This window comes from Chanos chanos, chromosome 7 (assembly GCF_902362185.1).
Source record: "Chanos chanos chromosome 7, fChaCha1.1, whole genome shotgun sequence".
NCBI classification, from domain to species: Eukaryota; Metazoa; Chordata; class Actinopteri; order Gonorynchiformes; family Chanidae; genus Chanos; species Chanos chanos.
Window position 1 is genome coordinate 24,248,016 of NC_044501.1, and position 72,089 is coordinate 24,320,104.

Below are 72,089 nucleotides of genomic sequence, written 5' to 3' on the forward strand. Positions count from 1 at the left end.
TGGATGGGTTGGACTGGTGGATTCATGGGACTGAAGAAAACAGGCTTAAGTAAGGAGACATGGAAGGTACAGGTGATCCAGTACCTGGGGGGCAGCAGTAAGCAATACATCACCGGATTCACACTTTTAACAATCTTGAAGGGACCTATGTGCTTGGGGCTAAGCTTCTTGGAGGGGGGATGGAGCTTGACATCTCACGTTGACAGCCAAACCCGTTGACCAGGGTGGAACATGGGAGTGGGGCAACCGCGGCAGTCTGCAAACCCTTTCTTGTTCCAGATAGCTCTTTGAGTTGCACATTGGCCATCTCCCACACCTGACCACTCTGACGAAACCACTCATCAATGGCAGGAATGTCACTGGACTCTGCTCCCCATGGGAGCAATGGTGGTTGGTAGCCAAGGTCAAACTGGAAGGGGGCTACCCTTAGAGAGGTATGAATGAGGGAGTTTTGAGCATATTTGGACCATGAGAGATACTGAATCCAATCTGTCTGATTACTAGAGCAGTGTTGACGTAGGTAACGTCCAGGCTGCTTGTTCAGCCTCTCTGCCTGACCATTAGATTGTGGACGGTAGCCTGAGGAGAGGTTGACACTGACTCCCAAGAGCTTGTAGCAGGCCTTCCAAACCCACGAAGTGAACTGGGGTCCTCTGTCTGAGACTGGAATCCCATAGAACCTGAACACCTAATTCAGCCAACTCTATGGCCATAGATGACACATCTTAGAAAACGATCCACAATTACTAAAACAGTGGTATAACCACTTGACTGGGGCAAGTCAGTAATGAAGTCCACAGCTATGTGTGACCAAGGTCTATCTGGAATGGGCAAGAGTTCCAACGTACCTGTTGGTGAAGCACGTGAACTTGACTGGGCACAAATTGAACAGGAGAGAATGAAGTCTTTGACATCATCAGTATGTGATGGCTACCAGAACTTCTCGAGATCAGCTCTGTAGTTCATGTTATTCCAGGGTGACCAGAGCTGAGAGAAGTGTGCACCCACTGCAGGAGCTGAGCTCAGATGGTGGCTGTGACATAGGCCTTGTCAGGTGGCGAATCCGGTGGTCCTAGGTCTGTGTGAAGGGCATCTTGAATGGCATCCATTATCTCCCATCCGACTGGTGCCACCACAGAGGATGATGGTTTAATCCTATATGGAACTGAGGATCTGTTCGGGGCTTCAAAGTGTCTGAAAAGAGCATCTGCTTTGACATTTTTTGTACCTGGGCAATAGGTGACAATAAAATTGAAACGAGTAAAAAACAGGGCCCACCTGGCTTGTCTTGGGTTAAGTCTCCTTGCTTCATGAATATATTCAAGGTTCCTGTGATTCGCAGGCACAACAAATGAGTTAATAGCACCCTTTAATCAATGTCTCCATTCTTCCAGTGCTAACTTGATGGCCAGTAACTTCCTATTCCCTATATGATAATTTCCTTTGGCTGAAGACAATTTGTAAGAGTAAAAGACACAGGGATACAATCTAGAAGGTGTACCATGATGTGATAAAACTGCACCCATCGCTACCTAGCATGCATCCACTATGAATGGCAGAGCTCCGTTGGGTTGCTTCAGCACAAGTGCTGTGGTGAATATCTCCTTCAGATACTGAAAGGCGGTATGGGCTGAATCATTCCAGTGAAGCGTGGTCTTTTGGATCAGAGCTGTGAGTGGGGCTGTTTCTGAACTGAAGTTCCATTATAACGATGGTAGAATATTGCAAAGCCCATAAACTGCTGCAACTCTTTCATCATACTTATTGCAAAGCCCAGTTGTGCACAGCAGAAACCTTGCTGTTGACCATACGAACTCCATCAGGACCCAAATGTACCATAGGAAAGGAATGGTAATCTGATGGAACCCACATTTCTCAGCTTTTGAAAACAACTGATGTTCTCTGAGCTGTTAAAGCACCTGCTGGACATGCTGAATGTGCTCAGACAGACTGGAAGAGTAGATAAGAAGATCATCAATATATAAAATCAAGAACCAGTTAACCCTTTGGAGTCTGAGGCTTGTCAGCCACTTCTGAGGTAGTTTGTCATGCCTTCACATTTCTATATATTTCACCTATCTAAGAAACATTGATCCCAAAGTGCTACATATGCTTATATTCAGCACGAACTCAGCACCAGTAATCTGAGAGCAACTGTTATGTCCAAGTGTAGGGTTGGGGCATAATGATTAAAATAAAGTAAAGTACGAGTCCTTTCTCCCAAACCCAGTACAGACAGAAATGTTGGTTTCTATTAACAATGGAAAGTTTATTTGAAAATTCATTAATAAAAGAAAAATTAGGAGGCAAAACATAGCTTTGGGAGGGGGCAAGGCCAAAGTAATAAACAAACAGCAGCAAACTGAGGTTTCAAAACTATCTTGCCTAGACACCAAAATAAATATAAATAAAAGACAAAGAACTTCCCAAACTCCGTCACTAACAAAAAACAGAGTTAAAAATGCAGAAAACAAATGGTGCCCAACCTCCTTATGTCCTCCAGGAACTAAGACAAAAAGAAAGAAAGAAAGCTTAGATTGGAAATATACTGTGTTCACAAAAAGCATGTACAGACCTACAACCAACTGGAAGGCCAACAACAAAATAAGGGGATGGCAACAACAAAAATACAGCAGTTTAATACAGCAACATTTTCAACACTGTGGCATGCATCTGTGGTCGGAAGGAGTTCTCTTTCATGACAGTTTGGCTGCATTTAAATAACCTGATGTCCACTAATCCTTATGGAGGACGTATCCATGGGACAGGCATCCAACACACCTGTCGCAATGAAAGGGAGGACTCTCATTCGTACTCTCTCACACACACTCTTGGGACAGGACAGCAGAACAATTAACGCACAGGACAATAAAAAAACAATCTGAGAGCAACAAGAATTTCATTAATATATTTTTTGTTTAAATCAGCTGTAAAAGTACACTTTTAAAAATCCTATTTTCAGAGGTGCTGAGATTATATACAAACATTTCTGGCCAAGACTTTTGAGCCCTGAACCTTGTAAACATAGGTGTTGGCTACACATAGGTGATTAAAGCATTCAGAAATTTCATGTGGTTTGACTACTAATATAATATAATTATAACTTTGGATTGAACCTATTTTTTTCAAAGCCAGTGGCCTACATAATGAATACTGATGAGGTGGGTGTCACCACACCTGTAATAGTGCCCCGCCCCACTCTCAAAGGTAATGGGCTATCAGTCTGGAATGTCATTGTGACCTGTCATTGGAAAGTCAGTGTGAATTGTAAGAGACAAAGGCGTTTTTACAGTTTATTTAAATGCTGTGTTCAAACCGAAAGACACAATGGGTAAAAGAGGTTCCAGTTTAAACATTCAAGTTTATTGTTATATACTCGATAACAATGCAATATCTTTACCAGTCATGAAATTCTTAGTCTCAGAGCCAACTCAACTTTACACAATAAATAATATAAGAGATAGTAGTACAAGTAGAAATAAGGCATATAAGCACATTTCAGTGCAATAAATAAAGTGCAATACTGATATAGTTAAATGACTAGTGGTAAACAATGTAAAAAATGTAACAATGTACCAGTGTGCACACACTATTATGCTACAGGAGCCTGACATGATGATGATGATGCATAAAATAATTCTTCTGTGAAAGGGCTACTCTGAACAGTAGTGCATTACAAATAACAGAAGGGAGCAAAGACTTAGAATGTACACTGGAAAGAATGAAAAAACCTGAAATACATTATCTAACTTTAGCTTACAGGTATTGAATGTGTTGACTTTGCTGGCTGCAATTTGTATGACATGATACAGTTTTACAATCAATTGCACTGTTGGAGAAGTTATAACCTCCTTCCATGCAAGCTAAGCTTAATGACAGAGGTTTTAGCTATAGAAAGCAATATGATGTGCCCTGCCTGTGCAGAGTTGATGGAGGTAAAATAATTCACTCAACTCTGAACATGTGTGTACTGTGAAACGCTTTAGACTGTGTTCACATGTGGGGTCTTTTTTCTTTTTGATGAAAACTGCTGGCCAGAGCATTTTTTTCAGGTAGAAAAAATGTCCTTGTTTATAGGAGTCAAAATGGGCATGTTTACACGTTTTCTTGCCTTTTAATGATCCAATAACAACTTGCGAATTAGCATGCTGTTATCATATGAATTGCTCCATTTGAAAATGGGTGGGCTATTAAGAGCTGTTTTCTGACTCAGAGACTGAAATGAGCATGTTGTCTTTTTTATTCCCCTCACATACAAAGTAAAATCACTTTCTTACTATATACATCTTAAAGTAGACTGTTGAAGATTTTGGAGGATGTTTTTTTATGTTTCTAGGACAAAAACGTGTAGAGTTTTTAAAGTGGCGAAATTTCTCTTCCATCCCGCACATAGGATGGCCAACTCCAGAGGGTTAATCATGTCATAGAAGATCTCATTCATGAAAGACTGGAACACAGCAGGAGCACTGGATAGACCATATGGGATTACCAGGCACTTATAGTTCCCCCCTAGTGGCGATAAAAGCAGTTTCCTTTTCGTCCCCTTCAAGTATTGGGATGAGATTATATGCACTTCTAAGGTCCAGTTTGGTGAATATGTTGGTGTTTCAGGGCTCCAGGGATCAGTGGGAGTGGGTAATGAAACTTTACTGTATGTTCATTCAGGCCTCGATAGCCAATGCAGGGACGATGTCCTCCATCCTTCTTTTCTACAAAGTAGAAACTGGATGCTGCGGGAGATGCAGAAGGGTGAATTATTCCTTGTCTTAAAGCCACAACAATGTACTGATCCAGGGCCTCAGATTCAGGGATGGAAAGTGAATAAATTTTACCTTGTGGTGGTGAAGATCCAGACAACAGGTCAATGGCACAGTCCCATGAACAGTGTGGGGGAAGAGTGGCTGCCCCCTTCTTGCTAAACACATCTATTCTGTGGGAACATCCTCAGACTTGACAGCATTAGGACTCTCAAATGAGGTAGAACAACAACAAGGACATGCTAGGCAGGAGGAAAGACAATGTGAGCCCTAAGACAGAGGCTCTCCCTGACTCCATGAGATGACCAGGTTACGTAAGCACAGCCATGGACGTCCAAGCACCAGAGGATCTTTGGGGGATGTGATAACTAGCAACTGCAACTCCTCATAATGCAGTGCACCTACTTGTCACTGAAGATGGGAGGTTTGTTGGGTCACCGTTCCCTTCCCTAATGGTTTACCATCCAAATGGTTTATGTACGGGGTGGATTAATGGGCTGTAGTGACACCTCCAGTTTTGGAGCCAGTTCTTCATCAGTAAAATTGCCTGCAGCACCAGAGTCAACTAGTGCTGTAAAGGATAATGAGACAGAACCACTGAAAATCAGAACAGGTACAGAAAGGTGCTTGGCAAATACATTGAGCAGGGCTGATACTCTTACCCAAGTGTCAGGCAGGGCATTCTTGCCATTGATGACCAGCTCCTCAACAATACAAGCACAATCTCAGTTGAAAGCGCTGTTGGCACTCCTCACTGGACAGTGGAGCTTGGCTCTGCTGCATTGGCTGAAGATCAGTTGTAGTGGAGGAAGCATGGGTGAAACTGCAGGTAAGGGCTGAGTTACCGGAATAGTTGGATGCTGCCTCCTGCGATCACGTAATAGGTTGTCAATGGACATGGACATCTGAATATACTGGTCAAGGCCACTAACTTTACTGTATATTCATTTAATTTTTGATTGATTTTTTGTTAGTTTAGTGAGTACATCATTGTATACACAGCGTTGTTTTTGATTCTTCATTGTTGTAGTGGTCTCCCTTAAATGAATCCATTGTTCCTCCTATCCTTATTGGACAAGTAGATAATTGTAAGTATAAATCCTGTTTGGTTGTGCCTGGATTAGCAGCTATCGTATCCTGGCCAATCACATTTGTTTCATGATGTGTTTGTCAGTCACATCCCTATTTGTAATATTTAGCCCTACTTCCATCTGTGTCATAATCAGTGTTGAGAGTAACGCGGTACAAAGTAAGGCTTTACTGTAATGTCACTACTTTTGGTGGAAACAGGTCATGTAACTAATTACCTTTTCAAATTAAAAAACGCAATTACAATTATTGAAATTTAAATGGACTTGTTACTCGTTACTTTTGTCTTGCATGAAAATATTAATGGACTATAGCAGACGAATGCAGCTTATTCCCCCAATTTCCTGTTCATGATCTAATGTCACCCGACCTTATGGTGGCACAATGATAGAGTGAATCAGTCATTTAGCATTAGCCCACACAGTGGCCAACATTTCGAGCAATGTGACCTTACTGTCCTGAAAATATGGACATTATTTTTCCCTCTTCAAGATCAAGGACGAAAATATACTGGTGAGTTGTAGTCTATGTGCAGGTGGGAAAACTTTATCCACATCAAAGAATAGTAATTCTAATCCTCTGAAGCACCTGGTAAAACAATACGTTTCTACAAAGCTAATCATGAACGACCGCAGCGCTAGCGCTGCTGACTGTCAATGTTGCAAAAGATTAATCTTTTTTCTTCTTTTTTTATTTTTTTGTTTTTTTTTCTGCTCAGTAGTGACCTTTAGGTTACGCGTGGCCTCTGTTTCGATTATGTATGATCAAATAGTATCCGTACAACCGGGCTTGGTAAGGTTGAGTAATTTATTTTAGTAATAAACGACAAACATTGTGGAAGTGCCAACACCAGTGTGGCTGTGAGTTTTTAAGTACCATCTTCTTCAGGCCACCTCAACCCAACCAAGAAACACAGACCTAAACTGTTACATCTCGTCCCACACTGTGTCACAGCAACACTAAAATAGGGTCCTACTAATTGCCACATAATTTCACACTGTACCAAACTACACCACACTATACTGCACTGTATCACACTATACTATATAAATGCCTACCACACTGTACCACACTACAACACACTACACCACACTGTACCACACTATACCATATAATACCACACTGTACTACACAACACCACACTGCACCACACTACAGCACATTATACCACACTACAGCACACTGGGCAGGAACCCAGCACCTCTGCTCAGGACTGTAGCCCTCCCACCAACTTCCTCCTCTTGGGCTGGGAACAGAGGAGGCTGATAGCCGAGGCAACACTGAAATGGTGACAGGCCAGTGGAGGAGGTTTGTAGAGTGTTCATGGAGTATTCTACCCAGGGCAACTGCTGACTCCAAGAGGAGGGGTCCTGGGAAGCCAGACAACGCAGCACCGTCTCCATTTGTTGGTTGGCCCGTTCTGATTGACCGTTGGATAGTGGGTAAAAACCTGAGAAAAGACTGACTGTGGCATCTATGCCAAAATGAGAAGTGAATTGAGGGCCCCTGTCTGAAACTACATCCACAGGAAGCCCATGTAGCCTGAAGACATGGTGAACAAGTAATTCAGCAGTCTCTTTAGCAGTTGGTAAAGCAGTCAACAACAGTGTAGGTGCAATAAGTTTAATAAATCAGTCTCATAAAATTTTAATCATTAATAATTGGTGTTTAATTTATTATAATGAACCACTAACCTTAACGAAACAAAACAGTTATAACACTATGTTACAGCCTTACTGGGTATTGCACTATTAATATACTACAACTACTGCTAAGTATGTAATACTCATGAAATAACTACATTGCTGAAGGCAATGGGAGTACTTGGTTGTCAGAGGTTGGCATTCAGTGGTTATTGTAACAAAAACAGACAAGGCACAGTTTATTTCCAAGATACAATTTATTAAAATAATCAGCACTACTTAACCAATTAACACTGATAGGATATAATCAATAATCAGCAGCAGTATAACCATCAAGGCACAAATGAATAGGAGGTAGTGAGACTATGTGCAAGTTTACTGTGTAGAATTGGATGAATATGTGAGTAGATACTGTTAGGGAAGGGGCAAATGGGTGTGTGTGTGTGTGTATGAGAATGTGCGTGAGAGTGTGGGTATGTGCGCAGCTGTGCACTACAGGCAAAAGGAGGAGCAAGAGAGAGTCACAGAAAAGGAGGGAGGAGTGAAAGGTAGAGTTTGAATGCTGGCGCACAGCTAGAGGTAGGTGTGGTGTACGAGTGTAGTGTGTGAGTGTGAGTGCTAGGCACCAACGAGGATGGGGGATGGGTAGCAAGAGCACATGCAAGGGAGAGAAACAAAGGATCCGTGATTCAAGGGCTAGTCTTGACTAGGCCCTAAACCCAAACCTCTATTCAACCCTTAGCTATTCCTGAAATCCCGATGTTGAGGTGTGTGGTGCGACGAAGAGAGTTAGAGAGAGAAAAAAAAAAAGAACCCATGCACGGTCTATCTAACACAGATAATAAACAGAGGAACAACTATGACACACGGTCTAAGACCGAATCTAAGTGAATCACAGCGTATATATTCAAACCACAAATGAATTTGCAGTATAATTACCCGTTTTAATCTAAGAGTTACAACTATGGGACAAAGGTACGTTACAATTTTGGCCAGAAGTTTTGTACGGATGACTCGCGTGGTTGCTCTTTGATTGTCCTTGCAAGATAATGGTATCTCTTTAACCAGTGGTGTCCACCGCCAGAGAGAAAGAATTCCGTTCTAGGTGCAGGTTTTAAGGGCGCAGCTGCATCATCGCTTTACAGCTCTGCTCTATCCAATACCGTTACATTGAAAGGCGAGGAGCTGGGTGGAGACAGTTCATGAAGTTGAGCAAAGAACTATGGGTATCAGGCTATGGGCAGGGTAGGCAGTGAGAACGGACACCGCATGATGGCAACTGTCTTAGATGAGAGTGGCTAGAACAAGGGTGCGGACAGTAGGGGAAGAACAAAGAGGAGTAACGCTCACCAGTAATTCCCCATTCACAGGTGAGCGCTGCTTTTTACTGGACAGTGGGCTATGTAATGGCCAGGCTGACCACAATACAGGCAAGAGTTGGTGTCTCTCCTTCTTTGTCTCTCTGTGGGGGACAGACGGGCATGATCCACCTGCATGGGCTCTGGAGTGCAGGAAGGTGCAGGTGCTGGCGGGGTCAGAAGGAGAGTCTGAATGGGGAACCTTGGCCATCTGTTGAGCTCTCTCTCTCTCTCTCTCTCTCTCTGGTGTCTGTCTACACAAATGGCTAGATCCACTAGATCAAAGGTGGCAGGTAGCTCACAGGTGGAGAGCCCATCCTTGATGGTCTCAGACAGCCAGTTGAGAAAGGCATCATACCGGGCCTCCTGATTCCAGCCGCTGGTGGTGGCAAGGGTACAGAAATCTATGGCAAAATCTGAGACAGACCTACTCCCCTGGCGAGCCTACAACATCTCTTGGGCTGCCTCTCTCCCATGCACCGACCGGTTGAAGACTTTCCTCATCTCCTCAGTGAAGGTGGCATAGGAATTGCAGACCGGGGAGCCCACCTCCCAGATAGCGCTTCCCCACTCCCTGGCACGACCTGTCAACAGGGTTATCATGTAGGCGACCAGGGACCGATCCATTGGAAAGGTGGAGGGTTGGAGCTCGAATGCCAAGGAGCATTGGGAGAGAAAAGACCTGCAGGTCCCTGGTTCTCCAGCATATGGTTTGGGAAGAGGTAGATGGAGTTCACAGACAGGTAGGGCTGGCTGGACTGGCAGAGGTCTTGCTGAGCCAAGTGGAGATGCTGCAACTGTGCTGCCATGTCAGTTAACCTGGCTACCATTGCATCTAGGGACTTTCTGAATCCAACTGGCCTTGATGTCGTCCAAGCATTGTTCCCTGTCGTTCCAGGGCGGCCCTAACCTGATTCAGATCTGCTGAGTCCATGGTGGTCAGTTCGTACTGTCAGGACACAGGCAAGGACTCAGATGCAGATCCAGCAAAATCAGGTTTATTAGGCAACAGTCAAAAAACAAGAGGCAGAAGTCAAAATTCAAATCACAAGCAGAGTTCGTGACCAGGAGAGCAATTGAAAACAGGCAGACAATCCCAAACAGCAGACAAAGACAAGATCCAGAGACAGGCAAAAGTCAGAAGCAGGGTACAGGTAAGCAGAGAATCCAAAATCCAATAGGCAAGAGCAGAGTCAAAAATTCCAGGGAAAAGTCAAAACCATACCAAACTCTCAGATCAACAGGCAAGAACGAAACACAGAATGTGGTGAGACAAATTGACAAACAATGGTGAAAAACTGGCAGACTTAAATAGGCAGAGGGCAATGAGGGAACTAGGAACAGGTGTGAGTGAGAACAAGTGAGGGGTGGAACCCAGAGCACATGACAAAAGATAAACAGACAGCACATGGTGATGAAAACAAAAACAATACTGCAAAAGTCAAACACTGACAGACAGGTGAGTGCGGACGCAGTGGCTTCACGTGGACCAAAGAAAACAGTGTTTTTGTTGTCTAATGTGTCTGACAGCTCTTCCAGGAAACACAACTACAACCGTCAAGAAGTGTTTGACATTGGAAAAATTACCACACACAATCAGATACCCAATTATTTGGACGATCTGTGCTGCCTCAGCTTGCTACACGATCCAGTCCCCATAGCTATGGAACATCCCCCTGCGGTTACCCGCCTGAGGAAGCGCTGGAGGTGGTGCGAGAGGACCCGGAAGTGTGGAGTGCGTGGAGGCATCCGTGCTAGGCTAAAGGCTAATCCCTCCAGACCAGCTCTCCCATCCATTATACTCGCAAACGTACATGCTCTGGAAAGCAAACTAGACTGTATATGGCTCCGACGGACATATCAGAGTGAAACGAAGAACTGCTGTATCTTTGTCTTCACAGAAACTTGGCTACACAGCAACATTCCAGACACAGCCATTCAGCTAGACGGACTAGCATGCTACCGAGCTGACAGGGTATCATCCTTATCTGGTAAGACCCGCAGTGGGGGCCTGTGTGTCTACATTAACAAGGAAAGGTGTGCAAACACTACAATGGTTCTCAAACACTGCTCTCCATTCGTGGAATTCATTATTGTTGAATGCAAGCCGTACTATTTGCCGAGAGAATTCACTGTTGCTGTTATTGTGGCCGTGTACTTCCCCCCGAGCGCCAATGCCTCAGAAGCACTGTGTGAGCTACACAATGGCATCAGTGTACAACAAACCACTCACCCCGATGGATTTTTCATTATTGCTGGGGAGTTCAATCATGCAAACCTACGAACTGTATTACCTACATTTCAACAACATGTAAACTTTGCCACCAGGGAGAACAGTATGCTAGACTTAATTTACAGTAATGAGAAGAATGCATACAGAGCATTCCCCCACCCCCACTTCGGAAACTCAGACCACATCTCAGTTATGCTAATTCCAGCATACAGGCCACTTCTGAAACTTGCCAAACCGGTTCAGCGACAGATAAGAGTCTGGCCAGAGGGGTCTGTCTTAGCTCTTCAGGACTGCTTTGAGCGCACTGATTGGGGCATGTTCAAAGTGGCAGCATCCTCCAGTGAACACATTGATCTGGAGGAATACACAGAGACAGTGATGGCCTACATCAACAAGTGCGTAGATGATGTCACAGTCACCAAAACCATCTCTTCGCGGGCAAAAAAGAAGCCATTGCTGACAGCAGAAGTCCAGGCACTGCTGAGGACCCGGAATGCTGCATTCAGATCTGGTGATAAGTCAGCCCTCAAGACAGCACGGGCCAACCTGTCGCGTGGCATCAGGGAGGCAAAAAGACAATATGCTCAGAGAATCGACAGCCACTTCACTAACAGCAAAGATGTGTGGCGCTTGTGGAAGGCCATCCAGACCCTCACTGACTACAAGCTTCCTACAGAGCACAAGTGGACCAACTGGCAGCGTGGTGCAAAGTCAACAACCTCTACCTAAACATAGGGAAAACTAGGGAGGCCATCATCAACTTCAGAATGATATAGCGCCCACTATATCGCCCTGACCATCGATGGTACAGTCGTGGATAGTCAGCAGCGCTTGGGAGTGATAGTCAGCAGTTCTTGGGAGTACACATCACAGAGGACCTCTCCTGGTCCTCACAGGTCACTGCACTCTCCAAGAAGGCCCAGCAGCGTCTCTACTTCCTGTGTCGCCTGAAGAAGGCGAGTCTCCCCCCATCCATCCTCACCACATTCTATCGCGGCACCATAGAGAGCATTCTGACCAGCTGTATCACTGTCTGGCATGGGAACTGCAAAGTCCCTACAGTGAATAGTGAAGACAGCTGAAAAGATCATAGGAACTGCTCTCCCATCCATGCAGGCCATCTACAATGCACGGTGCACCTGTAAGGCCCTCAGCATCGTGAAGGACCCTACCCACCCTTCCCACATCCACTTCATCCTCCTACCCTCTGGCAGGAGGTACCGGAGCATCCATGCTGCCTCCACCAGACTATGCAGCAGTTTCATTCCTCAGGCTGTGAGGCTCCTCAACAGCTTGAACACTCAGAACTCCCAAACAGCAAATCTCTGACCTCTCCTTTGCACATTAAATTGCACTTTTGCACAATAAACTGCACTAACACCCCAAACAACTCACCTACCTGCACAGTGCCAATGCTGCTGCTAGTAATTCACTGTCCGTGTCAGGTGTACTTGTTGTGTCTAGGTTAGTAATATGTAGGGTTTTTTTGTTTTGTTTCTTTGTTTTTTTTTTCTTTTTGTATGTTGTAGAAGTTTTACCTCTTTATTCAGTGCTTTCTGTCCTTCACTCAGTACTTTCTGTTTTTTACTCAGTACTTTCCGTTGTCATATTTATTACTCAATACTTCTTGTTTTTTTTGGGGTTTTTTTTTGTTTTTTTTGTCCTCAGTATTTATTGTGTGTTATTTGTTTTATGTGGTATTTATTTGTTATCTGTTTTATGTGGCACTGTGGTCCTTGTGTAACGCAATTTTGTTCCCTTGTATGTATGAGTCATGCATATATGGAAATGACATTAAAAGCAGTCTAAGTCTAAAAACGGAGTTCATGTGGGAGTACTGACAGATCCTGTCTATGGTTAATATTTATTAATGGTGAGCCACTCACTTGATCAATGCTGACAACTGCATGCAGAAAACCCAAGAAAGCATCTGCTGGAAGACTAAACCAACTTTCTGAGTCTACAGTGTGCTCTCTTAGTCTGTAGCATGCTTTCTGAACCTAAGGTGTAAGACAGTGACGACCATGGTTAAAGGCCATTCATTCATTTTGGGATCAAAATATAATTATGTTGAACCACTGACAAAACAGCAGGTTGAATTTCACATTGCTGAATGCCTTTGAGTAGTCAATAAATCATATGAACACTGGTGTATTGAACATGATGCATTTTTATACTACTGTTGCTAGGTTAGGTAAAACCTGCTTTTTTTAACGACTATATCACTGTAACGGAGCTACAGTCCTTTTGAACATGTATTGAATAAGGGATGAAACAGTTGGTTTAAAAAGACGTTTCATTGTACATAATGGCAACATAGAGACAAACAGTGGTAAACACGGACTACGCTTGAGACATCTGTAGCTGGAAACATAAATCAAATAACGGCTATTTTTTTTTTTTTTTTTACTTTTGGGGTGGCCAACTAAACGGGTAGAAAGTTTGTTTGGATCTTATCATTACCTGCCTTCACAGAACAAGAATGTATTCTGGTCAGATACTTACAGTGTAGATGCAGCCACTGGTAGTCACATGTGGAAAAGAATTGACTGTAGTGTTTTGTGGGTAATTGTAGTTTTTGGTATATGTCATACCGGTGAAATGCCCAAGTGTGTTGAAGATTGGGAGGGGGGGGGGGGTTAAAAATTGTTTGCATAATCATTGAGCAAGGCATTTCAAGATTATTCATGTAGATAGGTTGTGAGATATCAGGAGGGCTATTCAGAACATTGGGCCTCATTCATCAGTTGTTCCTAAAAAGAAATTTGTTCTTAAAACCCACTTGCGCACTTGTTCCACACTTATCCTAACAATAAATCCAGAAACAGGATAGCTTAAATTTAAAGCAAATGAATTTACTCATTTAAGATAGTATATGTCAACCCAACCAAAACATCCAATGACAAGCATCCGAATTTTGTATTACAGAACTTTTAAAGAAAAATCCACTCAGTAATAAACAAGTATTCCTCAATACCTTATCAATAAACTTGTCAAATGATCACATCTAATAACATTTTATAATAACACACTACATTGGCATACCATTCACCAACACATTCACACTCACCCCACACACACACTCTCACATCAATTAGACCTAAGCCGACAAATGAATAATGTAACTTCCCCCGAAGCATAGTCCAAACACAAGTGGTTTCCCTTCAACTGATTTATTTGGAAGTTTCTCCAAATCTACCGTGAAAACTAAACACAATATAAATACAGAGACCACGTTAGCTTAGCGTATAACAATAGCATGCACGGCATGTAAAATAACATTTCACTGAAGTAAAATATGGACAAACAAAACAAATACCTCGCTGGCTGCATGCTTCTAAAGGGAATAATCTTCCAATCGTCCTTGTAATCGTTTATATTATATCTAAAATTTGTTGTAACCAGCATGAACTTTTACCGATTTTCGTACTTTCTTCTTGCTTGCTGACATTTCTCTGAAATCTTACTTGCGCGAGAGCAGCCCAACGGCATTTGCGCGTAACTGAGTTTTCAAAATAAAAGTACAGTAAAAATATCACTCGTACTAAACAAAGTTAATAACAACTGCAACGTAGATAAATTCTTAATTATGAAATTGCTCTTAAAAGGGTAAACGATTATGTAAATTATTAAACAATATAATGACAACAGTTACAAATAACACTAAACAAAACCATTGCAGGCCTGAGACGTTTGTTGGGTTCGTTGTGGCCTCTCTCGAATCCATTTTGGGTGTTTTATCACCGGTTAGTGCTGCTGCTGATGCTGCTGCTGCGGGCGCGCCCCGCTCGTGTTGAAGGAGGGTCTAACATTACCTGCCCGCTTTGATTGGTTCAGTGGACCAATTCCCCTCTCGCCATTGATTACTTTAAAACTAACAAACAAACAAAAAAACGCATGTGACTGTAACGTGTAACGCAATGCATTGTAGCAATGTAGTGGAGTAGAAAGTATAGATACTTGCTGTAAAATGTAGTGGAGTAAAAGTCAAAAGTACCCACAATTAAATCTACTTAAGTAAAGTACAGATACATGAAAAATGTACTTAAGTACAGTAATGAAGTACTTGTACTCCGTTACATTCCACCACTGCTGAAAGGTAAGTCAGATGGTTAGTATCAGACAGCTGACTGGGTTGTATCCAGTCATTGGTTTGACTGCTGTGTTTCTGAGTACAACAGTACCACTATGTGTATGCCTGCCTTCATTGCCAGAGAATATGAACAGGTTCCCGTTGTCTATCTGAAATCCCCTTAGTTTTTGTAGTGTGTTTCTGCAATACTTGTTATGTCTGTGTCTCAATGTGAGCAATAATGACCTTCTCAACATTCCAAGTAACGATTTTCATTTCATTTTGAAAACACATATTGTGCCTTTCTGGATGCTTTGCAACAAATAAGACCTTCCTGTTTTGGTTGTGTTATTTTCCTACTTTAAATCTGTATATACTTAATTTTTACGTCTTCTCCAGTACCACATTCTTGATCACTCAGACGCCAAGGGAAATTGCTTTGAGATGGCCTATTGTTATTTAGTTGGATTAAACTCATTAATGCTTTCATGGAGCATTCTGTACTGCTATAAGGGCCATCTCTGCAGCACCAATAATTCTGACTTAATGACCTTTGCCATTTTTTACTTGTGAACTCCATATAATCGAGAGAAAAATGAAGGGTCTACTGCTTTTAACCAGCACTGCGTAAAAGAGGTGTATAGAGACGAGAATACTCCTGTATTCTCCTGGATACTCCACATATGATTGGACGTATCTGGGAGTTTCCTGCCCTGTTGCGTAGACTGGAATACTCCTGGATATGTACCAGGTTTTGGAGCCTGCCTAGAGGCATTAGTTGCCATGGTGAATAATCCCCTGGGGGATGCTTGCAAGGGAAGCACACTTTGGGCCACCAGGTATCCTTCAGTTGGTCAAAAGTCTTGCCCTGGATAGGTGGCACAATGTCTATATATCCAGTCTATTCTGCAGCATCCCACACAGCAGACAACTCTGTGCTACAAGCTGGAGGCCGGACGACCAGGATCCATCCAGGATGGCATCCTCCTCCTCAGACATCACATCTACTGTTGCAGTCTTCCATATGGCAGCCTCTTCCTCAGTTTGAAGAACATTAGCTGTGGCCTTGTTCAGCTGCAAAACATAGGGGAAAAAGAAATTAGACCAATGACAACATCAAACGGGGAAGAAGTCTAAGAACTACTAGGGAAATTATTGTTTTGACTTTCTCTTCCCTTGCCTCATGCAGGCAGTGATCTTGGCCCCTTCTTTCCCTCAATTCTCTTCTTGGTTCATCCTGTAACTCTTTCGAATAGTCTCATAGTAGGTCTTGCAGGATACTAGAGAGAGAAAAAAGAAGAGAAGAAAGGAAGATCGATGAAAAGTTCATGTAAAATTCCAGGCACTGTTATGAAACAATCGTGATGATATACCAACAAAACACGTTAGCTTACCTTGTCTGTGGATCATATCTGTGTGTGTTGTTCTCAGGAATATGCATTCTCCAGACAGCTCCCTGTAAAAAGCAAAATTAATGCAAAGCTTAAATTCAACCACATTAAGTGATAAAGCAGATAAAGAAATGCGAACACAGAATGTGTGACAGTCAAAAAAAACAAAAAAAAAAAAACAAACCAGCAGGCTACAGAAATAAACTTACCAAAACAGAGTTATTTAACACTCATTTATCTTTTTTTGAGCAGACTCCTCTCACACCTCGTTGAGCTCTCTGATGTTTGACTTCATCCGGTCCAACCACTGAATAACATTCTTAATGAATGTTTCCTGCTGCCCAGATATCTTTAAAAATGCAATTAACATGGACATCAGTTGTTTGTTTTCGTTCAGACTCAGCGCTGGATAATTGGATATTCCCAGCACACAGGAGTAGCCTCCCCACTCCGCTGTCCGTTATAAATTCCAAGTGTTCTTTTGCAGACCATCTTAAAATGCACACTATCAACAGGATACAGTGGACAACTTCTGTAATCTTTTGTAAACTTCTGTAATCCTTCTGTGACTTGCTTCTCCTACATACAGGTAACCCCTTTGCCCAAAGCAAATTTCACACTTCAGATGCACACAATGCTATTGGTTACTTTCACACACCTAGCCATGCATGCATACAAAACTGACTGGACAGGACTCAACCTTAAGTTGTGAGTGAGTGGTTTGAAAACGGGGGCACATCTTAGTACTGAGGAGAAACATTCCAAACAAACAAGCAAAAGAAAAAAAAAAACAAAACAAAAAACTCCTGTAGTCTATAAACTGTGGCCTATAAACAAAGCGTCTTTGCGCTCTACTGCCCAGCATTTTAACCCCCGCATCCCGCATATTGTGATAATGTCCCTCATTTTCATTTTTTTTTTATTGTCAGAAATAAGAACACATGGACGTGTTCTTTTACCCGCCTGGCACATGAGCTCTTTATGCCTTTGTGGCATAGTTTCTACTCTATTTAATAGCGCTACATCAAAAGCAGCATCCTGGCTCATACAAACGCAACATAGCCAAGCTTTTCTAAAAGGCTTGCTTTCATCCAATGGCTGAGAGAGAGACCAGTGAGGGGCGTCCAATCAACTGTGTAGACGTGGGGCCGGGTGAACTCCGCTACGTCACAAAAGCCAGATTCAGAAAAACTTTGCAGATATGAAGGTGAAAGCTAGCAGGCGACATCATGGCCACAAAGAAAAGAAAATGTTCTTTTATCCATTCTGACCGTGCTGTTCATCCAGTAGAGATTTTGGTTTGATATAAAGATTTGCATAGAGTGTGTTTAATTTATATAATATTTTATTTTGTGCCTTATTTAGGTTGTGGTTGGATTTGGTCAGGAGTATAACTTGAAAGATTTGAGCTGCATGATGCTTTGCTTAATGATAGTTGCCTTTGATGGGCCTGTAATGGCCAATGCATGTTGGGTGTCTATGAATAAAGACATGTTCTGTTGCAAAATTAGTGCTTGCCTTATGGGATGAAAAACAGCACTGTGTTCATCATATCTTTCATATAGCAAAAGCTGTAGCCTCTATCTTTTATGGCCTAACTGGTGTGCTGTGGAATTGAAATAGAGGACAAAGTTATAGGTTTTTACGAGCCGAAAGGCAGAACACAAATGTTTCCTATTCAGTTAGATGCACATTATATCAAAGTTTTAGGTACCTCTTAGCGTTGGTAACATGTCCCATACTGTCTCACAGCACACATTTGGTCTGTTTGCATCTGGTAAACCCTATAACTTGTGACCCCAGTGAAGGACAGTTGCATAACCATCAAATATGTAATTATTGCGTCTTTCACTTTTTTGATTATGTTTTTATTATGTTTTTCAAGCCTGTGTGTTTTTGTATGCTCCATTCGAAGAGTCCATCTTAATTTAGTTGTACAACAGTGCAATGACATTAAAGGCTATTGGGCCTACCACTGTTGTATTACATACCATACAGCACCTAACAAGTTTGTGTGGTTATCAAAATATAGGCTATATATTACATATAGGCCATCCAACAGAAAACTACAGTGAGGAAGGGGGGCAGGCTTCAGTACCCAGCCCCACCTAGACCACTGACTGTTATTAGCATTTGAAAGGCTAAGCCATCAGTTAACAGCTGTGGTCAGGCGGATTCCTGAAAACCTCCGTCTAACAGTTGGATTCAGACATTTGCGGGTGTTTGCAGGTCCGCATAACGGAATACTTCCGGCAAATAGCAGGTTTGGTGGAAGTTTACTTTGTCTGGATATTTCCAGATACACCACTTTTCACGCAATGCTATAGGAACAGTGCTTTTTTCCAAGTAAAGTTCAATGACCTAGTCAGGTTTCTAAAGAAATACTTTAGAAACTTGGAGTTGAACCTAAAGATAAAATTCGGGCTCAAATTCATGAACAGCAGTTTTGACAGCAGTGTAACATCTGTAAATTCTGTCCACAGTGAAGTTAAGCAAGCATTTCACACATCACAAATGTTTCAGCCTGTCTGCTATGTAAGGGTCATCACACACTGAAAATATGTCCATCATTTAGGAAGAAGTTCAAAAGAGTAAAAAAAAAAAAGATCAAGGAGAGTACATTGGTGAGCAATGCACTGGTCTCATGTGATGCATGTAACAACACTGGGAGTGCTTTGTTGGCAGAGGATGGCTTCAGTGAATATTACAGCAAAAACAGACTGGACAACAGTTTATTCCAAAGATATAATTTGTTAAAATAACCATAGCTAATTATCAACTAGGGAGTCTCCTTGCGGAAGTCCACCAAGGAAGGACAACAATGATAATGAGGGCCACTACTGCTGCCAGCTCACTAGCTACCTTGCAATTGCTTTTCTTTTCTCTCAGTCCTCGTGCACTAGTTGCTGTGTCGTTGTTCTGATTCTTTTATCCTTTTGTTTGTCTACCTGAAATTCTGCTAACGCTTATTGCTCTGCGATGATCCACACTAATCATGTGCCATCTACCCATTCCTGTCCGAGTCTCCCCTCCCAATCTAAACAGGCGGTGACCTTGACAACCTTGCAGTTGGAACCTGTCTAACCTCATTCATCTGCCGCATTCTTCTGACACTACTACTGTCAGTTCAGGTGGCCTCTGGAACTGCCAGTCGAAGGCCGACTTCATCTCTGCTCAGGCCTTCGTGCTGCCCCTCCACTTCCTGGCCCCACTGAGACCTGGATTACACTGGAGAACACAGCCACTCCCGCTGCCCTCACCCCTGCCTTCACCTTCTCCCACACCCCCAGACCCTTGGGGAGGGGTGGAGGAACTGGTTTCCTGATCTCCCCCTCATGGAGCTTCCATGTCACTTCTATCCCTTCGATCTCCCCCACCTCTTTTGAATTTCATGCTGCTTCTGTTTCTTCCCCTTGTAAACTGCACGTGACTGTTCTGTATCATCCACCAGGCCCTCTGCAGTCATTTTTGGATGAGCTGGACACCCTCCTCAGCTCCTTCCCTGAGGACGGCATTCCCATCCTGCTGCTTTGGGACTTCAGTCTTCCACTGAATTCTACTCAGTCTGCCAGCATCATCCCCCTCCTCAAGTCCTTCGACTTCACCCTAGTGGAGTCTCCTGCAACACACAAGGCTTGCAACCAGCTGGACCTTGTCTTCACAAGAGGTTGTTCTGCTCCTGATCACTTCTTCCTATCCTGTCTGCCTCCCGAGCTTACCCTCTATTACATCCTCTGCTCCCAGCCGGTCAGTCTCAGCTTGACGTAACCTTCACACCTTCTCCCCTTCTCCCCTATTGCCTTCTCTTCTGCTGTTTGCTGCTCTTTGCCTTCTGCTGAATCCTTCTCACTTCTTTCTGTGGAGGAGAAATCCTCTACTGTCCTCTCTGCGCTGTCCTCCCCCCTGGACATCCTCTGCCCCCCTGTTACCAAACCAGGTCGTCTCGCCGCTCCCAGTCCCTGGCTGACAGACAGTATTCGTGCTGATAGAGCCAAACTTTGTGCAGCTGAAAGGAGATGGTGGAAATCAAAACCTCCAGATGACCTATCCCACTTCCACTCTCTTTTTAATTCCTTTAGCTCTATCCTATCCTCTTCTCCACTTTCTCCTCCCTCCTTCTCCCTTCCTCCTTCTCCTCCTCCCTCATTCCTTTCTGCTGATGACTTTGTCTCCTTCTTTGAGAAGAAGGTTAAAGACATCTGCGACTCCTTCCCAGCATCCCCTCCCACCTTGGATCCCGCACCCACGGTCCCTCCCACTACCTTTTCCTCCTTCTCCCCTCTAACTGATTCCGAAGTCCTGCTACTAATAAAATCCCACCGTCCCACTACCTGTGCTCTTGATCCCATCCCCTCCTCTCTCTCTCTCAGTCTATCTCTGAGGATATTCTGCCCTTCATTTGCCCCTTGTTCAACAGCTCCCTGTCTACTGGTATAGTCTGCCCTGAAGAGGGCACGGGTCAAGCCACTGCTTAAGAAGCACACTCTAAACCCAGCTGATGTCAGAAGCTATACCGTCCAGTACCTCTTCTATCGTTTCTCTCTACAATCCTGGAGCGTGCAGTCTATAACCAACTCTCTCTTTATCTTCTTCAGAACAACCCCCTGGATCCAAATCAGTCAGGATTCAAAGCCACTCCACTGAGACGGCCTTCCTCGCAGTCACAGAAGAGCTTCAGTTGGCCAAGTGAAGTCGCTCAGCTCTTTCCTCATACTTCTCGACCTCTCTGCAGCATTCAACTCTGTGAACCACCAGATTCTCCTCTCATCCCTTGCTGGGATGGGCTTCACAAGATCCGCACTCGCATGGTTCGAATCCTACTTGTCTGACCATTCCTACCAGGTTTCTTGGAGGGAATCAGTCTCCTCCTCCCGCCCTTTCCAGACTGGGGTCCCACACGGTTCCATCCTTGGCCCACTCCTTTTCTCCCTTTACACTAGATCACTTGGACAAGTTCTCTCTGCCCACGGTCTTTCTTACCACTGCTACACCGATGACACATAGCTGTTCTTCTCTTTCTCCCCCTCCAATTCTTAGGTCCAGCCATGCATTGCAGCCTGCTTGGCCGACGTCGCCTCCTGGATGTCTGCAAACCATCTCAAGCTCAATCTGGAGGAGACTGAGCTTCTCCTTTTCCCCTCTAAGAGCTCTCCAATGATCAACACTCTGATCACCATTGAGGGCTCTGTTGGTGTCCCCCTCTAGGTCAGCCATAAACCTTGGCGTGACCCTGGATGACCAGCTGAACTTCTCAAGCCCGGTCCTTTAGATTCTCCCTCTACAACATCAGGAGGATCCACCTCTTCCTCATGCAACCCAGCTCTTGGTCCATGCACTCGTCATCTCCCGCCATGACTACTGCAATGCCTCACTGGCTGGCTTACTGGCCTGCACTATCATGCCAATTCATCTAGTTCAGAATGCTGCTGAATGCCTGGTATTCAACCTCCCAGCAGCCCGCATCCAGTTCTAGACACTGGTGATGACTTACCAGGCCACAAGAGCTTCTGCCCCATTCTACCCTCAGTTTCTGAAAACTCCCTACACCCCAGCCGGAGCTCTCCGCTCAACCACCTCTGTTCAGTTGGCGGACCCCCTCACTTCGAGAACCTGGCAGCCATTCCTCTCAGCCACGTCTCTTCTCTGCCCTTGTTCCACGGTGATGGAATAACCTTCCTCAATCAGTCAGGACTGCGGAATCTCTTGCCAGCTTCTGCAGAATCCACCTGTCCACCACTGCTTAATCTCTCTTTCTGTGTTGTGGTATTAAAAAAAAAAAAAAAAAACATGTATCAACCTTGTCTCTATGTTGCAGGTCTTGTTTATTGTCGCAGAATACACAGGAGTGTGATATTGAGATTAATTAATTTGCATTCTTACTGCAATCTTTCACTTATCGGGTAACTTAACCTGATTGATGCACTTTCTGTAAGTTGCTTTGGATAAAAGTGTCTGCTAAATGCTGCCAATTTGTACTGGTCAGGTACAATCAATAATGAGCAGCAATGTAATAATCCAAGCACAAATAATATGAGGTAGTGAGGCTATGTACAAGTATTCAGTGTAAGACTGAATGAGTATAAGAGTGGAGTGGATGCTAAAGTGAGAGAAGATATCTGTGCTCATGTGTGTGCTTGTGTATGTGTGTGTGAGAGAAAGCATGCGTGTGTGTGTGTGTGTGTGTGTGTGTATGTGAGTGTGCGTGTATGCATGTGTGTGCGCAGCGGTGCACTGGAGAGAGGAGGAGCTAGGTAGAGAGGCTGTGTGCAGGCACACTGAAGAGAGAAGGAGGAGCAAGGGAGAGAGGCTGTGCGCAGGCACACAATCGAGAAGTATGTGTGGTATGTGAGTGTAGTGCACAAGCGTCTGTGCTACACACCAACAAGAGTTGGGATGGGCTACAGGAAGCGTATGTGTGGGATAGAGAGACAAAGGATCTCCAACTTGAGGGCTAGTTCCAACTAGACCTTTAACCCAAAGAACTCTACCCAACCCTTACCTAACACTGAAGTCCCAATGTTAAAGTGTGTGATGAGACAGAGGGAGTTAGAGTGAGAGAGCGAGCATGCACAGTCTTCAAAAGCAGTAAACAAAAGAGAAATAACGGTCAAAGATCAAAATGTACGTGACTTATAGTGTGCACATCTAAATTATAAATGAATTCAAATATAACACTTTCCTCACATTAGCTATATACACCTGAACCCCAGAGGAAAATAAATAATTTGTACAAGAAATAAAATAAATAAATAAAATTATATCAAAGCGTTAAATAGTTTGTAGAGACCACAAAGTTACAATTACGCAGTTAAGACAAGGGTTCTCCCAGAACACATTCCAGATGTGTGCGAGAGAAAGGTAAGACGATGAGACGCAAGTGAGTTGACGGATATATATACATTTTTTTGTAATGTAAATGAAAATTGACTGGAAAACAAAGGTGTTCTTTTAGGTTTATTTAGTGCAATTGTCCACCCGAGAACTGTGTAGTCTTGTTTAAGTTGTTTGATTTGGACCGATGTTTTAAATTATCTTTATGGACTTTCAAACCAAACTCTAAACAACATCAGTTGAATTAGGTGTTAGTTTAATTCATAGTTTTGTATCAGTCTTGGAGATTGGATGTGGAGGGAACACCATCCGGACTGCAATACTCCTGTATACTCCCGGATACTCCACAGATAATCGGCTGTATCCGGCAGTTTGCAGCTCTGTTACGCGGCATGGAATACTCCTGAATATGTACCAGGTTTGGGGGTCTGCCTAGAGCCCTTAGTTGCCATGGTGAATAATCCCTTGGGGGTGCTTGCAAGGGAACATTTGCACTGCACACCTTGGGCCACCAGGTATCCTGCAATTGGTCAAAAGTCTTACTTTGGATTGGTGGAGCAATGTCTTGCCCCTCCTCTAATACCCTTCCCCATTGGTCCATTGTGTGTCCCCAGACATGATTTCATATGGTTTATATTATTAATATTATTATTGTTATTATTATTATTATTATTATTATTATTATTATTATTGGTGGTGGTGTTGTTTTATGTTCATAGGTAGATTGTATAGATAGTCTGGCAAACAAAAATGAACTACACAAATTTTACTATAAATAAAGAAAATACAGTATAATATAAATTATAAGGCATATAAATTGACAATTATATATATATATATATATATATATATATATATATATATATATATATATATCAATGTACAACATATAACAGAATAGAATACATTAGAACAGAATATACTGTAATATCATAGTATATAATACAAATGCTTTTTGGGAGCATAAATGAAACTCCAGATGTTCCCAAGAGCAACCCAGCTTCCGTGGTCTCCATTGTGAATCTATCCGTAACAACTCGTGCATGGTGATTCACAACATATTTTTGGTCTTTGTCCAGTCTATTCTATAGCACCCCACACAGTGCAGACAACTCTGTGCTAGGTGGGAGGACGCACGCTGGCCTTCCATCCAAGATGGCGTCCTCCTCTTCAGAAATGATATCTACTGATGCGGTCCTCCATATGGCAGCCTCTTCCTCAGTTTAAAGAACACTAGCTCTGGCCTTGTGCTGCTGCAAAACACAGTGACAACAGAAATTAGATCACTGAAAACAGCAAATGGAGAAAAGGTCTAAGAACTACTGAGGTAATGATGTTTTGACTTACTCTTCTCCTCCTTTGCCTCGTTCGAGTGGCAATCTTGCCCCCTTCTTTGTTCTCTAGATTCCCTTCTTGGTTCATCCTGTAACTCTTTCGAATAGTCTCAATAGGTCTTGCAGGATGCTAGAGAGAGAAAAAAAGTGGAGAAGAAAGGAAGATTGATTGATTAAAAGTTCGTTTAGAATTCCAGGCACTGCTATGAAACAATCGCGATGATATAGCCTACCAACAAAACACGTTGTCTTACCTTGTCTGTGTGCATGTTGTTTTCAGCATTATGCGTTCTCCGCACAGCTTCCTGTAGAAGCAAAATTAGTACAAGAGTTAAATTCAACCACATGAAGGGATAAAGCAGATAAAGAAATGTGAACGTATCAGAATGTGCGGCAGTCAAAGACAAAAGCAAGAAGGCTACAGAAATAAACTTACCGAAACAGTTATTTCTCGCTCGTCTTCTTTTTTTGGGCAAACTCCTCTTTCGCCTCTTTGATGGGACTCCATCCTGTCCATCCGCCGAAACATTCTCCATGAACATTTACTGCTGTTCAGACATCTTAAAAATGCATTTAACGGGGACACCAATTATTTGTTTTCGTTCGGACTCGGTGTTGGAAAAATTGGATATTCCCGGCGCACGAGTAGCCTCTCCACTCTGCTGTCCGTTCGAAAACTCAAGTGTTCTTTTGCAAGCCATCTTCAAAATGCACACTGTCGACAGAATACGGAGTACAACTTCTGTAATCCTTCAGTGACTCGCTTCTCCCACGTACAGGTAACCCCTTCCCCAAAGCAAATTTCGCGCTGCAGTTGCACACAATGCTATTGCTTACTGTCACTCTACGTCATGCACGCACAGAAAACTGATTGGACAGGACTCAACCTTAGATTCTAAGTGGGTGATTTGAAAATGGGGCGCGTCCTTGTACTGAGGAGAAACATTCCAAACAAACAAGAGAGGAACAACAACAACAACAACAACAACAAAAACTCCTGTGCCCTGTAAATTAAAAAAAAAAAAAAAACTCCTGTATCCTTTGTCCCGCATCCCTCATATTGAGATAATGTCCCGCATTTTCGCTGGTCGTTTGGTTTTTAACTGTCAGAAATAAAAAATAAATGGATCCATTCTTTTACCCGCCCGGCACATGAGCCGCTTATGCCGTTGCAGCATAGTTTCTAATCTATTTAATAGGACTATGTCAAAAGCAGTAAAAACGCAACATAGCCAAGTTTTTTTAAAAGCCTTGCTTTTACCCAATGGCTGAGAGGAGAGCATTGAGGGCGGTCCGCTGTGGCGGTCGTCAATCAAACTGTGCAGCTGTGGGGCCGACGAATTTCTTTGCTACGTCACAAAAACCAAAACTTAGTAAAACTTTACAGATATGAAGGTAAACACTGTCAGCCGACATCATGGTCAAAAAGAAAGGAAAAAGTTCTTTTATCCCTTCTGACCATGCTACTCATCCAATAGAGATTTTGGCTTGATATAAAGATTTGCATTGAAATTGTTTTATTTTATGTGATATTTTATTTTGGGCCTTGTTTATTCTTATAGTTGGATTTGGTCAGGGGTTTGGTCAGGGGTATGTAATTAATGAACCTCTCATTTAGACTTTTTTTTAAATTATGTTTCCAGTGTGTTTTTGTATGCTCCATTTCAAGAGTCCATTGTAATTTAGCTGCACGACAGTGCAACGACATTAAAGGATACATGGGCCTACCTCTGCTGTACACCATGCAACACCTAACAAGTTTGTGTGGTTATCAAAATATAGCCTAAATATTACATATAGGCTAACTGATAGAAAGTTACAGCGAGGAAGGAGGGCAGGCTTCTATACCCAGTCCCACCTAGACCACTGACTGTTATTATCATTTGAAAGGCCAAGCCATCAGCTAACGACTGTGGTCACGCGGATGCCCGAAAACCTCTGTCTAACAGCCGTATTCGGATATTTGCGGGAGTTTTCAGGTCCACATAACAAAGTTCTGCGGGCATCCGAATACCTCCGGCAAACAGCAGGTTTGGTGGAAGTTTACTTTGTCTGGATATTTCGAAATACACCACTTTTCACGCAGTGCATGACAGAATAAAAAAAAAAAAATCCTGTCCCGCCCAATCCCGAAAGAATGACTCCTGCTCCCTCCCATTCCCATGTTGCTTTTTTTCTAAGGAAAGGTAGTTTTTAGGCAAGGCGAAACCCTGTCCTTTTTCAACAGCAAATGGTCTCGTAACTTGGCTGCACATGCGAGCCGATGTATTGGTTACTCAATCCTTGATCACATCACGTTTTGCATAAAGGTGGTTTTCCTATTTACACAATTCGCAGCCCACTCGTGCCGGAACCAGCGCTGTACCTGACAAGTCTTGTAATCACTTGGGTTCTTACAAAGACACACATTTCACCACGAGGGAAGTGGTGTCAGTATACTCTACTCTAAGAGGGAAAACATAACAAGCATGAACACATGAACACATACCGTGATAGATACTTCATCAATAGCAATAAGAAAATTGAACTAACTGCCCGTATCTTACACAACACTACAAATAGCCTACCCCTTAATCACTGCGCATACAGATACAGACACAAAATAGTCCCCGGACAGCCCCCTCCCATGGCAATAATGTCCCTTGATAATGGAGCTTGCTAGGAGTGACACGCAAACAGCCAATCATTTAATAGATGTATTGTTCAGATGCACCATTGAAATGTGACACAACAATGTGGAGGAGGAATATGAGTGCAGACGGTGTGGAAATTGTTGATAAAAGTAAGGTAAAAGTAAGACATTTTCAAGAATAAGGTCATAATATTACGAGAATAAAGTCGTAATTTTACAGGAAAAGTATTGATAATATGAGAATAACGTCGTAATTTTAGAGAAAAAAGTCATAATATTACGAGAACAAAATAAGTAGGTAAAGTAATTTTAGGCTACGTGTTATTTTAGAGGGGCAATGTCAGAGGAGCAGCTTGCCGCTTGTGTTAAAATGAGGAACGTGTAGCATCTTGAGAAGTTACACTTTAAGTTTCACTAAGTTTAAGTTTAAAGAAATACTTAATCTTTTGCCACATCAAGCACCACATTATCATAAGTATCAGGACTTTGCAAAGATTGTGCAGAAACTGTGTCTATTCTGAAGAAAGAACCACAAGAACTTGGAGGAAATTGCCTCTTTTGTTACAATTTTATTCTCGTAATATTATGATTTCTTTCCGATAATATTACAACGTTTTTCTTGATATATCAGTTTATTCTCATTAAATTATGACTTTATTCTTGTAATATGACTTTTCTTTCAATTACGACATTATTCTCATAATATTACGACCTTATTCTCGGAATCTCAGATTTTTTTTCCTTAATGTGATTCTAATAGTCCGTTTCATCATTTTGTCGGGATAAATTTCAGCTATATCGCTCAGCCCTAATTACAGACAAATAAGATCATTTTGAGCTGGGCGGTCGTTGACAGCTGTGGTTTGTTTCTTTAGAGAACAATAACTAGCAGCTAACGTTAACTGCTAGGCATGTCCAGATGTTTGACTGGTGCCGTATGTTTTATCAAGCTTTTAAGTATAAGACGATGTAAATAAGTGCTGCAATGCTGCAATAACTTTGCTAACCTTGCAGGCCAGCTCTGCAAATTTACACCGACGGATCCTGAGTAAGCTCGGACACCCGGGAGGAGCTTGGAATAGAGCCGCTGCTCCTCCGCATTGAAAGGAGCCAGTTGAGGTGGTTCGGCCACTTAGTCAGGATGCCTCCCGGGCGCCTCCCTGTGGAGGTGTTCTGGGCACGACCAACTGGGAGGAGACCCCATGGAAGACCCAGGACACATTGGGAGAATTATATGTCTCGGCTGGCCTGGGAACGCCTTGGGATACCCTAGGAGGAGCTGGTGGATGTAGCCGGGGAAAGGGATGTCTGGGCTACCCTCCTCAGCCCACTGCCACCGCGACCTGGTCCTGGGTAAGCGGTAGAAAATGGATGGATCGATCCTGAGTAACACCAGACGAATTCATAAAGTTAGACAAATGACCGTTGCGCTTATATATTTGTTCCTCCAGCCTTACTCCACTTATGCCCAGCGGTTTAGTTGCTTAACCACCTGCTTGGCTGCTCCACCAGAACGCGCATCGCAATGATTTGTTGTTGCACTTACTGCTGTTCTTTTGCTGAAAAATCACAAATTTTACATCGGAGGAAGCGAAGGCGAAAGTTAGCGTGAGAAAAGGCGTGTGTGGCATGAGATAATGAGATCTGTGTCAATTGCGTGAGTCTCACGCTCAATGCTTGAGAGTTGGCAGCCCTGTTTAATGTCATGTGATAGTATAGATCTCTTATGAGCTAGTGTTAGCTAGGGTTAGTTAGCCACCTCTTTCCAGAAAGTAACCGTAACCGTAGTAACCATTCATCATAACAGCACCAGGTCTTGAACCTCTGGCCCTGACCGTTGAGCTGGGCTTGTTGCTAGGGCCTAGGTTCCTGGTTAAGCCCTGTTTAAGCCTAGCCCAGTACAGTGTAAACACTCTCTGGCCAGGGACTAAGTTCAAGCACTAAATACAATAAACAAACCACTAATTATATTCATAAAGTATTTCATTTAATACATCTAGATAAGTGTTACATCCTGGGACATATTTGTTGTTTCTGTTTTGGTGTTTCTCTTTCTCTCTTTCTCTCTTTCTCTCTTTCTCTCTCTCTCTCTATCTCTCTCTCTCTCTCCCCTCCACTTGCTCCCACCCCATTTCCTTTCCAGATTGCTGGCGGTTCGCAATTGGCTAGAAGACAGGCAAGGGAATTTTGAAAAGACGACTGCTGTGCAAGGCACAGCTGGGCCATCCTCCTGCCAAACCGCCACGCGGTGTTTGTGTTGAGAGCGACTTGTATATAGTTGTAAATAGCCGTGTTGTGTTGTTAAATACTTTTCTGTTCATTGTTAGTCAGCACTGGTAGGGGGTGGGTGCCATTTTCTTTTGCTCATGTTTTCTCCTGTTTATGTTGGTTGGGGAGGCAGGGAAGTGTATTTGAATTTTTTATTTATTTTATTTTGTTAGGTAAGGTGGTTCTCTCGTCTCTTGGTTAGCGGTATTTTGTTTATTATTTTGGCCTTGCCCACCCCCAAAGTCTTTTGCATTTCTTTAGTGATAATAATAAAGCTGACTAACAATCCTCAGCGGGGGAATTGATGTTGTGTTTTCGCCAGTGGCAAGTTCAGGAGGTAGTTCCACTCCTTTATGTTCACCCCACCCTAGATGGGGTTGTAACAATAAGGGAATTTTTAGTGCTGGTTTAGTGCATAACACACACATGTTCTGTAACTCTTAGTGTGATTTACTTAATCAATTTACTTAGTCAATCATTAAACTTACTGACTATAAGAATTAGGAGAGATCCACCGTTAGGAAAGAACTCAGGCCTTTGCCTTACTTTAGATCGGGGTAAAGGGCGCTACACACCATTATGACTGACGTTGCCCAGATGCCATCCTTACTCGAGCTCACTCTTGTGTGGCAACGGAAGGTGCATCTTCAGAACAGCGTGGGGCGCAGGTCTGGGGAGAACAGTTCTTTTCCTTCACAGCTCATCAGATGAAGATCCTTGGTGTCCGGTCGGTCGTCTGGCGATCTTTGAAGGAGTCTAAATTAAAGTTCATCAACATCTTTGAGAAATGAAAGGGATCCAGTTGCCCTCTCTTTCTAAAAAAATGCGTTGGCTGCAGTATAATTATCCTGCTTAAAATGAAAGTCGCAAGTGCAAGAGAAAGTACATTAAAACTTTGGCCAGAAGTTCAGTACAAACAGCTTGCTTCCTTGTTCTTTATTCTTCTTTCTGCAGAGTAACGGCATCTCTTTATGCAGATAGGATCACCCGCCAGATCGGTCCAATGACAGAGACAAACAATTTTGATTTCATTGCCGTTTTTAAGGGTGAAATTACATCACCGCTTGCAGCAGTGCTGTATCTAATACCGTTACAGTGAATGGTGATACTATTACAGTGAAAGGTAATAGCATTACAATGAAAGGTGAGAAGATGGGTGGAGATTACATATATATATATATATATATATATATATTTTTTTTTTTTTAAGAAAATTGATGCATCTCCTGTCAATACATTTGTAGCCCGCCTCCTCAAAACTACGTTAGCAATGGCCACAAGCTGGCTGCAAGCAACAGCTAGGCGACACAGCAACACAGTGACGAGACAAATATGAAATGAAATGAAACTCTAAATGTTGAGCATTCCCAAGAACAACCCAGCTTCCATGGTCTCCATTGTGAATCTATCCGTAACAACTCGTGCATGGTGATTCACAGCATATTTTGGTCTTTGTCCAGTCTATTCTGTAGCACCCCACACAGTGCAGACAACTCTGTGCTAGGCGGGAGAACCCACGCTGGCCTTCCATCCAAGATGGCGTCCTCCTCTTCAGAAATTATATCCACTGATGCGGTCCTCCATATGGCAGCCTCAGTTTAAAGAACACTAGCTCTGGCCTTGTGCAGATGCAAAACACAGTGACAACAGAAATTAGATCACTGAAAACAGCAAATGGAGAAAAGGTCTAAGAACTACTGAGGAAATGATGTTTTGACTTACTCTTCTCCTCCTTTGCCTCGTTCGAGTGGCGATCCTGGCCCCCTCTTTGTTCTCTAGATTCCCTTCTTGGTTCATCCTGTAACTCTTTCGAATAGTCTCAATAGGTCTTGCAGGATGCTAGAGAGAGAAAAAAAGTGGAGAAGAAAGGAAGATTGATTAAAAGTTTGTTTAGAATTCCAGGCACTGCTATGAAACAATCGCGATGATATAGCCTACCAACAAAACACGTTGTCTTACCTTGTCTGTGTGCGTGTTGTTTTCAGCATTATGCGTTCTCTGCACAGCTTTCTGTAGAAGCAAAATTAGTACAAGAGTTAAATTCAATCACATTAAGGGATAAAGCAGATAAAGAAATGCGAACGTATCAGAATGTGCGGCAGTCAAAGACAAAAGCCAGAAGGCTACAGAAATAAACTTACCAAAACAGAGTTATTTCCTGCTCGTCTTCTCCTCTTACGCCCCTTTGATGGGACTCCAGCCTGTCCAACCGCCTAATAACATTCTCCATGAATGTTTACTGCTGTTCAGACATTTTCTTAAAAATGCATTTAACGGGGACACCAGTTGTTTGTTTTTGTTCAGACTCGGCGTTGGAAAAATTGGATGTTCCCGGCACACGAGTAGCCTCTCCACTCCACTGTCCGTTCGAAAACTCAAGTGTTCTTTTGCAAGTCATATTCAAAATGCACACTATCAACAGAATACGGAGTACAACTTCTGTAATCCTTCTGTGACTTCCTTAAAGGTAACCCCTTCCCCAAAGCAAATTTCGCGCTGCAGTTGCACACAATGCTATTGGTTACTGTCACTCTACGCGATGCACGCACAGAAAACTGACTGGACAGGACTCAGCCTTAGATTGTGAGTGGGTGGTTTGAAAACAGGGCACGTCCTCGTACTGAGGAGAAACATTCCAAACAAGCAAGAGAGGAACAACAAAAACTCCTGTACCCTGTAAAGTTTTTTTTAAAAGAATAAACTCCTGTATCCTTTGTCCCGCATCCCTCATATTGAGATGATGCCCCGCATTTTCGCTGGTCGTTTGGTTTTTAACTGTCAGAAATAAAAAATAAATGGATCCATTCTTTTACCCGCCCGGCACATGAGCCGCTTATGCCGTTGCGGCATAGTTTCTAATCTATTTAATAGCGCTATGTCAAAAGCAGTAAAAACGCAACATAGCCAAGTTTTTTTAAAAGCCTTGCTTTTACCCAATGGCTGAGAGGAGAGCATTGAGGGCGGTCCGCTGTGGCGGTCGTCAATCAAACTATGCAGCTGTGGGGCCGACGAATTTCTTTGTTACGTCACAAAAACCAAAACTTAGTAAAACTTTACAGATATGAAGGTAAACACTGTCAGCCGACATCATGGTCAAAAAGAAAGGAAAAAGTTCTTTTATCCCTTCTGACCATGCTACTCATCCAATAGAGATTTTGGCTTGATATAAAGATTTGCATTGAAATTGTTTTATTTTATGCAATATTTTATTTTGAGCCTTATTTATTCTTATAGTTGGATTTGGTCAGGGGTTTAACTTGAAAGACTTGAGCTGTATGATGTCTGCTGCTTTGTTTAAGTACAGTTGCCTTTGATGGGCCTGTAATGGCCAGTGCATGTTGGATGTCTATCAATGCAAGTGTATACAAGTGTTTCTTATTCAGTTAGACTGACATTATATCGAAGTTTCATGTTATCTCTCAGCGTTGGTAACATGTCCCACATTGTCCCACACAAACTTACTACTTGTTCCCCATTTGGTCTGTTTGCATCTGGTCACACTATACCTTTGACCCTAAGTAAAAGACAGTTGCATAACCATCAAATATGTAATTAATGAACCTCTCATTTAGACTTTTTTTTTAAATTATGTTTTCAGTGTGTTTTTGTATGCTCCATTTGAAGAGTCCATCTTAACTTAGTTGCACGACAGTGCAATGACATTAAAGGATACATGGGCCTACCACTGCTGTATTATACACCATGCAACACCTAACAAGTTTGTGTGGCTATCAAAATATAGCCTAAATATTACATATAGGCTAACTGATAGAAAGTTACAGCGAGGAAGGAGGGCAGGCTTCAGAACCCAGTACCACCTAGACCACTGACTGTTATTAGCATTTGAAAGGCCAAGCCATCAGCTAACGACTGTGGTCACGCGGATGCCCGAAAACCTCCGTCTAACATCTGTATTCGGACATTTGTGGGAGCTTTCAGGTCCGCATAACAAAGTTCTGCGGGCATCCGAATACCTCCGGCAAACAGCAGGTTTGGTGGAAGTTTACTTTGTCTGGATATTTCCAAATACACCACTTTTCACGCAGTGCACTTGTAGCCGATGTGTAAATATTATAGGTTTTTTTATTTTATTTCACCAATAATCCATTTTCAGTTTCTGTATGCGCTTTGTTCTGTGTTGTTTTTTTATATACACGTCCTTATGTATGTTTTTCCTTTGGGGAGCTTTTATTTTATTTCTTGTAATTTTGTTGTGTGAACTCTGACCATCTCGTGACGTTACTTTGTAAATTCGCGGGTTTCTCCTCAGTTGACTGGACGCTGTAATGAGGAGAGAGACATACGTGTATAGACGATCGCGTGAGGTTCTGTACTGTTGTTTTTTGTGTGTCACACAGAGTCGGTTGGACGCTGTTAAAGGAAAAAAAGGAAAGAATAAATGCTGCCCCCTGATTGGTTAACCCAAGATTGTCGCCTCACTATACATTCATACAACACAACGCAGAATATTCTCAGGAGCACTAACAGTGACAGACCAGACCAGTCACACACTGCAACAATTTTGACAAAGCAGTCACAACACAAAAGCCATCCAATACACACATGGGCTTCACTTTAGCTCATTCTGGATGGCCTACATAAAACACACAGCACTACTGACATTGTTAACAGTCACCCAAATGGCCCTATTCAAAAGCAATACCACGAAAGTCTAAGTGACATTCCATTCCTAAAATAATTTACATAGGTAGGTACTTAATCTTCGGAGTTTCTTGTGGATTTCTGCAGCAAAGACCTTGATCAGAACCAAAACATCTGCTATACAAAGCAACTAACTCCTAAGTGACACCAGGGTCAGATGATCTGGCCTGTGCATCACAGTCTATTATTCATCAGTCTCAGCTTGGAAAAAGTGTGCTCAGCACTTGCATTAGTGACAGGTAATGTCAGGTAAAGCCTCAAAGCAATGTCCATATTTGGATAGAGGACCACATTTTTGTTTCTTTGTTAGTTTTGTCTGTTGCAGATGGTGTATCATCACAATTTATGAATTCTTTGAACTGGACAATTTCCTCCACAAAATCTAAATCCAGGTCAGCTAAGCCACGCATCATGGTTGCTATTTTTCAGAAATTAAAGCTGGGCAGAGATGTTCACACCAGTTACTTTATTAGCCTTGCATGCGGTACAGTGGCCATTTGGAAGACAGTGAACAATGACAGTGCAATGAGCTTCGAAGACTCCTTTCAAGTGAAATTTTATATCCTTCTTATCACATGCTTTTTGACCCTGAGGGCAATTATAACTCATTTGCTTAGTTATAATAAAAGACTTAAGGTCCTCATGACTGCTTACATCTGCACTTCCCTCAGCCTTGTTGTTCTCATGCCTTCCTGCATCATACTTCCCTCTGTCATTATTGTTCTTGTACCTTCCTGCATCCGCACTTCCCCTCTTCCCATGGGCTGAAAACTTCATACAAACAGATGATAGAAAATCACTAAAAGCTACATTCATCAGAGATTAATATCTTCGACACATCTGAGCATATTACTTAAGGCATTTGCAAGCTAGAATCATCTTATTTAAAATCAGTAGTTGCTCTCTTGTGAGGCTCTTGTGCAGAGAGAGCAAGGATATTGTCCCAAAATGTTATTGATGCTTTTATGTGGCTGATGTCAGCAATCAGTTTCTGCAAGTAGTCTAGCCAATCACAGTCAAAAATTGGAAATTTCTCAGCCCAGTAAATGAGTCTCAGGTGTTGTGGACTCATCCAGATGAGTCATACATCTTTTTTTTTGTCCCTGTTTGTCTTCTTTGTACCTTGTGAGTGTTCAATATTTAGTTTTAACTTGGGCCTCAACTGGATCAAGTGTCCCATGCAGTTTACGTAAAGCCCTAAAACAATATGAGATGGGTAGCTGAATTTTTGGGTAGCAGGAGAAATCCTTTTCCGAAATTTGGTGTCATAGCTAGATGGTCCCCATACCCCCCATCAGGGCTGAAATCCAAGGTGTCCAACACAAGTCTAGCCTGGATAAATGAACAGGGCTTATATTACATTCTAAAATCAGGAGGATTCAGAGAGTGGTCATAATGGGTATGTTATAAAGGTGACCGGGTAAGGAGGAGGAGGCCAGGGTAGATGGATAGGTAAAAGGGCACCCCCTGTGACAACGTATGTACCGACAATGCCACTTTGGGAATTTCGCCCAAAGAAGTAGTTTTATCCCTAATCCTTTGGTAAACAGTAAATATCGCACAGGTCCTTTATTGTAAAGCAAGAGCAGAGTTTATTTCAAATTGCTGTAGTGGAAGAAAAAGAGCTGCAAGAGAGTGCATGCAAGGAGAAACAACTTTATTCAAATACTAAAGAATTTAATTTACTGTTTAATAAACCAATAAAGTTTTAAACAAAGTGTTTGTCTACAACTGTCACTAAGGTTACCAGAATGCTATAAAAGAGGGGCACCAAAAATAGGCTAAGCCGGCTGCTGAGGGGACTAATGGTGGAGTTACCTGGTCGAAGAAGGATCTACTTACCACCGCCACACGTGATCGTGAACATGCACACACTCACACATACACGCCGCACACACTGCAAAGAAGGTGCAAACAGAGGTCAGGTGCAAGACAAGCACATCAATTAAGCATGCAGTGGCAAGGGTTAATATTGGGGGACCTAAGGATAAAACTTCCCTGCAGCACGACCGCCAGACACTGAACACTTGCATCCGTCAGAAAGAACTAACTAAATGCTAAAGAGCAGCTGGTTTACAAAATAAGCAAAAAAAAAAAAAAAAAAAAAACCTCAAGTAATGCAGTAAACGGTAACTCATGCAAAGTACAGTAAAGCAGGCAAAACAATGAAATAGTAAAATAAACAAAGAAATAAATCCAAACAAGTAAAACAATAAACAATAAAGCAAGCAAGCAAAACAAACAGTAAACCCAGCGACACAATCAAGTACAAAAAAGGCAAAACAATAAGTAAGGCAAAACCAATAAGTAAGGCAAAAACGATAAGCAAAGCAAAACGATAAGCAAAACAATAAGTAAAGCCAGCAACACAATCAAGTACAAAAAAAGGCAATACAATACAATAAGTAAGGCAAAAATGATAAGTAAGGCAAAAAATGATAAGTAAGGCAAAAAATGATAAGTAAAGCAAAAACGATAAGTAAAGCAAAACAGCAGTGGCTGTAACCCTTGGTGCCGCAAGGTAGTGCTACGCCGTCGTGAGCAACCGCTCTATAAAACTAGATTGGATCCTCGAACAGGACAACCAGCGAACCACGAGGTGAGCAGAATCACGGATCCTATGGTAGAACTTGCTCGACCATAACCATGACGTTACTTAATAAAACTTCTGGCAACCCAACTGTTCATAAAAACAACCACCATCCGGAAACCCAAGAAAACGTTCCATAACCTGGATGAGGTGTGGCTATTTATCTTGAATTAAAATTAAAATTGGGTAATTGAGTGGCCGCTCCTGAGGTAAAAGTATTGACCAACAGAACCATTAGGGGGAAACCTTCTCCCCATTACATAAATCAGTGAGACTATATCTTGTCTACACAATCAAGCATATAGGGGTAACACAATGCTCTTCAAGGATTCTTGAATCTTAGCATTATTTATGCACAGTGTACAGAAATTTCTAGCCTGTCTGGCTTGTCCGTGTGCATGACATTTGGTATTGCAGTGTGTTTGTTTTCATTGGGCTGCAATCCTACAGTACGTCACATCTAACTGTTAACTTAGAGCACAACGAAGTATTTGAACAAACTTGATAATTTCACATAATTTCATTCTCTCACTCACACCTCACTCACTCATCAGGCAAAAATGCAAGAGCATTACATAAGGTGAAACATAAGGTTAGGCACTTGGACTTTACTTTGGACTTGGCAATCCTTGACTCAGGACTTCTGTCTTGACTTGGTACTTGGTTACTTGCCAAACAGTGACTTTGTCCCACCTCTGGTACTTATGCAGCAGATAGCTCCTTAATGGCTATATGCTGCATTTGTTTTCTACCTGTCTTGGAAGTCACTCTGGATAAGAGGGTCTACTAAATGAATAAATGTAATGTTACATAAATGCAATTTAATGGATTGATCCCTTTGATACGAGCTTGCAAGACTTTGTAAATTGCTTACATATTTGTTACAGTACAGTCCTCTCCAGTTCCCTATGATCACACAGTCACATAAGAGCCACAATGGGGAGGCCCTAATAGACAGCAATGTCAAAAATCATTGGTGAATGTTATCAAGTGTGGGGTTTGAACCCTGGTCTTTGGAACCAAGGGTGAAAGGCTGTACTGATTGAGCTTTCCACTGCTACTGAAACCCAAAAGCAGAGGCTGCCACAAAATTCAAGTTTCAAACAAGACACAGGTGAAACACATTAACTAAATGACTAACAAGAGTCCTCGCGCCATCTGGTGGCCAAAATCTGTACAGAAGCCCCATACCTGAAAAATGTGGCCATCAGGCTACACACGATGCAAGATAAATTTGAGCTGATCTATGTGTGAAAGTACTGAAGTAGTGGTGATCAAAGGATTTGGCCGTTTTAACTTCTGCACACGATCACCCATCAGCTGGATAAATTCTCATATAGTTGAGGAAGGGTATGAGGGTGTTTCTCCTCCATAGGCATTACCATATTTTTTCATGTGAGACTTAAACAATGATCAGATTCACTTATCACTTCCAGGATCATTATCAGGCTTGCCAAATATTTCGCTGGGGCCTCGGAAAACCACTCCACTTTGACAAAAATGTTATTATTGCCATCATTGCCTTCAGTCTTCTCAGAACCTCAGTCCAATACACACACATTAGGACTAAAACACACTGTTTTTTGAGCTCCACATCTATTATTCCATCACCCAACACCATTTTAATTTAACTCAACATTGCCTACCTATGGCTATTACTACTCTCATGTTCGCCTAAGAGTCCCATGTTATGTTTCCAGTCACTGTAGCCAGTTTTAAAACAGGATTGGCAGTTTGCCTAAAGAAAAATTCAGACCTGGTGGAGGGGGAATAGAAAAACAATTCCCTCGGCACGTTCTCACTGTTTCAAACTCACAGCTTCTGTTTAAAAAGAGACTTAAATAAAAACTTTTTCTGAAGTTTGTGAAGTTGTTACAAGGCTTTCATATCTGTATCCTTCATATACTGTCATGACTCTGACCCCTTCCTAGCCCAATATGCTCAGACTCTGTTGTCAGCTTTAGCACACCAAGCAGAACTTGTGGTGCCAGGATCCTTGATGGCTATGGCAGACATAGTTAATTTCATAGATGAGGCCTTTGCAATCACAAGCAGTGCAATTTCTTCCACTATGCTTACTGCTTAACCTGCCTCAGCTTCACGTTATTGGAAGGGTGACAATTCCAAGGCTGTCTCCCTCAAGTTGCTGTTGCTGTCCTCTTTGATGTCGCTCATGACAAGTTGTGGCAGACGATGAGTCCTTGTTAATGACTGGTTTGAAAACTCCAGTAAGTTTTTCTTTTGTTTGTTTTTGTTTTCTGTTCTCATAATGTTTGTGATGCACCAGGATGACACTGACACTGACAGCAGATCTAGAATAAAGGCCCACTTCTGCCCTCTGTGCGACCTTGTAACCTGCTCATTGACAAAAGCTTAAACCAGTCAACAAACAAGCACTAGTATGAAAGACTGTCTAGTTGACAGTGGTGGCTGGGCTATGCAAACTTAATTTAAAAGGGCCCCAGGCAGTCTAGTGATTGGAACATTTCTTTGAGAATCAAATAATAGATATTGATTCATACCCTTTGATCAATTTCAGGGCTCCCGGTGTCAAGAGCACACCAGAGAGCAGGATACAAGTGTGGAGCAACAGGGTGTGTTTCATGCCTGCCAGCAGTAGAACAAACAGGTTACAAACACGGGATTCAGACAAGAAAAATACACTGCAGCATGGAAACAGGCAGGATACAATAAACAGGTTACCAGTGGGACGACGAGATACAGAGGATTCCGTGGTTTGATAGTACAGCACTCAGTAAACACATAGAGAGTGAAGACTTTGCGAGAAGCCTGTGAAACAGAGGGGATTTTATAGAAAGGAGAATCAAGGGATAACATGGTGACAACAGGCAAGGCTGATCGCTGAATGGCTGAAGTTGGCGTGGGAGGAGATGAGGTTGTTACACCTGCGGTGCATCCGAATAGTCAAAAAATTACGTCCTACGTCCTATGTCCTTTTCTTGCATAATGAACAGTAACTATTTCTATCTATCTCACTCCTTATCACAGTATCTGGTTTAGATTTGCACTGTGCAGTTAGTATTATCGTTTTACACAATGTATAACAACGACAATGTACTCCATTGCACATGTAACAACAATGCTCTCCATTGCACATTACACACCACACAATAGTGATAATCTTACAACTACTGCTCTATATTGTGGCATATTCATTATATTAATTATATACTATGTATATAACTCCTGCACTATGGCAATAACTTCTATCTACTTCAGTATTCTCACTATATGGCTATTGATTACATTACCAGTTACTGCACTATGTACAGAAACAACCTTTATTTTATCTTGTTTTAATTTTAGTCCTATTTCCTATTTATCTTATTATATTCTACTTTTTTATTCTATGTTGTGTTTGGTGTGTGCTGACGGTGTTGTTGCAACACTTGAATTTCCCTCAAGATTAATAAAGTATTTCGTATTCCTATTCCTTGACCTTGGTGTAAAAAGGTCAGGAGGTCAGGGAAAGCGAAGATGGACTACTAAAAGCGCATCTTAGATACTTCGCTCTGTGCGCTTTTACCGTGCATTTTATCATGCAAGCTATATAAACATGGACAACCTGGTAAAAAAATATTACTTCATTACCAAGGTTGGAATCGAAATAGGCTAACAGTCACAAAAGTGAAACGAGTGGTTGCTCACCCTCACCCTCCTGTCCACTCATATTTATCGACATGAATCCCAGTTAGTATGGTTGTATGAAAATAATTGTTAGAACATGTTAGGCCTACAAGTCTATTTCTGTACATATCATTCTTAAGTTTCAAACATGTTGAATTAAAAACATCATCTGGCTAATAACGTCTCACATCCCTTATCGGTCATGTTGACCTCATCCATTTTTAGAAAATAGAATTTAATTTGTTTTGCTGAGACTTACTTTTAATCAGAAATAGTTGGAAAATTGTTAGTAAATTATTTAAGTTCATACTGTGAATTGTAACTTTTTCTGTTGAGAAAAAGTTAAAGATTTAAGCAAAAATGCATGAGCCCCAGGTGGTTTGCATGAGCAGCCCTTTTATAGCCAGAAATTGTTAGAAACTGTTTAGAAACTGTTATCTTTTGGAGAGCAGAGAACTGTTATCTTTTGTCCGACACCATCACTTTGTCATGTTACTTTTATTTTTTGGTTTCACTTGTATGGGATCAGCAAATCATTAAATGAGAAAACTTCAGCCAGATAATCTGGACGCTTGACACTGTCCAATGGTTAATGTTACATTCACATAATAGTTTGTTTTCATGAACAGCCGAATGGTCCGTTGCTTTAAATGTTGCTGCCGCAAAGAATTGTGGGACGAAATTATCTCCTTTCCTTTCGTAAAGGATAGTCCAGTGTACCCTATACTACAGGGGATAGGAAAGGAAGCATGGAAGGCATTTAGAGAATTCAACCAGCTCTTATCATGGCTGCCACTTGGATACTTCTGGGTCATTTCACTAGTGATTCGGATGCACCCCTGGCCCATGTATAAACCTGACTATGCTTGCAGGAAGTCCTCTGGGTGTGTGTGTGTGTGTGTGTGTGTGTGTGATCAGTAATAGTTTACATGTGAAAGCTTCAGTAGCGAACTTCTGAAATCTGACAGGATATTTACTTCCTCCTCTTATTATTCAAACTCTTTAAGGAGTTAGTTCCCCTTCGGCTTTGAAGCTAGGCCTACAAAACATAAAGCACTGGTATTAAGGTAGTTTGCTTGTATTTCAGCACTGGGAGGTATTCTAGAAAGCGGGTTTAGTGAAATCTCTGAGCAGTAAACCTCCTGATAGAAGAGCCCTATGGCTTTGTTTTGCTAGGAGGCTTACTACTTACTCTGAGTTAACTAACTAAACCCGCTTTCTGGAATACCCCACTGGATACCACTTATACTTGTTTAGAAAAAATGCTTTAAAAAAAAAAAAAAAACATTGAGTGAACAGTAAAACTTTCAAAAAAATTACCATTCTGTTTGCTCTAGTCTCGATAATTCCTAATATTGTCATATTAAAATAATATTAATGTTTGGAATCTTCACTGCTGTAGAAAAATCATTCTAACATCTGTGCTACTTCAACACACACAAACACACACACACACACACACACTGTAGAAACAAACCACTCACTCTCCTCCTGTCACGCCCTGTTCCCCTCATTTCCCTGTTTCTCTTGTTTTCCTCCCTATTGGTCAGTTTTGGTTAAGTTCTCTGTTTACTTCCTGGTTTTCTAGTTCAGCTTTATTTAGTCTCATTAGTTTAATCATTGTCGAAATGGGTTGAAAACCCCTGTTGTAGATGACACTTTATAGTTCCCTGAAGGACAGTATAGGAGTGTTACATACATGAGCATAAAGTACAATTTGAGTCTGTTCCCTATCTTAGAAGGTAGGGAGTTCAGCTGTTCTTATTTGAACAGAAGTACCCCTCTGCACTGTCTCCAAAGACACAAACAGAGTCACAGACTGCATGTTCAGCTGAGAAACATTATTATCTTGAGGCCTAAACACAATAAAAAAAGAAAAAAAAAGAAGGAGGGGTATGCTTGTGTTGCAATATAAAGAAAAAAAAAGAGAGACGGGCTGTCGATTTGGAAATGTTAAGCAACAACAACACCTGCTGGAGAACAGAAATACCGCAACTCTAAACATTTCTCAGTTCAGATTTAAAAGTCTTTAACTGTCCTTTTCCTTAACATCATAAACTGTCAATTAATAATGTGGATATAAAATATCACATGTGACCACGTTGCTCTGTCACTGCTTTATCTCTGCAGCCCTGTCTACAGGGTTTAAAGATGGGGTTAGACAAAGCAGACCTGGTCTACTTTCCCTTGGTCTGGCTGTCAGTAGCAAGGGTGCTCTGACAAGTGCTGAGATGAACCTAAGAGTGACCTCTAGTGAGGCTTGGCAGTTACTCTGTCACCTGGCTAAAGGAGTGAAATGATAAAGGAGTGCTGCTTACCTACTACTGAATGGTTTTGCATTCCACTTGCTGGCATGGTTGAATTGTTTCAGTAGGCTTTTATGTGTGTTCTCAAAGCCATCCTCATTATTTATATCTAGGGAGTATGTTAAACAACCTTTCTTTTAGATCAGAGTTTGATCTGTTTGTTGTCCCCTCATGTAATTTACATACCATCCACTTTTGTTGTTGCATTGCTGTACAATAACATGTTTGGTGTAATAACATGCTGTATCCTGCTATTACAGAAAAGGCCAGGCATTTTTGTTGAGGACACTGGATTTTGTCACTGTGCTGTTCCATCACTGTAATCTTGGTTAAATAGTACCACTGTGTCTTGTGGTGGACAGTGGGATTTGTATGGTGTCACATAAGTATTGCAAATGAGGAGCAGGGCACCCTTATTTTTTGGGTTTGAAGTTTAATTGCTCTGCATGCTTCTATGCTTTGGTTTTCTTTTTTAATTATTCTGTTGATTCCACCCAACCTCATTTCCCCTTCCTTTTGTGATTCTCACAGGATTACATTGAGCTATGACCCCCCAACACCCATGCCTCACCCATCACCCCCATCCCCATCCCCATCCCCAACATACACACACACACACACACACACACACACACACACGTTTTCATATTGACTTCAGTGTGTCCAATCCAGCCAAGGTTAGTGTGAAAATTAGCTGTCTTTATCTTTATATACTGTTTCCATTCCACATAGCCTGTGCACGTTACTCGCTACCTCATGCACAGGTCGGCTTTTACCAGGGCCACAGCTGCCTCCTCAAACTGATAAACAGTGCTATATACCTTGTACCCAAAGATCCTTTCAACTATGCCTTCAAAGATATCAGCCAAGGGTTAAAAAGAGAACTGAGCTGAATTCTGCTTTTTGGAGCTGAAGTCCAGTGTAATATGAAAATTGACGTACAACAAAGAATTGAGGCCAAGAACAGGTGCTTGACTCTGTGGAACAAAACTATATAGCAGTGTCAGTGCTGCTATTAAAGGAATTGTTGGATGACAGATTGTCTTGGTCAAGGCATTTCTGTCTTAGACCTGTGACTACATCCTTGCCTAGGACATCCACAGGACGTGTGGAGACATTTGTTACAACTAATGTGGATTTCTTATGACTGGAAGATTGGATAATATGAACAATTTGATGCTGATGTTTCACTGTCTGTGTGTGACCAGCCTGTGGCATGGTTTATGCAATGTTTATGTTGTGACAACTCCACCTGAGGACTTTCACCTCAAGAGTTTATGGGTACATATCTTTAACCAGCAAGAGGGGTCCCCACACAGTTTGGTTGGCAAAGTATGGAGCTGAGACATGATTTCAAATTCTACTGGAAAGAATTAGAATTAGAGAGAATTAGCTTTTTTTTTTTTCTTTTTTTTCTGACACCACATTTACGATACAAACATAGTTCAACCTTATTCATTCAACCTTATTCATTCTCATAATAAATGTAGAGCAGAAAAGTTCTGAAATGGCAACACCAACCAATTGGTGAATACAGAGAAGAAAAAAAAGGAAACTAAACTAAGGAAAAGGAATACAAACTGATGCCAATAGAATCAGCCCCAGTCAGTGGGCTGGATACACAGCATTGCTAAAACTCACCCCCATGAAAGATCAAGATAAACTATAGCTGACACAGATATGACAAAGTAACTGAAAAAATAGAACAAAAACGAAAAGCAAACAAGATAGACAAGAGACATATTAGTGATACAAATGGTGAACAAAAGGCAAACTGGGACCGTAAGAAAAAAGAAAACCAACACAAAAGATAAAATAGAATGAAGACAATCAACCAGCAAAACTAAAGAATAAACCATGGTAAAGCAGCAGTGGTGTATCCTACAGAAATAAAACAGCCCTGCATCAGATTAATATACACCATGTGGCAGACTTTGGCAGATTGTTTCAAACTGCTCAAAGCAGAAAGGGACAAGATCCATCTGTTTACTGCTTGAAGTAGCATGTTAAAAGATCCTGGTTGCATGGCCATCGCAGAAGCAGCGCCAACCGCTGCTCTTTCACTGGCTATTTTACTAGTTCTTTTAATTTCTTCAACTATTTCTTTTATTTTTTTTTAATCTACTAATCGCGTTTGAATTGGTTCTTAACTATGGATGTGCAGAGAGCCCCGTATTTGTATTTGTATCTGTATTTGTTGAGGCAGAAAAATTATTTGTATTTGTATTTGCATTTGAATAAAAGTGGAAATAGGTGTAACAATGCTGGTTTTTTTATACTACACTTCTAATTTTAGAATATTAAAATGTTAATAAAATGTCAGTAAACTATTATAATAATTGTGAGGACTTCAATGTAATGTTGTTTTATGGGTTTCATAAAGCCAGCAATAAACATGCATAACCATAATCATCACTGAAAAGAGAATCATTTTAAAACTAACTGTAACCAGCGAGAGGTAGCACTTTCTGGACCGATGTGTCTCTTTTTGGCCACCGTAGTTCACAAACGCAATTTCCCCCTTTCCCACAGGTGTTTCTGTTCCTGCAATTAACTTACTGTTTGTAAGGTTTTAAAACCAGGGAGATTCAGTTCATTCGAGAGACGCGCATTCCACTTCACTCCCTACTCGCGAGGGCTAAATAGCAATTGTAGAAAGGTTGGTCTCATCTGAGTGTTTTAGTTTGATGTAACATTTCTTTTGAGTAGCATTCAAGGTGCATTTGTATCCCCAGAAAGTCACTGGTCTCCACCCTTTTCCATCTTTGGCTTCGGCTCGGTCATGCATCGTAGGCGGTGACCACGGTATTTAAAGTTCTTTTATTGTTTAAATGCTATGTTGACTGTCTCTGCTTCGTTCTTTGAACTATAAATTGCTTTTTAGATTGATGCAGTGTACGAGGGCTACGGGTTAGTGCGTGCCTACTTGTGTGCTGGAACGCAGGTATGATGCGTCGGCCATTAACTCCTGGTAACATTGAAGATATGGCTTACTTTGAGTTTGTGTGTGACATGACTGGTTATTGTGTGTTTTTGGTGTGCTTATTTGCAGGAGTCTGCCATCGCTGTTTTGCCTGGTTATGTTTTGCCTGATCAAGTTTCATTTCCGTTTATTTATTTTTTTTCCCCTTTGTATTCGTTTTTGCCGGTGTTTCTTATTGTTATTTTCCTTATCCTTATTTTCTTTTGCGGTTGTGTGGCCACTCGCCACCTTCGCATGTTTTCTTTCACATCCGGTGGATGTGACTTGTGTCTTCCTGACTCTTTTGGGTTCTGTTGTATTTTTGTTTTGTTAATGATTGGGCAATGCTCTAGCTGCTTTTTTTGTTTGTTTGTTTTTTTTTAAGCTCTCAGCTTCTGGGTACTGGCTCGTCACCTCGCCTAAATATCGAGGTGCATATGTACTAATTATCCCTCCCAATTCTCCCGTTTTTATCAGCAGGACTCAGTGTAACAGCGCCAGTGTTTGGGTTCCTGGATGGTGGTTCCCTTCTCCCACACTGCATGAGGTGAATTAGGTGTAATATTAACGAACACCCCCCACATTGTATACTGGCTTGCTGTTTGTGTGTTTGTGATGTGAAATTCTAGATATTGGGACACACTTGGAGTGAGTTTGATGAGCTGGCCTCCACCTTTCCAGGTAGCTGCATTCATCTGCCCGTACTTACAGTTTGGCACATTGGCTTTGCTTCTTTTCTTGACAGCCAGTACCCTTGGCGATTTCCATTCTTTACCCTGTCCTTGGCTAAAGTGTTTTTATACATAATCTATTTTTGTAATACAGCTGTACTACTAAGGACATTCTGTTTTAGGACTTTGGGCAATTTTATTAAATGAATAAATCAACTGGAATACATGTCTCTGTCCTATTCCTATACAGCTTTTGTGCTTTGGGGAACCCATCAGCTTGAGTTGATTTATGAATCTTAAGGTGCAAGTCCTTAAGTGGTGTTGTCTGGTCGCTTGCTAAATATATATTCTTGTAACGTTTGGCCACAACATTGAGTTTCTAATCCACACTCAAACCTAAATGCTTTTGTGAACCCCCCCCACCACCCAGCCTAATTGGAGGACGCAACCGTGTGACACAGGCTGACTAGGCAGTGAGCACAGTGTAGGTGAACTAGCTAGCAACTACACGGGCAGAGCTAACGTAGGCTAATCTCCTATGTGGAGCAGTTATACTTTATATAGGTTTCACAAATAATGTAATACTTTAATCTTTTGGCACGTCACCGCCACATATCCATAAGTATCAGGACTTTGAAAAGATCGTAGAAAGAAACTGTCTTTTCCGAAGAAAGAACCACACGGACTTGGAGGAAATTGCTACGAGAATAAAGTTGTAATTTTTCAAGAAAAGTCATAATATTACAAGAATAAAGTCTTAATTTTTGGCTGCGCGTTATTTTAGAGGGGACATATCATGCGTTAAAATGAGGAATGTGGAGCATCTTCTGAAGTTATACTTAAGTATAGGTTTCACGAATAATGAAATTTTATCTTTTGGCACATCAGCACCACCTTGGGGCAGGCTGCTTTTCTGATCCTCCTCTGCAATGACTTTATTTTCAGAATATTATGACCTCATTTTTGAAATCTCAATTTTTTTTCCCCCTCAGTGTGGCCCTAATACTCCATCGTAATGAGGAACACCAGCTATTTGACGTTTTTTTTTTTCTTCCCGAAAGCAGAATTTCTTAAATATCTGTACGAAACAAATAATTATAGACACCTGCCACTTGTGCTTTGCCAAATACCGTATACGGATTTCGCTCCACCCCTATTAACTATTATTTATTGTTGCTGTGATGGAAGCTCGTCCATTAAGTTTCTTTTGGTTTGTGTTTTCATTTTACTTTCCTTCCCAGGGCAGCCTGGCCATCTGCGTATTCTCAGTTTGTTTTATATTAAATTGGATTGCATCACTCTTGAGGACTTACTGTGTGCTTATGGTTAATTTTTACCATGTGCTGTACTTCACCTTTAAACTCAGTGTGGTTATATTATGTGCTGTATGTCACTCATTTAAAAAAAAAAAAAAAAAGTGATTCTAGTTAACTTTTTGGTGTGCTGCGTATCACTTTCTTACTCTCTTGCTGTCATCATGCTGGTGAGGATATTCAGATAGAGGTGGAAGCACAAATTGGCCATGCATTGTTTTATTTAGTTTTAATTATTTCTGCTCAACCCCATACGGTCAATAAATGTAACACTGCCCATTGTTGTCATCATTTATTTGATAACCTGCAGAATTCCCCTTTTACCTCCAGCTCACAAGAAAGGGGTAGTGTAAGCTGTTCCCTGTAGAGGGCGCTACATGTATTTACATTCTTTCCTTGTCCAGAATAATAAAATCTACAGTTGGTTGCAGGTCCTCCTACACGGCTCCAATGGAATAATCTTCCAAATGGGATTCAGGCACCATCTCTCAGTTTAAGTCTATACTTAAGACTTATCCATTCAGCTTAGCATATAGCTAATTATCGCCGTGTTTTCACCAGTATGTCTCATGCCCTACGCGGCATAGTAAAATTTTAGACTTTTGCTGCAGTCCTATCAAGGGGGCTTATAAATCTGTCGGTGAACCCCTGCTTGGATCATAAGATCATAATGTAGTCCACCTCCTACTGACATAAGTCTGTGTTAAAAAGTGAGCAGGCGGTGAAGCAAAGGGTGAAGGTCTGGACTGAGGACAGTGCCCTTACCCTTCAGGGTTGCTTCGAGTGCACAGACTAGTCAGTGTTTTTGGACTCTGCAGACAATATAACTGAACTTAATGACGTGGTGTGTAGCTAAATTACATTTTGTAAAGACTCTGTGATCTCTTCTAAGGATAATAAACCATGGGTTTCAAAATAATTGAGAGAACTGATTAGTCAAAGGAAAGCACATTTTAATAGAGGTGATGTAAACAAGGTGAGGGAATTGAGCAAAAAGATAGGGGCGGAAATTAAGAAAGCTAAAATGAATTACAAAGACAAGGTAGAGACAGAGTTTAGAAGTAATAACCCAAGAGCTGCCTGGTACAGCATGAAAAAATATATATATATTCTTGTGACGTTTGGCCACAACATTAAGTTTCTAATCCACACTCAAACCTAAACTCTATACTAATAAACACTTATGTGAACATTGTGAACCCCGCCACCACCCAGCCTAATTGGAGGACACAACCGTGTGACACACAGGCTGACTAGGCAGTGAGCACAGTGTGTAGGTGAACCATGAAAAAAATGACTGGGTGTTATGAGAGGGGGAGGAAGACAGTTAGTCTTGATGCTTTTAACTCTGATATTGAACTAGCTGAAAGTCTTAATGAATTCTACTTGAGGTTTGATAAACAAGATTTTACAGAGCAGTTACACAAGCTGAGGAGCAGGACTAAGTCGATTCAAAAGAAAATTATCTTTGATGTTGACACTGTTGCAGAGTTGTTTAGGCACACCCATAGCAGAAAAAGTCTGGACCTTGATGAGATCTGTGGCAAGGTGCTTAAGACCTGTCCTGAGGACCTCTGCAATATTTTTTATATTATTTTTATGAAATCTCTTGAGCTACAAAAGATACCAGTAACCTGAAAACAATTATTGTCCCTGTCGCCAAGTGTACAAATCCAAACACTTAAATTATTTTAGACCTGTAGCATGTACATCTTTACTCATGAAGGTTTTTGTGATAATGCAGGCTATTCAGGAGCAGGTGCGGTGCAGGGTTCTTTAGATCCTTTGCAGTTTGCTTATAGAGCTGGCCAAGGTGTAGAGGATGCCACCCTGATGTTGCTGAACTGCCTGCATGTTCACCTTGAGGCCCCCCTGACTCATACTAGACTTTTGTTCTTTGATTTATCTTCTGCTTTTAACACCATTCAGCCTCATTTGCTTGCAGAGAAACAGCTGTCTGAATTTAATCTCGATATTGATATCATTGGATGGATTTTAGACTTTATGACAGACAGATCACAGGGTGTGAGAGTTAATGGTGTCCTCTCATACAAGCTCCACTCATCCACTGGTTCACCCAAGGTTCTCCCCGAGTACTCTCTCCTCTTCTTTATATTCCATCCATCCATTTTCTGCCGCTCATCCAGGACTGGGTTGCGGTGGCAGAAGGCTGAGGAGGGTAGCCCAGACATCCCTTTCCCCGGCTACATCCACCAGTTCCTCCTGGGGGATCCCAAGGCGTTCCCAGGCCAGCCGAGATATATAATTTTTCCCAACGTGTCCTGGGTCTTCCATGGGGTCTCCTCCCAGTTGGTCGTGCCCAGAACACCTCCACAGGGAGGCGCCCAGGAGGCATCCTGACTAGGTGTCTTCTTTATATTCTCTACACAAATATCTGTCAGAACAAGTTTGAGAATAGACACATTATAAAGTTTGCCAATGGGGTCTTTCCACAACCTGAATGTAATCTAAAACCAAGGACATGATTATTGAAGTCAGCACCTATCCCTAAACCAACAGTTACTGAGGGAACTGAGACTGATTTGGTGGAGAACTACAGTTATTTGGGTACTGTGGCTGATATGTTTTCAGACTAATGCAGGTGCCACTTCTAAGAAGGTACAGCAATGTCTTCTTGAGAAAAATAATTCTTTTAATGTATGAACCACAATGATGATTTGTTCTACAGAACTTTTGTTGAGTCGGTGCTGTCTTTTTGTATTGTGGCATGGTTTGGAAACCTGAATCAATAAGAATAGGCTTGGTCAGCTTGTCAGAGTGGCCAGTAAAGTTATTGGGGTGAACCAAGCACAGCTCTGTGATCTTTACGATCAGCAAGTCATAGGGAAGCCCCATGGCATAATGGACTGTACTGACCACCCCCTGCAGAGGGAATTTGAGCGTCTACTTTCAGGTAGAAGATATAGATAACTCATAGGACAAAAAAATTCAATGTTTCCTTTGTTTGCACTGCTATTAGTGGGCTGAATTTGCACAAATGACTGCACTAAGCACTTTTGTACTTTTGCAACTTGGCTCATCTTTGTCTTCACAGGAAGTGATCTTGCACTGCACTGTATTGTATTGTTGTTTTCTGTCCTGTTTGGTATGTTGTCTTTCGTGTTGTATTTATTATGGATTGAATGTGTTTTTAATACCTGGCTGCAACTGAATTTCCCCTAGTGGAATAAAATGTAACTTGAACTTGAACTTCTTTAGATTTAGACTTTTAAATCAGCTTTATCTCTTCTTTTCCCTGCCCCAACATTGGGGTATCTATTCTGAGGTCTACAAGGCACCAATCCCAAGCATCTGATCCCAGCATGAGGCCTACATACTCCTGCCCCTCCTGCCCAGACCTCGTTCAAGCCCCTATTCTGAGCCAGTGGCCCACCTGTGATGCCTAATAAACCTGGCTTTAGAACAAAGATCAAACTGTCCTTTATAGCCACATTATAATCTCAATTTTGAATCTAGCCAAGCCGATCATTCTCAGCCATTATATAATTTATATTAAAGACAAATTTATTAATATGAATAATATTAATATGTTTGCTTGGTTATGAAATTAATCTGTATTAATCTATAATCTATATTAATCTTAATCTCATACCATCTAGAACTCCTGGAATCTCTCTATATTGAATCGTTAAACTGTAGACAAATCATATACTGTAAACAATTTTATAGAACATTGAATATGGTTACCCTGGACTCCTTTTATACTGTAAATGTCTCTATTCTATGTACAGGCTAGAGGAGGAGGAGCTCCCCCTGTTGAGTCTTGGGTCTTACTGTTGTTCACTTCATTAGTGGGTTTTTCCTTGTCACTGTAGCCTTAGGCTTGCTCACTGGGGGTTAGGCACTGAGCGATATTGAGAGCAATATTGAGGGTAGTACAAACCCACATTCTTGTACCAATATGATATCAATCATTATTCTTTCTGCAAATACAATCTTTTATTAATTTTGCGCCAATATTTGAGATCTGTACCACCAATGGACATAATAATAATAATAATAATAATAATAATAATAATAATATTTATTTAGAGCCCAATATCACTATTTATAGTCTCAAAGGGCTTTACATGTCCATAACAAAGTCAAATCAAAATTATGTCATGCATAAGTTTGAGAAAATAGATAAGTCTTTAGTTTTGTTTTAAATGTATTGAGAGAGTTTGCTTCTCTAACTTCTTTAGGTAAACCATTCCAAAGGAAGGGAGAGCGGTAGGAAAAAGCTCGGTTGCCAGCGGACTTCTTTTTAACTCTTGGAATGACTAATAATCCAGAATCTTGAGTGCGCAGGGTGCGAGGTGGGTTATAGGGTGTAATTAAGCCAGACAGGTAGGAAGGCGCAAGCCCATGTAAAATTTTAGATGTTAATAAGAGGACCTTAAAATCTGCCCTTGCATGAATTGGGAGCCAATGAAGGGAAGCCAGGACAGGGCTAATATGATCAAACTTCTTTGTTCGGGTCAGAATTCTAGCAGCAGCATTCTGGACCAGCTGAAGACTATTGGTACTAGAGGCAGGCAGGCCAGAGTAAAGAACATTGCAGTAATCGAGGCAAGACGTGACGAATGCGTGAACAATGGTTTCTGCATCAGCCATACTTAGAAAGGGCCTAATTTTAGCAATGTTACGGAGGTGATAAAAGGCAGTTTTGGTTGTGTTCTTGATGTGAGTGACTAGCGAGAGACTAGAGTCAAAAATCACACCAAGGTTTTTAGCTGAAGAGTTTTGAGAGATGATGCAGTTGTCAAAATTTAGAGTTAGATCACAAAAAAGATGCTTATGCGTGGGGGGGCCAATGACCAGCATTTCAGTCTTGCCTGCATTAAGCATCAGGAAATTTGAAGACATCCAGCCCTTAATAGCACAAAGACATGCCTCAAGGTTAGCCAATTCAGAGCAGTCATTATGCTGGATAGGTAAGAAAATCTGAGTATCGTCAGCATAACAATGGAAGTTAATGTTGTAACTACGAATAATGTCACCCAAAGGGAGCATGTAAATAGAGAATAGAAGAGTGCCAAGGACTGATCCCTGAGGAACACCATAGTTAAGCTTACGGTATTCAGAGGTCACATTATTATAGTGGACACACTGCTTTCTCTCAGAGAGATAAGATTTAAACCAAGAGAGCGCCAGGCCACGAATGCCAATTTGGTTTTCCAAGCGCTTTAACAATATAGTGTGATCTACCGTGTCAAATGCTGCACTCAGATCAAGCAGAATAAGAACAGAGGTTGCACCAGCATTCATGGCTAATAAAAGATCATTAGTTACTCTAGTAAGGGCAATTTCAATAGAGTGAAAACACCTGAAGCCTGACTGAAATATCTCAAACAGACTGTTAGAGGACATATGGCGTATCAGCTGAGCAGCTACAATTTTTTCAAGTATTTTTGAAAGAGACAGGAGATTCGGCCTATAATTATTTAAGGCTTCAGGGTCAAGGTTTGTTTTTTTAAGTAAAGGCCTGATCACGGCTGTTTTAAAAGAGGAGGGTACAATACCAGATTTAAGTGACATATTTAGAGTGTTTAGGATTGTTGGGCCAAGAACCGAGAAAAGCTCTGTGTAAAGTTTAGCAGGTAGGGGATCAAGGAGGCAAGAAGCTGGTTTAGCAGAGTGCACCAATTTGGACAGCGCATCTAGAGAAATAGGGTTAAATTGAGTTAAAGGTCGCACATCCTGACTAATCTTAGGCACAATAACAGAGAGCGTGCAGGCAGTCTGATTTGATAAATTAATTTGAATATTACGACGAATTGAGTCTATTTTTTGCGAGAAAAAATTCAACAAAATCGTTTGCGGTAAAAGAGCTAGATTGAGGGGAGTGATTCTGGGTAAGTTTAGATATTGTATTAAAAAGGAACCTGGGGTTATTTTTGTTAACATTAATTATTTTCGAGTAATACGCGGATCTGGCTGTGTAGAGAGCGCGTTTATAATCTATCAGGCTGTCGTGCCATGCAAGGAGAAAAACCTCTAGTTTGTTTGCCCGCCAGTTTCATTCCAATTTTCTACACACCTGCTTCAGCTCGCGGGTTTCATTATTAAACCAAGGTGTTAAGTGTTTATGTCTATTTTTTATAGTTAATGGTGCTACCATATCTAGTACATTACGAAGGGTAGAATTTATGCTGTCCGTCAAGTCATTCAAAGATCTTTGCTGATCATTGAAAGAGTTAAGAACAGTAGGAAGCAGATCAGCGAGCGCAGCAAGTGGTGGAAGCATTAACGCGACGGCAGCTACGAACCGCAGTAGAGACAATTGGCGTCAACGGAAGAGTTACTTGGAAAGTAATAAGAAAATGGTCTGAGAGGGCAGCGGAGTAAGGAGAGACGACAACGTGAGAGATATCTAGTCCACGAGCTAGAATAAGATCTAAAGTGTTGCCACTGAGATGAGTTGGTTCGTGGACATATTGGTTAAAGCCAAAAGTGTCTATGATAGTTGTAAAAGCTTTATTAAGTGAATCAGAATTGTTATTGATGTGAATATTAAAGTCCCCCAGGATCAGGATTTTATCCACTCTAGTAAGAATAACAGAGAGAAATTCAGAAAACTCATCTAGAAATTGACTATAGGGCCCCGGGGGACGATAGAGCACTGCGATGAGAAAAGTTGAGGCAGTACCATATTGCTTCACAGAGAGCAACTCAAAAGAGTCAAAATTAGGTAAACTAACGGTATTAGGAGTAAATTTAGTATTATAGATTAGAGCTACACCCCCACCTTTCTTTGCTGCCCTAGCAGCACAGGAAAAGGAATAGTTAGGGGGTGAAGCTTCATTTAAAGGGAGAAAAACGTCTGGCTTTAACCAAGTCTCACACAAACCCATCATGTCAAGACTAAGATCACTGATCATGTCACTAACAAGCAACGCCTTAGGTGAAAGCGATCTGATATTGATAAAACCTAATTTCAGCGTAATCGGGCTTACAGTAATCATATCGGAGGAGGGAGTCAGTTGAATTGGAACTAAATTGCTACGAAATATGGTCTGTTTGACTATAGACCGAAATGAGCTACGAGGGCGTGAAAATGCACCAATGGGAAAAATTTCACTACTAGCTATATACATAGTCATATTAGTCTTAACATTATGATGTTCATTACGATGAACATTATTAGTTTGAAGGATACTTTGAAGAGGGCGACGGTTTTCTTGTTGTTTCTGTTGTCTCTGCCTGACCAGTGCTCCAGCTCTTTTGCCTCGCTTCCTTCTCCATCTCCGTTTACAAGGTGTAGCAGGTAGGCTAAACAATTTAAATCTAAACAAATGGAAGTCTGCTGAGTCCGTTGAACAATTTTTGGCTATAAAATGCGTATCGATTGTAGATCTGATGTTGATCAAAGTCTCCCTATCGTAGGTGATCATCACGTTCAAAATTATAGTTTTCTTGCATAAAATAGTGTGAATAAATTAACAAAAAAGTTCAATTTAAGATAGAGCTCAGAGAACAGCAGCCATCTTGACGGCACAGTGTGGTGTAGTGTGGTGTACTGTGGTATAGTGTGGTGTAGTGTGGTACAGTGTGGTGTAGTGTGGCAAAGTGTCGTATAGTGTGGTGCAGTGTGGTGTAGTGTAGTATAGTGTTGTACAGTGTGGTAGAGTGTGGTGTAGTGTGGTGCAGTGTGGTCTAGTATGGTTTAGTGTCGAACAATATGGTACAGTATGGTAATTAATAGGACTCCATTTTACCACACACTGTACCACACTTGACATGAAGATCTTATGAATGAAACGAGGCGCGGTAGCACATTTTGGTCATTTTTATTGGACCAAAATGGTATGTGGGATAGCTAGTAGGAACATAAAAATGTACATGGACATTGCTTGATGTATGGTTATTAAGGGTACAAAGTGCCACTGTCCTTCCGTTTTTCCTTCATACAAGAATAGACATGGATTTGAGAGATACCCGTGGCAGGAAAAATAGAGTCACACTACACCACACTGTACCACACTACACCACACTGTACCACACTATACCACACTGTACCACACTGTACCACACTATACCACACTGTACCACACTACACCACACTATACCACACTACACCACACTATACCACACTACACCACACTGTTTGTACCACACTACATCAAACTGTACCACACTATACCACACTGTACCACACTACACCACACTTTACCATAATGTACTGCACTGCACCACACTACACCACACTGTACTACGCTACACCAGACTCTACCACACTGTATCACACTACACCACACTACATCAAACTTTAACACACTGTACCACACTACACCACAGTACACCAAACTTTGTCACACTGTACCACACTGTACCACACTACACCACAGTACACCAAACTTTGCCACACTATACCACACTGCACCACATTATGCCACACTGTACCACACCGTACCACATTTCACCACACTACACAATATTTTACCACAGTGATGTACAGTGTGGTGTAGTGTGGTCCAGAGTGGTTTCGTGTGGTATACTGTGGTGTAGTGGTGTGTAGTGTGGTGTAGTGTTGTAAAGTGTGGTACAGTGTGGTATAGTGCAGTGTAGTGTGGTGTAGAATGATGTAGTGTGGTACAGTGTGGTGTAGTGTGATACAGTGTGGTACAGTGTGATGTGGTGTGGTAAGCATTTTTGTGGTGTAGTGTGGTATAGTGTGGTGTAGGATGGTAAAGTGTGGTGTAGTGTGGTGTAGTGTGGTGTAGGATGGTAAAGTGTGGTGTAGTGTGGTGTAGTGTTACACAGTCTGGTGTAGTGGGGTGCAGTGTGGTGCAGTCTGGTTTAGTGTGGTATAGTGTGGTGTAGCGTGGTACAGTGTAGTACAATGTGGTGTAGTGTGGTACATTGTGGTGAGGTGTACTGTAGTGTGGTGAAGTGTGGTACAGTGTGTTACAGTGTGGTAAAGACTGGTACAATGTGGTGTAGTATGGCATAGTGTGGTGCAGTGTGGTACATTGTGGTAAAGGTTTGTATAGTGTAGTACAGTGTGTTCCATTGTGGTATGTTGTGATGTACTGTGGTAGAGTTTTATAAATTCTGGTTCAGTGTGGTGCAGTGTTGTACAGTGTGGTGTACTGTGGTGTGTTGTGGTACAGTATGGTGTAGTATGCTGTTGCACTGCATGAAAAGTGGTGTATTCGGAAATATCCAGACAAAGTAAACTTCCGCCAAACCTGCTGTTTGCCGGAGGTATTCGGATGCCCGCAGAACTTTGTTATGTGGACCTGAAAACTCCCGCAGATGTCCGAATACGGCTGTTAGACGGAGGTTTTCAGGCATCCGCGTGACCACAGTCGTTAGCTGATGGCTTGGCCTTTCAAATGCTAATAACAGTCAGTGGTCTAGGTGGGACTGGGTATAGGAGCCTGCCCTCCTTCCTCGCTGTAACTTTCTATCAGTTAGCCTATATGTAATATTTAGGCTATATTTTGATAACCACACAAACTTGTTAGATGTTGCATGGTGTATAATACAGCAGTGGTAGGCCCAAATAGCCTTTAATGTCATTGCACTGTCATGCAGCTAAGTTACGATGAAATGGAGCATACAAAAACACACTGGAAACATAATTTAAAAAAAAAGTCTAAATGAGAGGTTCATTAATTACATATTTGATGGTTATGCAACTGTCCTTTACTAGGGGTCAAAGGTATAGGGTGACCAGATGCAAACAGACCAAATGGGGGACAGGTGGTAAGTTTGTGTGGGACAATGTGGGACATGTTACCAACACTGAGAGATAACATAGAACTTAGATATAATGTCAGTCTAACTGAATAAGAAACACTTGTATACACTTGTATTGATAGACATCCAACATGCATTGGCCATTACAGGCCCGTCAAAGGCAATTGTACTTAAACAAAGCAGCAGGCATCCTACAGCTCAAGTCTTTCAAGTTAAACCCCTGACCAAATACAACTATAAGAATAAATAAGGCTCAAAATAAAATATTGCATAAAATAAAACAATTTCAATGCAAATCTTTATATCAAGCCAAAATCTCTATTGGATGAGTAGCATGGTCAAAAGGGACAAAAGATCTTTTTCCTTTCTTTTTGACTGTGATGTCGGCTGACAGCGTTTACTTTCATATCTGTAAAGTTTTACTAAGTTTGGTTTTTGCGACATAGCAAAGAAATGTCGGCCCCACAGCTGCACAGTTTGATTGATGACCGCCACAGCCTCTTGATGACCGCCTTCAATGCTCTTCTGTCAGCCATTGGGTGAAAGCAAGGCTTTTAAAAAAACTCGGCTATGTTGCATTTTTACTGCTTTTGACATAGTCCTATTAAATAGATTAGAAACTATGCCGCAACGGCATAAGCGGTTCATGTGCCAGGCGGGTAAAAGAATGGATCCATTTATTTTTTATTTCTGACAGTTAAAAACCAAATGACCAGCGAAAATGCGGGACATTATCTCAGTATGAGGGATGCGGGACAAAGGGTACAGGAATTTTTTTTTAAAGTTTACAGGGCACAGCATTTTTGTTGTTGTTGTTCCTCGCTTGTTTGTTTGGAATGTTTCTCCTCAGTACGAGGACGCTCCCTGTTTTCAAACCACCCACTCAGAATCTAAGGTTGAGTCCTGTCCAATCAGTTTTCTGTGCACACTATCAACAGAATAGCTGACGTCCTGCCCTGTTCCCGAGGCCGCTTCCCTGGCCCAGCTCAGCTCCCTAGCTGACGTCCTATCCTGTTTCCGAGGCCGCTTCCCTGGCCCAGCTCAGCTCCCTAGCTGACGTGTCGCCTGTTCTGAGCCTGTTTAGAGAGTCTGCTCCGTTCCCATTTCCTGTGCCTGTTTGGAGAGTCCGCTCCAGTGTCTATTCCAACCAACCCCCCACCTGCTCAGCCGCAGAGGGGACCCGTTTGCAACAGCACCATCGGCACAACTTGTTTTGTTGGTTGGCTATATCATCACGATTGTTTCATAGCAGTACCTGGAATTCTAAACAAACTTTTAATCAATCTTCCTTTCTTCTCCACTTTTTTTTTCTCTCTCTAGCATCCTGCAAGACCTATTGAGACTATTCGAAAGAGTTACAGGATGAACCAAGAAGGGAATCTAGAGAACAAAGAGGGGGCCAGGATCGCTGCTTGAACCACGCAAAGGAGGAGAAGAGTAAGTCAAAACATCATTTCCCCAGTAGTTCTTAGACTTTTTCTCCATTTGCTATTTTCAGTGATCTAATTTCTGTTTTCACTGTGTTTTGCAGCTTCACAAGGCCGGAGCTAGTGTTCTTTAAATTGAGGAGGAGGAGACCTCATCAGTGGATATAATTTCTGAAGAGGAGGATGCCATCTTGGATGGAAGGCCAGCGTGGGTCCTCCCACCTAGCACAGAGTTGTCTGCACTGTGTGGGGTGCTACAGAACAGACTGGACAAAGACCAAAAATATGTTGTGAATCACCATGCACAAGTTGGAGCGGATAGATTCACAATGGAGACCACAGAAGCTGGGTTGTTCTTGGGAATGCTCAACATTTAGTGTTTCATTTATGCTCCCAAAAAGCATTTGTATTATATACTATGATATTACAGTATAGTCTGTTCTAATGTAGTCTATTCTGTTATATGTTGTACATTGATGTATAATTGTCAATTTATATGCCTTATGATTTATATTATACTGTATTTTATTTATAATAATATTTGTGTAATTCATTTGTTTGCCAGACTGTCTATACAATCTATCTATGAACATAAAACAACACCACTAATAATAATATAAACCATATGAAATCATGTCTGGGGATACGCAATGGACCAATGGGGAAGGGTTTTAGAGAAGGGGCAAGACATTGCTCCACCAATCCCAATTGAGACTTTTGAGCAATTGCAGGATACCTGGTGGCCCAAGGTGTGAAGGGCAAATGTTCCCTTGCAAGCACCTCCAAGGGATTATTCACCATGGCAACTAAGGGCTCTAGGTAGAGCCCCAAGCCTGGTAGATATCCAGGAGTATTCCAAGTAACAGAGCTGCAAACTGCCGGATACAGCCGATTATCTGTGGAGTATCCAGGAATATACAGCAGTATTCCAGTCCGGAAACACCTCTTTTCAAGCAGTATATTGCGTGGTGGAGTGAAGTGTGGTATACTGTGGTGAAGTGTGGTACAGTGTGATATTACAAGGCAATTACTAGGACACGCAAAAAGCTCAACTATGTGTTTCCTCAGCATGTACTGGCAAGTTTCAGTGTTTTGACCAAAAGTGAAAGTGTTACAGTTAAAAGGTGTTCTTCAATTCACAGACACTGCAAATCACTCGAAAGCACTGTTTCTGACTAATTTACAACAGTGCCCACTTAGTTCTTGCAGTTTCTCAACTTTTCTCTTACACTGACACTGTTTCTACTAAAGAGTGACTCTGCTTGTTCAAAAGACGTATCTCGCTGAGATAAGCGTTTCTGTGCAACGGTTTATTCCAAATGCATCTCTAACAGGCCAAATAAGCTTTCTTTCACACAAACACTGCAGATGAAACAAAAAGTCTTTCTCCAGCTCAAATACATGTTTTTCACAGCATGTACTGGCAAGTTTCAGTGTTTTGAGCAAAAGTGAAAGTGGTACAGTTAAAAGGTGTTCTTCAATTCACAGACACTGCAAATCACTCAAAAACACTTTTTCTGACTAATTTACAACAGTGCCCACTTAGTTCTTGCAGTTTCTCAACTTTTCTCTTACACTGACACTGTTTCTACTAAAGAGTGACTCTGCTTGTTCAAAAGACGTATCTCGCTGAGATAAGCGTTTCTGTGCAACGGTTTATTCCAAATGCATCTCTAACAGGCCAAATAAGCTTTCTTTCACACAAACACTGCAGATGAAACAAAAAGTCTTTCTCCAGCTCAAATACATGTTTTTCACAGCATGTACTGGCAAGTTTCAGTGTTTTGACCAAAAGTGAAAGTGTTACAGTTAAAAGGTGTTCTTCAATTCACAGACACTGCAAATCACTCAAAAACACTGTTTCTGACTACTTTACAACAGTGCCCACTTAGTTCTTGCAGTTTCTCAACTTTTCTCTTACACTGACACTGTTTCTACTAAAGAGTGACTCTGCTTGTTCAAAAGACGTATCTCGCTGAGATAAGCGTTTCTGTGCAACGGTTTATTCCAAATGCATCTCTAACAGGCCAAATAAGCTTTCTTTCACACAAACACTGCAGATGAAACAAAAAGTCTTTCTCCAGCTCAAATACATGTTTTTCACAGCATGTACTGGCAAGTTTCACTGGTTTAACCTAAAGTGAAAGTGTTACAGTTAAAAGGTGTTCTTCAATTCACAGACACTGCAAATCACTCAAAAACACTTTTTCTGACTAATTTACAACAGTGCCCACTTAGTACTTGCAGTTTCTCAACTTTTCTCTTACACTGACACTGTTTCTACTAAAGAGTGACTCTGCTTGTTCAAAAGACGTATCTCGCTGAGATAAGCGTTTCTGTGCAACGGTTTATTCCAAATGCATCTCTAACAGGCCAAATAAGCTTTCTTTCACACAAACACTGCAGATGAAACAAAAAGTCTTTCTCCAGCTCAAATACATGTTTTTCACAGCATGTACTGGCAAGTTTCAGTGTTTTGAGCAAAAGTGAAAGTGTTACAGTTAAAAGGTGTTCTTCAATTCACAGACACTGCAAATCACTCAAAAACACTTTTTCTGACTAATTTACAACAGTGCCCACTTAGTTCTTGCAGTTTCTCAACTTTTCTCTTACACTGACACTGTTTCTACTAAAGAGTGACTCTGCTTGTTCAAAAGACGTATCTCGCTGAGATAAGCGTTTCTGTGCAACGGTTTATTCCAAATGCATCTCTAACAGGCCAAATAAGCTTTCTTTCACACAAACACTGCAGATGAAACAAAAAGTCTTTCTCCAGCTCAAATACATGTTTTTCACAGCATGTACTGGCAAGTTTCAGTGTTTTGACCAAAAGTGAAAGTGTTACAGTTAAAAGGTGTTCTTCAATTCACAGACACTGCAAATCACTCAAAAACACTTTTTCTGACTAATTTACAACAGTGCCCACTTAGTTCTTGCAGTTTCTCAACTTTTCTCTTACACTGACACTGTTTCTACTAAAGAGTGACTCTGCTTGTTCAAAAGACGTATCTCGCTGAGATAAGCGTTTCTGTGCAACGGTTTATTCCAAATGCATCTCTAACAGGCCAAATAAGCTCTCTTTCACACAGACACTGCAGATGAAACAAAAAGTCTTTCTCCAGCTCAAATACATGTTTTTCACAGCATGTACTGGCAAGTTTCAGTGTTTTGACCAAAAGTGAAAGTGTTACAGTTAAAAGGTGTTCTTCAATTCACAGACACTGCAAATCACTCAAAAACACTTTTTCTGACTAATTTACAACAGTGCCCACTTAGTTCTTGCAGTTTCTCAACTTTTCTCTTACACTGACACTGTTTCTACTAAAGAGTGACTCTGCTTGTTCAAAAGACGTATCTCGCTGAGATAAGCGTTTCTGTGCAACGGTTTATTCCAAATGCATCTCTAACAGGCCAAATAAGCTTTCTTTCACACAAACACTGCAGATGAAACAAAAAGTCTTTCTCCAGCTCAAATACATGTTTTTCACAGCATGTACTGGCAAGTTTCAGTGTTTTGAGCAAAAGTGAAAGTGTTACAGTTAAAAGGTGTTCTTCAATTCACAGACACTGCAAATCACTCAAAAACACTTTTTCTGACTAATTTACAACAGTGCCCACTTAGTTCTTGCAGTTTCTCAACTTTTCTCTTACACTGACACTGTTTCTACTAAAGAGTGACTCTGCTTGTTCAAAAGACGTATCTCGCTGAGATAAGCGTTTCTGTGCAACGGTTTATTCCAAATGCATCTCTAACAGGCCAAATAAGCTTTCTTTCACACAAACACTGCAGATGAAACAAAAAGTCTTTCTCCAGCTCAAATACATGTTTTTCACAGCATGTACTGGCAAGTTTCAGTGTTTTGACCAAAAGTGAAAGTGGTACAGTTAAAAGGTGTTCTTCAATTCACAGACACTGCAAATCACTCAAAAACACTTTTTCTGACTAATTTACAACAGTGCCCACTTAGTTCTTGCAGTTTCTCAACTTTTCTCTTACACTGACACTGTTTCTACTAAAGAGTGACTCTGCTTGTTCAAAAGACGTATCTCGCTGAGATAAGCGTTTCTGTGCAACGGTTTATTCCAAATGCATCTCTAACAGGCCAAATAAGCTTTCTTTCACACAAACACTGCAGATGAAACAAAAAGTCTTTCTCCAGCTCAAATACATGTTTTTCACAGCATGTACTGGCAAGTTTCAGTGTTTTGAGCAAAAGTGAAAGTGTTACAGTTAAAAGGTGTTCTTCAATTCACAGACACTGCAAATCACTCAAAAACACTTTTTCTGACTAATTTACAACAGTGCCCACTTAGTTCTTGCAGTTTCTCTACTTTTCTCTTACACTGACACTGTTTCTACTAAAGAGTGACTCTGCTTGTTCAAAAGACGTATCTCGCTGAGATAAGCGTTTCTGTGCAACGGTTTATTCCAAATGCATCTCTAACAGGCCAAATAAGCTTTCTTTCACACAAACACTGCAGATGAAACAAAAAGTCTTTCTCCAGCTCAAATACATGTTTTTCACAGCATGTACTGGCAAGTTTCAGTGTTTTGACCAAAAGTGAAAGTGTTACAGTTAAAAGGTGTTCTTCAATTCACAGACACTGCAAATCACTCAAAAACACTTTTTCTGACTAATTTACAACAGTGCCCACTTAGTTCTTGCAGTTTCTCAACTTTTCTCTTACACTGACACTGTTTCTACTAAAGAGTGACTCTGCTTGTTCAAAAGACGTATCTCGCTGAGATAAGCGTTTCTGTGCAACGGTTTATTCCAAATGCATCTCTAACAGGCCAAATAAGCTTTCTTTCACACAGACACTGCAGATGAAACAAAAAGTTTTTCTCCAGCTCAAATACATGTTTTTCACAGCATGTACTGGCAAGTTTCAGTGTTTTGACCAAAAGTGAAAGTGTTACAGTTAAAAGGTGTTCTTCAATTCACAGACACTGCAAATCACTCAAAAACACTTTTTCTGACTAATTTACAACAGTGCCCACTTAGTTCTTGCAGTTTCTCAACTTTTCTCTTACACTGACACTGTTTCTACTAAAGAGTGACTCTGCTTGTTCAAAAGACGTATCTCGCTGAGATAAGCGTTTCTGTGCAACGGTTTATTCCAAATGCATCTCTAACAGGCCAAATAAGCTTTCTTTCACACAAACACTGCAGATGAAACAAAAAGTCTTTCTCCAGCTCAAATACATGTTTTTCACAGCATGTACTGGCAAGTTTCAGTGTTTTGAGCAAAAGTGAAAGTGTTACAGTTAAAAGGTGTTCTTCAATTCACAGACACTGCAAATCACTCAAAAACACTTTTTCTGACTACTTTACAACAGTGCCCACTTAGTTCTTGCAGTTTCTCAACTTTTCTCTTACACTGACACTGTTTCTACTAAAGAGTGACTCTGCTTGTTCAAAAGACGTATCTCGCTGAGATAAGCGTTTCTGTGCAACGGTTTATTCCAAATGCATCTCTAACAGGCCAAATAAGCTTTCTTTCACACAAACACTGCAGATGAAACAAAAAGTCTTTCTCCAGCTCAAATACATGTTTTTCACAGCATGTACTGGCAAGTTTCAGTGTTTTGACCAAAAGTGAAAGTGGTACAGTTAAAAGGTGTTCTTCAATTCACAGACACTGCAAATCACTCAAAAACACTTTTTCTGACTACTTTACAACAGTGCCCACTTAGTTCTTGCAGTTTCTCAACTTTTCTCTTACACTGACACTGTTTCTACTAAAGAGTGACTCTGCTTGTTCAAAAGACGTATCTCGCTGAGATAAGCGTTTCTGTGCAACGGTTTATTCCAAATGCATCTCTAACAGGCCAAATAAGCTTTCTTTCACACAAACACTGCAGATGAAACAAAAAGTCTTTCTCCAGCTCAAATACATGTTTTTCACAGCATGTACTGGCAAGTTTCAGTGTTTTGACCAAAAGTGAAAGTGGTACAGTTAAAAGGTGTTCTTCAATTCACAGACACTGCAAATCACTCAAAAACACTTTTTCTGACTAATTTACAACAGTGCCCACTTAGTTCTTGCAGTTTCTCAACTTTTCTCTTACACTGACACTGTTTCTACTAAAGAGTGACTCTGCTTGTTCAAAAGACGTATCTCGCTGAGATAAGCGTTTCTGTGCAACGGTTTATTCCAAATGCATCTCTAACAGGCCAAATAAGCTTTCTTTCACACAAACACTGCAGATGAAACAAAAAGTCTTTCTCCAGCTCAAATACATGTTTTTCACAGCATGTACTGGCAAGTTTCAGTGTTTTGACCAAAAGTGAAAGTGTTACAGTTAAAAGGTGTTCTTCAATTCACAGACACTGCAAATCACTCAAAAACACTTTTTCTGACTACTTTACAACAGTGCCCACTTAGTTCTTGCAGTTTCTCAACTTTTCTCTTACACTGACACTGTTTCTACTAAAGAGTGACTCTGCTTGTTCAAAAGACGTATCTCGCTGAGATAAGCGTTTCTGTGCAACGGTTTATTCCAAATGCATCTCTAACAGGCCAAATAAGCTTTCTTTCACACAAACACTGCAGATGAAACAAAAAGTTTTTCTCCAGCTCAAATACATGTTTTTCACAGCATGTACTGGCAAGTTTCAGTGTTTTGACCAAAAGTGAAAGTGTTACAGTTAAAAGGTGTTCTTCAATTCACAGACACTGCAAATCACTCAAAAACACTTTTTCTGACTACTTTACAACAGTGCCCACTTAGTTCTTGCAGTTTCTCAACTTTTCTCTTACACTGACACTGTTTCTACTAAAGAGTGACTCTGCTTGTTCAAAAGACGTATCTCGCTGAGATAAGCGTTTCTGTGCAACGGTTTATTCCAAATGCATCTCTAACAGGCCAAATAAGCTTTCTTTCACACAAACACTGCAGATGAAACAAAAAGTCTTTCTCCAGCTCAAATACATGTTTTTCACAGCATGTACTGGCAAGTTTCAGTGTTTTGACCAAAAGTGAAAGTGGTACAGTTAAAAGGTGTTCTTCAATTCACAGACACTGCAAATCACTCGAAAGCACTGTTTCTGACTAATTTACAACAGTGCCCACTTAGTTCTTGCAGTTTCTCAACTTTTCTCTTACACTGACACTGTTTCTACTAAAGAGTGACTCTGCTTGTTCAAAAGACGTATCTCGCTGAGATAAGCGTTTCTGTGCAACGGTTTATTCCAAATGCATCTCTAACAGGCCAAATAAGCTTTCTTTCACACAGACACTGCAGATGAAACAAAAAGTCTTTCTCCAGCTCAAATACATGTTTTTCACAGCATGTACTGGCAAGTTTCAGTGTTTTGACCAAAAGTGAAAGTGTTACAGTTAAAAGGTGTTCTTCAATTCACAGACACTGCAAATCACTCAAAAACACTTTTTCTGACTACTTTACAACAGTGCCCACTTAGTTCTTGCAGTTTCTCAACTTTTCTCTTACACTGACACTGTTTCTACTAAAGAGTGACTCTGCTTGTTCAAAAGACGTATCTCGCTGAGATAAGCGTTTCTGTGCAACGGTTTATTCCAAATGCATCTCTAACAGGCCAAATAAGCTTTCTTTCACACAAACACTGCAGATGAAACAAAAAGTCTTTCTCCAGCTCAAATACATGTTTTTCACAGCATGTACTGGCAAGTTTCAGTGTTTTGAGCAAAAGTGAAAGTGGTACAGTTAAAAGGTGTTCTTCAATTCACAGACACTGCAAATCACTCAAAAACACTTTTTCTGACTACTTTACAACAGTGCCCACTTAGTTCTTGCAGTTTCTCAACTTTTCTCTTACACTGACACTGTTTCTACTAAAGAGTGACTCCGCTTGTTCAAAAGACGTATCTCGCTGAGATAAGCGTTTCTGTGCAACGGTTTATTCCAAATGCATCTCTAACAGGCCAAATAAGCTCTCTTTCACACAGACACTGCAGATGAAACAAAAAGTCTTTCTCCAGCTCAAATACATGTTTTTCACAGCATGTACTTGCAAGTTTCAGTGTTTTGACCAAAAGTGAAAGTGTTACAGTTAAAAGGTGTTCTTCAATTCACAGACACTGCAAATCACTCAAAAACACTTTTTCTGACTAATTTACAACAGTGCCCACTTAGTTCTTGCAGTTTCTCAACTTTTCTCTTACACTGACACTGTTTCTACTAAAGAGTGACTCTGCTTGTTCAAAAGACGTATCTCGCTGAGATAAGCGTTTCTGTGCAACGGTTTATTCCAAATGCATCTCTAACAGGCCAAATAAGCTTTCTTTCACACAAACACTGCAGATGAAACAAAAAGTCTTTCTCCAGCTCAAATACATGTTTTTCACAGCATGTACTGGCAAGTTTCAGTGTTTTGACCAAAAGTGAAAGTGTTACAGTTAAAAGGTGTTCTTCAATTCACAGACACTGCAAATCACTCAAAAACACTTTTTCTGACTACTTTACAACAGTGCCCACTTAGTTCTTGCAGTTTCTCAACTTTTCTCTTACACTGACACTGTTTCTACTAAAGAGTGACTCTGCTTGTTCAAAAGACGTATCTCGCTGAGATAAGCGTTTCTGTGCAACGGTTTATTCCAAATGCATCTCTAACAGGCCAAATAAGCTTTCTTTCACACAAACACTGCAGATGAAACAAAAAGTCTTTCTCCAGCTCAAATACATGTTTTTCACAGCATGTACTGGCAAGTTTCAGTGTTTTGAGCAAAAGTGAAAGTGGTACAGTTAAAAGGTGTTCTTCAATTCACAGACACTGCAAATCACTCAAAAACACTTTTTCTGACTAATTTACAACAGTGCCCACTTAGTTCTTGCAGTTTCTCAACTTTTCTCTTACACTGACACTGTTTCTACTAAAGAGTGACTCTGCTTGTTCAAAAGACGTATCTCGCTGAGATAAGCGTTTCTGTGCAACGGTTTATTCCAAATGCATCTCTAACAGGCCAAATAAGCTTTCTTTCACACAAACACTGCAGATGAAACAAAAAGTCTTTCTCCAGCTCAAATACATGTTTTTCACAGCATGTACTGGCAAGTTTCAGTGTTTTGACCAAAAGTGAAAGTGGTACAGTTAAAAGGTGTTCTTCAATTCACAGACACTGCAAATCACTCGAAAGCACTGTTTCTGACTAATTTACAACAGTGCCCACTTAGTTCTTGCAGTTTCTCAACTTTTCTCTTACACTGACACTGTTTCTACTAAAGAGTGACTCTGCTTGTTCAAAAGACGTATCTCGCTGAGATAAGCGTTTCTGTGCAACGGTTTATTCCAAATGCATCTCTAACAGGCCAAATAAGCTTTCTTTCACACAAACACTGCAGATGAAACAAAAAGTTTTTCTCCAGCTCAAATACATGTTTTTCACAGCATGTACTGGCAAGTTTCAGTGTTTTGACCAAAAGTGAAAGTGTTACAGTTAAAAGGTGTTCTTCAATTCACAGACACTGCAAATCACTCAAAAACACTTTTTCTGACTAATTTACAACAGTGCCCACTTAGTTCTTGCAGTTTCTCAACTTTTCTCTTACACTGACACTGTTTCTACTAAAGAGTGACTCTGCTTGTTCAAAAGACGTATCTCGCTGAGATAAGCGTTTCTGTGCAACGGTTTATTCCAAATGCATCTCTAACAGGCCAAATAAGCTTTCTTTCACACAAACACTGCAGATGAAACAAAAAGTTTTTCTCCAGCTCAAATACATGTTTTTCACAGCATGTACTGGCAAGTTTCAGTGTTTTGAGCAAAAGTGAAAGTGTTACAGTTAAAAGGTGTTCTTCAATTCACAGACACTGCAAATCACTCAAAAACACTTTTTCTGACTAATTTACAACAGTGCCCACTTAGTTCTTGCAGTTTCTCAACTTTTCTCTTACACTGACACTGTTTCTACTAAAGAGTGACTCTGCTTGTTCAAAAGACGTATCTCGCTGAGATAAGCGTTTCTGTGCAACGGTTTATTCCAAATGCATCTCTAACAGGCCAAATAAGCTCTCTTTCACACAGACACTGCAGATGAAACAAAAAGTCTTTCTCCAGCTCAAATACATGTTTTTCACAGCATGTACTTGCAAGTTTCAGTGTTTTGACCAAAAGTGAAAGTGGTACAGTTAAAAGGTGTTCTTCAATTCACAGACACTGCAAATCACTCAAAAACACTTTTTCTGACTAATTTACAACAGTGCCCACTTAGTTCTTGCAGTTTCTCAACTTTTCTCTTACACTGACACTGTTTCTACTAAAGAGTGACTCTGCTTGTTCAAAAGACGTATCTCGCTGAGATAAGCGTTTCTGTGCAACGGTTTATTCCAAATGCATCTCTAACAGGCCAAATAAGCTTTCTTTCACACAGACACTGCAGATGAAACAAAAAGTCTTTCTCCAGCTCAAATACATGTTTTTCACAGCATGTACTGGCAAGTTTCAGTGTTTTGACCAAAAGTGAAAGTGTTACAGTTAAAAGGTGTTCTTCAATTCACAGACACTGCAAATCACTCAAAAACACTTTTTCTGACTAATTTACAACAGTGCCCACTTAGTTCTTGCAGTTTCTCAACTTTTCTCTTACACTGACACTGTTTCTACTAAAGAGTGACTCTGCTTGTTCAAAAGACGTATCTCGCTGAGATAAGCGTTTCTGTGCAACGGTTTATTCCAAATGCATCTCTAACAGGCCAAATAAGCTTTCTTTCACACAAACACTGCAGATGAAACAAAAAGTCTTTCTCCAGCTCAAATACATGTTTTTCACAGCATGTACTGGCAAGTTTCAGTGTTTTGAGCAAAAGTGAAAGTGGTACAGTTAAAAGGTGTTCTTCAATTCACAGACACTGCAAATCACTCAAAAACACTTTTTCTGACTAATTTACAACAGTGCCCACTTAGTTCTTGCAGTTTCTCAACTTTTCTCTTACACTGACACTGTTTCTACTAAAGAGTGACTCTGCTTGTTCAAAAGACGTATCTCGCTGAGATAAGCGTTTCTGTGCAACGGTTTATTCCAAATGCATCTCTAACAGGCCAAATAAGCTTTCTTTCACACAGACACTGCAGATGAAACAAAAAGTCTTTCTCCAGCTCAAATACATGTTTTTCACAGCATGTACTGGCAAGTTTCAGTGTTTTGACCAAAAGTGAAAGTGTTACAGTTAAAAGGTGTTCTTCAATTCACAGACACTGCAAATCACTCAAAAACACTTTTTCTGACTAATTTACAACAGTGCCCACTTAGTTCTTGCAGTTTCTCAACTTTTCTCTTACACTGACACTGTTTCTACTAAAGAGTGACTCTGCTTGTTCAAAAGACGTATCTCGCTGAGATAAGCGTTTCTGTGCAACGGTTTATTCCAAATGCATCTCTAACAGGCCAAATAAGCTTTCTTTCACACAAACACTGCAGATGAAACAAAAAGTCTTTCTCCAGCTCAAATACATGTTTTTCACAGCATGTACTGGCAAGATTCAGTGTTTTGACCAAAAGTGAAAGTGTTACAGTTAAAAGGTGTTCTTCAATTCACAGACACTGCAAATCACTCAAAAACACTTTTTCTGACTAATTTACAACAGTGCCCACTTAGTTCTTGCAGTTTCTCAACTTTTCTCTTACACTGACACTGTTTCTACTAAAGAGTGACTCTGCTTGTTCAAAAGACGTATCTCGCTGAGATAAGCGTTTCTGTGCAACGGTTTATTCCAAATGCATCTCTAACAGGCCAAATAAGCTTTCTTTCACACAAACACTGCAGATGAAACAAAAAGTCTTTCTCCAGCTCAAATACATGTTTTTCACAGCATGTACTGGCAAGTTTCAGTGTTTTGAGCAAAAGTGAAAGTGGTACAGTTAAAAGGTGTTCTTCAATTCACAGACACTGCAAATCACTCAAAAACACTTTTTCTGACTAATTTACAACAGTGCCCACTTAGTTCTTGCAGTTTCTCAACTTTTCTCTTACACTGACACTGTTTCTACTAAAGAGTGACTCTGCTTGTTCAAAAGACGTATCTCGCTGAGATAAGCGTTTCTGTGCAACGGTTTATTCCAAATGCATCTCTAACAGGCCAAATAAGCTTTCTTTCACACAGACACTGCAGATGAAACAAAAAGTCTTTCTCCAGCTCAAATACATGTTTTTCACAGCATGTACTGGCAAGTTTCAGTGTTTTGAGCAAAAGTGAAAGTGGTACAGTTAAAAGGTGTTCTTCAATTCACAGACACTGCAAATCACTCGAAAGCACTGTTTCTGACTAATTTACAACAGTGCCCACTTAGTTCTTGCAGTTTCTCAACTTTTCTCTTACACTGACACTGTTTCTACTAAAGAGTGACTCTGCTTGTTCAAAAGACGTATCTCGCTGAGATAAGCGTTTCTGTGCAACGGTTTATTCCAAATGCATCTCTAACAGGCCAAATAAGCTTTCTTTCACACAAACACTGCAGATGAAACAAAAAGTCTTTCTCCAGCTCAAATACATGTTTTTCACAGCATGTACTGGCAAGTTTCAGTGTTTTGACCAAAAGTGAAAGTGTTACAGTTAAAAGGTGTTCTTCAATTCACAGACACTGCAAATCACTCAAAAACACTTTTTCTGACTACTTTACAACAGTGCCCACTTAGTTCTTGCAGTTTCTCAACTTTTCTCTTACACTGACACTGTTTCTACTAAAGAGTGACTCTGCTTGTTCAAAAGACGTATCTCGCTGAGATAAGCGTTTCTGTGCAACGGTTTATTCCAAATGCATCTCTAACAGGCCAAATAAGCTTTCTTTCACACAAACACTGCAGATGAAACAAAAAGTCTTTCTCCAGCTCAAATACATGTTTTTCACAGCATGTACTGGCAAGATTCAGTGTTTTGACCAAAAGTGAAAGTGTTACAGTTAAAAGGTGTTCTTCAATTCACAGACACTGCAAATCACTCAAAAACACTTTTTCTGACTAATTTACAACAGTGCCCACTTAGTTCTTGCAGTTTCTCAACTTTTCTCTTACACTGACACTGTTTCTACTAAAGAGTGACTCTGCTTGTTCAAAAGACGTATCTCGCTGAGATAAGCGTTTCTGTGCAACGGTTTATTCCAAATGCATCTCTAACAGGCCAAATAAGCTTTCTTTCACACAGACACTGCAGATGAAACAAAAAGTCTTTCTCCAGCTCAAATACATGTTTTTCACAGCATGTACTGGCAAGTT